The following is a 72,089-nucleotide window of genomic DNA, read 5'->3' on the forward strand; positions in this document are numbered from 1 at the left end:
CCCGCCAGCGTCTCCTATGGCAAGCCCGCCAGCGTCTCCTATGGCAAGCCCGCCATGACAAGCCCACCTCTCCTATGCCAAGCCCGCCGACCTCCTATGGCAAGCCCGCCAGCGTCTCCTATGGCAAGCCCGCCTATGGCAAGACCTCTCCTATGGCAAGCCCGCCAGCGTCTCCTATGGCAAGCCCGCCGACCTCTCCTATGGCAAGCCCGCCAGCGTCTCCTACGGCAAGCCCGCCGACCTGTCCTATGACAAGCCCGCCAGCGTCTCCTACAAGCCCAAGCCCGCCCCGACCTGTCCTATGACAAGCCCGCCAGCGTCTCCTACAAGCCCGCCAAGCCCAAGCCCCCAGACCCTCCTATGGCAAGCCCGCCAGTGTCTCCTATGGCAAGCCCGCCAGCGTCTCCTATGACAAGCCCACCAGTGTCTCCTATGACAAGCCCACCAGCGTCTCCTATGGCAAGCCCGCCGACCTGTCCTATGACAAGCCCACCAGCGTCTCCTATGGCAAGCCCGCCGACCTCTCCTATGACAAGCCCGCCAGTGTCTCCTACGCCAAGCCCGCCGACCTGTCCTATGACAAGCCCACCAGCGTCTCCTACGCCAAGCCCGCCGACCTCTCCTATGGCAAGCCCACGGACCTCTCCTATGGCAGCCCGCCAGCGTCTCCTACGCCAAGCCCGCCGACCTCTATGACAAGCCCGCGGACCTCTCCTATGGCAAGCCCACCAGCGTCTCCTACGGCAAGCCCACCAGCGTCTCCTACGGCAAGCCCGCCGACCTGTCCTATGACAAGCCCGCCAGTGTCTCCTATGGCAAGCCCGCCGACCTCTCCTATGACAAGCCCGCCAGCGTCTCCTATGGCAAGCCCGCCGACCTCTCCTATGACAAGCCCACCAGCGTCTCCTACGCCAAGCCCGCCAACCTGTCCTATGGCAAGCCCACGGACCTCTCCTATGGCAAGCCCGCCAGCATCTCCTACGCCAAGCCCGCCGACCTCTCCTATGACAAGCCCGCCAGCAAGCCCGTCTCCTATGGCAAGCCCCGACCCTCCTATGACGTCTCCCAAGTGTCTCTCCTCCTACGGCAAGCCCGGCAAGCCCTCTCCCAAGACCTCTCCTATGGCAAGCCCACCAGCGTCTCCTACGCCAAGCCCGCCGACCTGTCCTATGACAAGCCCGCCAGTGTCTCCTATGGCAAGCCCCGATGACAAGCTCCTATAACAAGCCACCAGTCTCCTATGGCAAGCCCGCCGACCTCTCCTATGGCAAGCCCGCCAGCGTCTCCTACGGCAAGCCCGCCGACCTCTCCTATGACAAGCCCACCAGCGTCTCCTACGCCAAGCCCGCCGACCTCTCCTATGACAAGCCCACCAGCGTCTCCTATGCCAAGCCCGCCACCTCTCCTATGGCAAGCCCGCCAGCGTCTCCTATGGCAAGCCCGCCCGTCTCCTATGACAAGCCCGCCGACCTCTCCTATGACAAGCCCACCAGCGTCTCCTACGCCAAGCCCGCCGACCTCTCCTATGACAAGCCCACCACGCCAAGCCCTACGCCAAGCCCGCCGACCTCTCCTATGACAAGCCCACCAGTCTCCTATGCCCAAGCCCATGGACCTCTCCTATGGCAAGCCCGCCAGCGTCTCCTACGCCCTATGACAAGCCCAACCTCTCCTATGACAAGCCCACCAGCGTCTCCTAGCCCGCCAAGCCCCCACCTCTCCTATGGCAAGCCCACCAGCGTCTCCTATGGCAAGCCCACCAGCGTCTCCTACGCCAAGCCCGTGGACCTCTCCTATGACAAGCCCACCAGCGTCTCCTATGGCAAGCCCGCCAGGGTCTCCTATGCCAAGCCCGCCGACCTCTCCTATGACAAGCCCACCAGCGTCTCCTACGCCAAGCCCGTGGACCTCTCCTATGACAAGCCCACCAGCGTCTCCTATGGCAAAGTCTCCCCCAAGCCCTCCTATGGCAAGACCGGACCTCTCCTATGACAAGCCCGCCAGCGTTCCTACGCCAAGCCCGCCAAGCCCGCCAAGTGACCTCCTATGGCAAGCCCGCCAGCGTCTCCTACGCCAAGCCCGCCGACCTCTCCTATGACAAGCCCGCGGACCTCTCCTATGGCAAGCCCACCAGCGTCTCCTACGGCAAGCCCATGGACCTCTCCTATGGCAGGCCCGCCAGCGTCTCCTACGCCAGGCCCACCGATCTCTATGACAAGCCCGCCAACCTCTCCTATGACAAGCCCACCAGCATCTCCTACGCCAAGCCCGCGGACCTCTCCTATGGCAAGCCCACCAGCGTCTCCTACGCCAAGCCCGCCGACCTCTCCTATGACAAGCCCACCAGCGTCTCCTATGGCAAGCCCATGGACCTCTCCTATGGCAAGCCCGCCAGCGTCTCCTACGCCAGGCCCACCGATCTCTATGACAAGCCCGCCAACCTCTCCTATGACAAGCCCACCAGCATCTCCTACGCCAAGCCCGCGGACCTCTCCTATGGCAAGCCCACCAGCGTCTCCTATGGCAAGCCCACCAGCGTCTCCTACGCCAAGCCCGTGGACCTCTCCTATGACAAGCCCACCAGCGTCTCCTATGGCAAGCCCGCCAGGGTCTCCTATGCCAAGCCCGCCGACCTCTCCTATGACAAGCCCACCAGCGTCTCCTATGCCAAGCCCACCACCTCTCCTATGGCAAGCCCACCAGCGTCTCCTACGGCAAGCCCGCCAGCGTCTCCTACGCCAAGCCCGCCAGTCCTACGCAAGCCCGCCAGCGTCTCCTACGGCAAGCCCGCCAGTGTCTCCTACGGCAAGCCCGCCAGCGTCTCCTACGCCAAGCCCGCCGACCTCTATGACAAGCCCGCGGACCTCTCCTATGGCAAGCCCACCAGCGTCTCCTACGGCAAGCCCGCCGACCTCTCCTATGGCAAGCCCACCAGTGTCTCCTATGGCAAGCCCGCGGACCTATGGCAATAATTTATTTCCCGGGAATAAATTATTCACTGGTTTAAGAAATTTTTGATCATAAAAACCTGCTTTTTATTTTTAGAGCATTGTTTTTGTTATAATGTACTGATTCAAATTAGTAATCAATAATAGCTAATTATTATTTTACCACTCTGGGTGGAGGAGTGAATGGAGTGGAATCATCATACATATTGCAAAGGAAGTCTGCGTCACGGTCCTGATGGCTTTACTGGTTGATGTTAGGGAATATTTGCATTTATTCACATGTGATTGAATTGGCTATTCATGTGGTGGATGAATTTGTCATGATTTTGGCTAATGTGGGACACTACTGAATGATGCACATCAGAGTAGATTTAGAAGCGGGTATACGCAAAGCCGTATATCTGCGTATAGCCTACCCTGCAGTACACCACTGATTCCATGTCACAAACTTATCTGTTGCTAACTTTTATACCCGCTACCGCCTACCGCCTTTCCACATTTAAGTTTTTGTTCCACTTCAATTTAACATTGACGTTAAATTATTCTTGTAGGCTACTATGGTTCCATGCGACATGTTGTTTGCAGTCTGATGTTGTTGTAAGTAAGGCTTATATTTAAATGTTTGTTTTGAGTGTATGGTCAATAAATAAAGGAATTAATAAAGATGGGCACAAAAATGACCCAATTTCCTCCCATTTGTCTCGTTCCACTTGTCATGTCTCTATTCACCACCACACTGCACTACAGTCATATGTGATGAAATAAATCATCTTTTGTCTGAAATAATATGAACAGCAGCTATGCTAATCTTTCTCCTTTTGCTTTTTCAGTTTCTATCCCTGGATGTTCATCCCAAGGTTACTAGAGATTACACCAGTTCCAGTTTGGATCCAGCATCACTTGTGAAGACTTCAGAAGATGGCAACCTTCTGAGATCTACCTTCCTGCAGCTCCAACCCTGATCAAACACACCTGAACCAACTAATTACTGTCATGAATCTGGTCCTGAACACCAGTCCGCTCGCCACCAGAGGTGCCTTGCCATTCACATTACACAGACTGTTACGCCACACCCCAGACTACGTTCCCCATCATTCATTGCACTGAAGACACACAGCTGTATCCAATCAGACACTCTATATAAGCCTTGGATTTCCTTCTCCTATTTGCCGAGTATTGTTTAGCATTTTAAGCACCCCATGTTAGCTACTTTACGGAGCCATCCGAGTATCTTAGGTCTTGTTTCTTCGTAGTCTAGTCATCCATGTCCTGATCTTCACCTGTCTTGGATTACCCTTTTTCTTGTCATTTTTGGACTCTGTTTTGCAGTAATACTACAGTAAAACTGTGGTAACCATGACCATAGTAACCATATTTTTTTAAATCATTGTAAATTTTGTAGTTACTATGGTTTTACTGCAACAGTCATAGTTAAACCATAGTTATTGTAGAAAAACTATGGTTGATTTTGTTTCTACTATGGTTTTACTGCAAATGCTGTTGTTTTATTATAAGCCAGTGGCTGCTGCCACGGATGGTCCTAGAATGACGATGAGCAAAACGCCAGTGAGCGCACACGCAGAGCATCCGGGATTTAGTCAAATCAAGTCAAGTCACCTTTATTTATATACCGCCTTTAACAATACAGAATTGTGACAAGGCGGCTGTACAGTATTAAATAGGAAACAGTACATCAGCAATGCCAAAGGTAACAGTAAACACTCACATTTTAGGTAAAGGTAGTTAATCAAAAACAATAAAATAAAATGCAATACTGTGTTAAGAGAAAGTGTCCCCACCTAAGCAAGCCAGAGGCGACAGCGGCAAGGAACCAAAACTCCATCGGTGACAAATGGAGAAAAAAACCTTGGGAGAAACCAGGCTCAGTCGGGGGGCCAGTTCTCCTCTGGCCAAAGTTCCCGTGGTCTTGTGCCGACAGCATCCGCCGAACAACGGCCGGAAGGCATTTGCGATCAAATGCCGACGTCGCGGCGATATCTTGCCGATTAGCAAACGCTCCCTGAGCGACGTCGTGCCGATGGAATTTTGTAAATCGGGTCGACGTCGGCCCGACGTATGTGTGCTGCTAGGATGGTTTATATTTTGTGTGTTAGAGTTGGCGAAGTGAAACGTTCTGAGCTAGTGAAGCTTTCAACACAATTGTATCGGGAAAAGGTTCATGTTGTGGCCATGTAGTAAAAATGAATAGCACCCCACCCAGCACCAGACGTCATTTGGACGTCGTTTTTTGGGCTAAATCAAGTCGGCCCGTCATGGACTTCTTTTAGCCCAAAAATCGACGTTGAAAATTGGTCGTTGTTTGGTCCGTCGGATTTAGTAGTAATTCACATCCGGGATATTTCCTCGTGTGCGCGCCTTATTTGAAATATTTTTTACAGACGCCAATTTTCTTTCCTCGCGATGCGGAGCATATGAGGACGGGAAACAACCAAATAAAGTGTTTAATCTTACGCACAAAATGTGTTTTGTAATATCATATCGTTTTATAACGATATTAATGTGCTGTATGCCGCTAAACTTTTCTCAAAGACATTTTTTTCCACTCGCCATACGGAACAGACGAGAGCGCTGTGCAATTAATGTTAACCCTAAACTTTTTCTCAGAGAGATAACGGTATTTCCTTTTATTAAGGAAAACACAGAAAGTAAATGTTTTACCTCATTTACATTATGTATAATAATTATGACCACCGTATTTATGTGCTGTGCTCTCCTGAACTTTTACTCAGAGATATTTTCTTTCAATCACGATGCGGAGTGGATGGGAAAGTTGGTTTTATCAAGGAAAATGCCAAAAGTAAGTGTTTTACTTCATTTACATTATGTGTAATATTACTGTATGATGATATTAATATGCTGTGTGCACCTAAACATTTCTCATAGATCTGAATTGCTATGCAGTGCTGAAGTGGAGGTCACTTTTAACAGGGAAACACTAGAAGTAAGTGTTTTACATCATTCAAAATTTGTATTTAAGTAAGTGTTTTACTTCATTTACATTATGTATTTTATAAGATAATATTACTTTATGATGACATTTATAGATTCTGCGTGACATCTGCTTGCTTTAATGGTCCGCACACTGAACATTCAGGTCTGGAGTGGAAGGATTTACCATGGAAATGGGGCGGAAACTCAACTGTCCAGCAGCAAAACACGCCTCCCACTGTTGTTTTCACAAATTTCAGGTAAGTTTAGTCTCTAATATTACACAAATAGTACATGCATGTGTTCCTGACACTTTCTTTCATGTAAATGATACACTTCTGTTGAATATTTACTTTATAGAAATGGTTTATTGTCTTCAGAAAAAGTGTTCTGAATCTGAACTGCATCTGAACTGTAATGCTAACTATAAGTGGTAAGTTAGGTTAACTATTGACTTGAGCTCTTGTTTATGAAAGTCTGGGCTTTTAATGTCATCTTAATTAATGTTACTTGCTGATTTGCTTTTTTTTTTTTTTTATAAAGGTTTTGCAGGCAATTTGTCATTGGATGAAAGGAAGTAAGCTAATTTATTTAACCTAGAAGTATGCAATATACGGTTAATCAGATACAAAATTAACATGGAGCGTGAAAATGAGCTAAAAGTACTTTAAGCATGTTTTGACGTTTCATGGTAAACAAATATTGATTCCACTTGTCCTGTGACTTCAGCAGTTTCAGAAAAAAACTTCTACGACACAGGAAAAGTTCCTGATTTTAAAATTTCTGAAGAGAGCTGCTGACAGAGATATAAAAAACACAGGTGATCTGAAAAAGCTTATTAAATTACTTTATATGTATCTTTCATAATATATTTAGCCTATATCACCACGCATCTGTAATTTTCTTTTGCAAAATTATATATCTATATACTTTTATGTTTGTTTGCTTGTTAGATATTTTAAAAGGACTTTAACATACAAACATAAGTAACACTGTATATGAGCATTAAATAAGTAAAAGTAAAAATGTAAATTCTGTTATTAAACTGTATTGTTTTGTATATTCTATATATTATTTATTTTTCTTTTCTGCATTTCACCTTTGCTATAGTTTACTTCTAATAAACCTGACATTGTATAATAAATATTGTTGACAGATTGTTTATATTCCAGATTGTTTGTGTTCCTTCCTAGAATCTTCCATGCTAATGGCCGTGCACCAGAGTTGGAGCGTATCTCCTGTCGAAGAACATCTCTAGACATTATGAACCATATGACTAGTAAGTAATATCTTAAACATACACTACCATTCAAAAGTTTAAGGGTCAGATTTGTCATGTATTTGAAATAAGTCTTTTATGGCAACAACTGCTGCATTTATTTGATTAAAATACAGTAAAACTGTAATATTGTGAAATTACCATTTTTAAATAACTATTTTCTATTTCATTATGTTTTAAAAAGTGATCTAACCTGATTTTGCAGCATCATTATGCTTACACCGTGTCTACACTGGATGTGAGTGGCACGACACGACAAAATACAGTAGAACCCATTATAATCATTGATGCTGTCTACACTGGATGCGGTGAGGGGCGACACGACAAATCCCATACAGTAAACTGCTACCGCATTCTATTTATGACGAATTACATTTTACAATGTATTTGCATAGAAAACAGTTATTTTAAATTGTAATAATAAACATTACTGTTTTTATTTATGATCAAATAAATGCAGTTTTCTTGGTGAACATAAGAGACTTATTTCAAAAACATAAACAAAACTGACCACAAATGTTAATAACACAAGGGATACAAATATTAGTCCATTTATTCTAATAAAGTGCAAGAAGCTCTTAAAAATATTAACGTAAACAGATTTTTTTTTTTTTTTTTTACCTTTGGTGATTTGTATTGTATACCAAGAATGCAATGCACAATGACGTAGATTGTCTGTCTATGCTGGATGCAAACCAGAGCGACCATTGAAAATCATTTGAACTTTGTGTCAGTACATGATAAATAGAACGCGGCATCAGTTTGCTGTCGGGGATTTGTAGTGTTGTGCTGTGCCTCATCCAGTGTAGACAGCATCACTGATTATAATAGGTTCTATCGTATTGTGTCGTATGTTGTATGCATTTTGCTCACGGTGTTAAAACTAATATGATGCCATTCATAACTAATAGAACTTTTCTATTTCAGAGACTGAAAATCATCAATAAAACACAAGGTAATGATAACTTATTTTAAGAATATAGTAAGACTAACAAGAATAAATAAAAATGCATCTGTGACTTCATATTGCTTCTTATTTTTCAGTGGATTGATAGCTCCAACACCAATTAAGCAGACCTGAGCAGCTGATCAAGGATCACCAGAAACTCTGCAGAACTTCAGTACCCAGTCCTCAATAAGTCCTCAATAACCAGGACTGGAAACCAGAGTTGTAAGTCATCAATCTAGCAGTCATCCTGCCTCTCTGAATTGTCATGTTTAGAACATATTTCAGGAGATCTCAACATTGTCTCTCGAGGTCCACTTACATGCGTTTTGCTCCAACCTAGTCCAGTGCGTCTGAACAAACTAATCAAGGTCTTCAGTTTAACTATAAATTTACCTAAACTATGGGTGTGTATCTCTCAGGTCCCTTGATCATTAGTCAGTGGTTAAAGGAGAACTACACTTCCAGAACAACAATTTACAAATAATGTACTCACCCCCTTGTCATCAAAGATGTTCATGTCTTTCTTTCTTCAGTTGTAAAGAAATTATGTTTTTTGAGGAAAACATTTCAGCATTTTTCTCCATATAATGGACTGATATGGTGCCCCGATTTTGAACTTCCAAAATGCAGTTTAAATGCGGCTTCAAACGATCCCAAATGCAGTTGTAAACGATCCCAGCCGAGGAAGAAGGGTCTTATCTAGCGTAACGATTGGTTATTTTAATAAAAATAATACAATTTAAATACTTTTTAATGTCAAATGCTCGTCTTATCTTGCTCATCCCGACCTCTGTTTTGTTCCGGTTCATGACAGTTAGTGTATGTCGAAAAACTCCCATCTCATGTTCTCCCTCAACTTCAAAATCGTCCTATATCACTGTTTTACCTTTTTTGTTAAGGGTGTTTGATCTTCTTTGCATGTTCACTTTGCAAAGACTGGGTGTCTGTACTTCTGCAGTGATGTAGGATGATTTTGAAATGATTTTTCAAGTTGAGGGAGAAAATACGATTGGAGTTTTTCAACATACCCTAACTGTCTTGAGTCAGAATACACAGAGTTCAGGGAGAGAAAGACAAGACGAGCGTTTGAGATTAAAAAGTATTTTAAATTGTATTCTTTTAATGAAAATAACTGATTGGTTCGCTAGATAAGACCCTTCTTCCTCGGCTGGAATCATTTACAACCGCATTTGGGATCGTTTGAAGCCGCATTTAAACTGCATTATGGAATTTAAAAATCGGGGCACCATATCAGTCCATTATATGGAGAAAAATGCAGAAATGTTTTCCTCAAAAAACATAACGACTGAAGAAAGAAAGACATGAACATCTTGGATGACAAGGGGGTGAGTACATTATCTGTGAATCTTTGTTTTGGAAGTGGACTTCTCCTTTAAGGGATGCCTTAATCACAAAATTTTTACTGTGCACTGAAATGTGTGCTCCCTAAATAGCTGTGAAAACCAGGAAGCATCGATGCTCACTACGTTCCCTTATAGGAAGTTCTGAAGCTCAAAACTTAAGAGATAATTCACTACAAAATGACATGTGACCGATTTTAAAACACAAACCAATATCATATTTCAGCATAAACATACATCACTAGACAGGTAATGTCTAATCTAGCAAACATTTACAATTTATTTATGGCTGAAATCTTGCACATTCATGTAACAAAGTATTTTATAATGTACTGTAAATAGCATTAAAAGAGATATTCATTTTAATGCTGTGTGTAAATATCAGTAGTGATGCTGTACAGTGAGGATGGAAATAGTCACCAGTGTGTAGTGAGCCACTGTCCTTATCAATGTCTGAATTTGTAAACACAATTTATCAGTTCACAACCTAGCAAACTATTAAGGTGATTGAGACGCACCCTCTGTATGGCAGTGGACTTTGAGGGCCAGAGTTGAGAAGAACCCCTGACACACTAATTAGTTAATAATCACTCATGAAGAATGATTACACTTTCATTTGAACAGAAATATGCAATATTTGACTCATATTCAGTGATGTTATTATTTTCTATTCCTTTTTGTGTCAATCACAGCTAAATAAAACCAAAGTCCATTCAGCCACAGGTCACTGCATCTTTTGCTGTGTAAGTTTTTTTTTTTTTTTTTTTTTTTTTTTTTTTTTTTTAAATGTCAAACACATTCTCAGTATTTATATATGTTTCGGCTTTTATAACCATTGTAGGGATCACTGTTTCAGTACAGTTCTTATGTACTATCCATTTAACATTTCAGCAGCTGAATTCTTTTAGTACTTGCATAGTAATTTTAATTGTACCACATTTGTGATGCATATATAGGAAGTGACATAAAACTGTTGAAAATTCTAGAAAATTGTTCTCATGCTGTAAGTCAGTTCCCACTCTTTTGTTTATTTGTTTGTTTGTTTTTAACATTTACATTTTGGTTCTTGTTTTCTCTCTCATTTTTAGATGCTGGAGAAAAAGCAGCCAGGCTAAAGCATTTAAAGTGGAAACTTTTGTCGTGGCTCAAAAATCCAGGATTGGGATGGTGGAAGGAGCAGAAGAAGCAGAAGATCAGAGATCAGGCAGAGATCTACTGATGCCCCTGAGGGAACTGTTTAACTAATGTGTTAGTTAAACCAAAAATTTTCAGCACTCACCTTCATGTCTTTCCAAACCTGTAAAACTTTTGGTCATCTTTGAAACATAAATGTAGATCTTTTTAATGAAATCTGAGAAATTTCTGTCCCTCTATTTCACAGTTTATGCAACTACCACTTTCGAGCCTCAGAAAGGTAGTAAAGACAGCATTAAAGTAATCCATGTGACTCCAGTTGTTTAACCTTAATTTTATGAAGTGATGTGAATGGTTTATATGCACAAAAAACATTGCATTTTTATTCACACACAAACAAAAATCTTATGGTGCTTTTGTGAAAATGCGTTGGAGATACCTAATGTATGAATAAAGACGTAATTTTGTTGTTGTTGCTGTTTTTTGCATACACAAGGCATCTGTTAAAAATATCTTTATTTGCATTCTGCACAAAAGTTTCTTATGGGTTTGGAGTGACATGAGAGTAAGTAATTAATGGCAAAATTAGCATTTTTTTTGGGTGAGATGTGTTCTAATGTGGTTAGAATTGGTCATTGTCCTGTGTTATAAACATTTTCAGTATTTCAAAGATTATTGTTTTGAAAAATCAGTTTCAAATAAATACTGCTCCTTTGAAAGTTCTATTTGAAGAATACTGAAAATATGTTTTCCACAGAAAATATTGGGCAGCACAACTGTTTTCCACATTGATAATAATCTGAAATGTTTCTTTAGCAGCAAATCATATTAAAAATGTTTTCTGAAGGGTCATGTGACACTGAATACTGGAGTAATTATGATGAAAATGTAGTTCACATGAATAAATTACCTTTCACAATGTATTCATATAGAAAACATAGTTATATTTTATAATTTTACTGTTTTTACGGTATGTTTAATCAAATGCAGGCTTAATTTGTGATCAGGAAAGTGTTTTTTACTTGAAAGATGTATTTAATGTGTCAATAAATGTTTTAGTACTCTTTTGTGAATTGTCTTATTTTGAATATGAGATAAATATAATCATGAATTTACGGTTGAAATTCGGCCTGAAAAAGACGTCTTTTTAACTTTCACTTTACAACCACATTTAGACGTAATTTGGACGTCTTTTTATAGACGTCTTTTCGTCTTTCACTTTTCGACCAAATTTTCACGTTGTTTAGACGTCTGGCATTGTCGTCCTTTCGACGACTTTTCGACGAGTTTTTGCTTTTATCTATTCATTTACTTTTCTCTCCTTTTCAGTTTTTGTGGGATAAGTTGGGTTGGGTAGTGATAAGGAGGATGTTCTGGTTTTGTTACATAACTTTATTCATTATTATGTGCTTCACATATGCCATGTATACTTTGTTTTTCAAGAACTTGCATAATAAAAAACACACACTGATCTGACTGTCTAAATGAGGATTTGTGATGTATTTATTCTGACTGTTATTTGAGTGACAGAAGTTGAGCTGCAATATTAATGTCATAAAGAGACTATAACATCTCACTGTTACTGATTTATCATGCAGCTCAAAGCATTATGGGTAGAATCTCTCTTCACTCTATTCTCATTCATCAACACAGTTTCACTGATGATCCACTATTAACCCAAAACCCAGGATAGAGCGGCTGAGTGAATGTGGTGTGGACTGTGTGGATGAGGCTCGTTGTGTTTCTGGAGACGCTGTAGAAGGACAGAGTTCCTGCACTCTCATCCACATACACTCCTACTCTACTGATATCACCATACACTACTATTCTCCTGATAAACTCATTCACTCCTATTCTATTGATGATGGGCTCTACAGGGAGATCAGTCTCTCTGCCATTGTGTCTGAATGAGTAATTGTCAGGAGAGCAGAACAAACTCCAGGACTGATCATTACATCCAAACACACACTCCAGACCCCGTCCCTTCCTGCTGATGCTCTTATATGACACTGATATATACACACCATAACGTCCATTCCACTCAATCTCCCAGTAACAGCGTCCACTCACACTCTCTCTGCACAACACCTGAGACACATCATCAAATCTGTCTGGATGATCAGGATACGACTGATACCCAAATGTCACTTTTCTTGTCTCCTCAGACAGAATGAGTCCAGTGTTTGCTGTGTTTGGATCCAGTGTGAGAAAACAGGCATCTGAACACAAGAACAGACACATTTATAACACAACAACAATCACTACAGCTGTGTGTGTGTGTGTGTGTGTGTGTAGACGTACATTTCTTCAGTCCTGCTGTAATCCTGGATTCCCCTCTATGATTCACACTAGAAAACATACAGAGAAACATTCAGTCAACAAAAGCTAAGGTACTTGGGGTGGTTGCTAGGCTGTTGCTAAGATACTTAGGGTGGTTGTTAGACTGTTGCTATGTAGTTGCCAGGGTACTTGGGTGGTTGCTATGCAGTTGCTATGTTGTTGCCAAGTACACAAGGTGCTGTGCTGTGCAGTTGCTAGGGTACATGGGGTGGTTGCTGGTAGGGCTGTGTATCTGGATATATCTCATATTCAGTAGAGTGGCCAGATGTCCCAGTTTTCCAGGGACAGTCCCAGTTTTTAGTGTCCTGTCATAGAATAAGTTCCCCGTTTTTACAGCACGTTCAAAACAACCTGTAAATACACTGTAAAAGCCCGACCAATATATGCAGCTGAAAATCATATGATTGTGATTATTTTGACAATCAGAGGGTATTGTGAGCTATTACTGATTACTTGATTGCCTGCCACTATGTAGTACCTTTGTCAGGGATCTGGAAGGAGGACCCAATCGCAGAATGAATGACAAGGGTTTTATTGACAAAACAGACTGATACAAGAGGGTAGTGAGGTGCAAAGGTGATACAACATCAGGAATACAGTAAACAAAGAGACAGCTAGGGAGACCACTGGAACAGCCTCAGACATCCACTGGCAGAATACTATAGCAGCAGAGGGAGCGGGAAGGCCAGGCGGGTGGTGAGAACAGAGCAAGGCACCTTGGAGCTGAGCTCAGATATTTGTGGACCGCAAGCTCTGAAGTAACCTAGATGCTAGGCAAGGGAACCAGAGGGCAGGAACAGATCAGGACAGGAACCCTAACAGCACAAGACACAACAAAGCTCCACAGGAACACAAATTACTCCAAGGAAGGTAGGAGAACAAACTAACAAATATATATATATATATATATATATATATATATATATATATGTATATATATATATATATAATAAAAGTAACAAATAAGAAAGAAACGGTTACTAAATTAACCACATAAAATGCTTAAAAATAAATAAAAAAAAAAATGCAAACAAAAAACAAGACTAAAAGGACTAGATGCATAAAATACAAAGACAAAAATAGAAAGACAATCAAAAAAAAAACAAGGAGCAAGACAAAAACACAGAATACACAGGACTAGACAGGGACTGGACAAGATTAAGGCACAAGACCAACCAGACAAGAGGGAAGGAGAATATACTCACCCACATCCACAGAGACAGAGACAGAAACAGTGAGGGTGAGAATGACAACAAACCGGCAAAAACAAGACGACAAGAGGAACTATAAATAGGGAGGAAAGCACACAAGGAACAATTGAAAGCTACCAGACAAGGACTCAACGAGGGCTAACAAGAGGGTGTGGCGAAAGAAGCTCATGTCTTACAAAAACAACAACAAAGCCATGTGCTAACACATAAGACAAGCATAGAAAAAAAAACAAAATACAAAACAAACAGGGTGTCAGGGCAGGACCCTGACAACTTCACTCTCGTCCAGGTTCTTCATGGCTAAAGCACAATTATTGTCAAAAGAGATGCCATTATTGGTTTCAAGGCAGTAAAATACTAACTTTACAGGTTAGTATTTACCGTCCTGCCCCCCTCCCTGGACCCCTTCCAGTTTGCGTATCGGCCCAACCGCTCGACCGATGACGCTGCACTGCACTCCTCTCAGCACTCACGCACCTGGACAAAAAAGACTCATATGTCCGAATGCTGTTCATAGACTTCAGTTCAGCATTTAACACTATCATCCCCCAACAGCTCACTCAAAAACTGGTCCAGCTGGGGCTCAACACCTCACTGTGTTCAATGGCTGTTGGATTTCCTCACCGGAAGACCACAAGCAGTACGTGTCGGCAGTAACACATCCAGCACCATCATTCTTAACACGGGGGCCCCTCAGGGATGTGTGCTAAGCCCCCTCCTCTTCACTCTGCTGACCCACGACTGTGGTGGGTCTCATTAGCAACAGGGATGAGACAGACTACAGAAGCGAGGTGAGCCGCCTGGCCGAGTGGTGCAAGAACAACAATCTCTCTCTGAATGTGGAGAAGACGAAGGAGATTGTTGTTGACTTCAGGAGAGCACACACTCAGCATGCTCCTCTGACCATCAACGGTGCGTCTGTGGAGAGAGTGAGCAGCACCAAGTTCCTGGGTGTGCACATCACTGAGGATCTCTCCTGGACAAACAACACCACTGCACTGGCCAAGAAATCACAGCAACGTCTTTACTTCCTCCACAAACTGAGAAGAGCAAGAAGGGTTTGCACTACTTTGTCTGGTTTGCACTCTGTGCCATGTGCCTTTACTTGTTTATTTTTTTTTTTTTTTATATATATTATATGTAGAATTGTATTTATTCATATTTTTTTATTTGTATTTTTAAAATTCTACTTTTTGTATTTAATGTTATCTGTTATTCACCAAGGGTCTGAGAGTAACGCAATTTCAATTCTCTGTGTGTCCTGTACATGTGGCAGAATTGACAATAAAGCTGACTTTGACTAAAACAAAGTAGTAGGCTACTGTTTGTGTGCACTGTACAACAGGGCACATGATAAGGTTGGGATTGTTTTGCACACAATATTAAACATTCCTGAAACTTCCGCTGTCACAATTCCAATATGAAAAATACATATGGTACCCTTTTATTCAATACTTTTCGCATCTTCCTTTTGCCAAGATAACAGCTTTGAGAGACCATTCCTTCATCCAGAATGTCTCCAGATCCTTCAGATTCACAGCTACATGTTGGTGCTTCTTCTCTTCAGTTCATGCCACTCATTCTCTATAAGGTTCAGGTCAGAGGACTGGGACAGCAATGGCAGTTATTTTTATTTATTTATTTATTTTTTTGCTCAGTGACCCATTTTTGTATTGAATTCAATGTTTGTTTTTGGATTATTGTCCTGATGGAGGATCCAACCTTGGCCCATTATAAGATTTCTAGCATGGACAGTCAGTTTTTATTTTTTATCTGTTGGTATTTAATTGAATCCATGATGCCATGTATCTGAACAAGATGTCCAGGACCTCCAGAAGAAAATATAGGCCCACAACTTTACACCACAAGACATTACCACAAGATACAGCAGTTTATTTTATTGTACACATGGGGTACTTTTTAATTCCTGTGTGCACCAAACCCTACGTTGTGTCGTTTAGGTTGTTACTGCCTTGTCACAATGTTGCCCTTCAACCACGGTTCAGGGCCATTTCTGAAGGTCGTGCTTAGGCTGTGTGGACAACCACTGTATGACATTTACTCGTCCGATGCGCATTTTAAATTCTAACAGTCCTTTGGTCCATTATTCTTCTTCAAGCCAGGATATGTGAGTATTGCTTCTCTCAGATAAAAATTTAAATTTCCAAACAATACCTACAATTTTAGTGTTCAATGTGAGATTTATTTTTTCTGTTAATGGATGGACAGAATAGCTGATAATTCACATGCCAAGTGTTAGTTTGCGATTGGGTTTGGTGTAATGTTAGCTATATTTTTCAGTATTCAGATATGCTTACTGATATTTGGTGTTGACTTGTGCCTGCCGACTGGATTCTGTGTTTGCCTCTGCCCTCTGGAACTGTTGAACTTTCTTGGACTGTTTTCTCCCTACCGCCTTGCCTTTGACTACGATCACCTGTCCGCCGTATTCTCCCATCAAGAGTCCGCCTCATCGGCCGGTGACCACTGTTTCGCTGCTTTTTTTTTTTATAAATGTTTTCAGATGCCTTTGCTTTTTTTATTTGTAATTTTATATACTTAAACTAAATGACTTAATATATTTACATACTTAATATAATCTATATTGCATTTACTGCATGTAAATGAACGATTTTAATATTAAACAGTATTTAAAAGTATTACATAATTATCCCATGTCTGATATAATACGCAGAAAAAGGCAATATTTATAATCTGGCATAAAAAATACGTGTAGTAAAAATGTTGCCTCACGGTTGATGAATGTCGCGCAACAACGTTGCTACAGCCCTTTCGTGTCTTACATTTCTACGTTGTTACAATGTTGCGAACACGTAGATGGTGACGTTGCCTCTGTAAAAAATGGAATGTTGCACAGATGTTGCCACAAAGTAAATGAGTTTGCTGGGTAATAACTTAATAACTTAAGTTAAAATATATTAATATATAGTGTGATGGAAATTTTTATTTAATGGCCTTAGAATACGTTATAAAAAAGGTACGTTTAATAAAGGCTTGTTCAGAAAAGCGCAGACTAAGGATGCTCAGATCAAAGACTATGTCTCCATGATTAAAGAATCTATACTTACCCAAAAAGTGCTTAAACAGTAGAACTAAGTCATGACAAACCAATAACCAAATCAGTATAACCAATTACAGTAAAGAAGACTTGAGTGATATTGATTTTTACTCAACTACAAGGTATAAATGTACATTTATCTTTCTGTTCAGGGAGTCTCTTGGTTGTTGTGACCAGTGGGCTCCCGGTTGTGAACAAAACTTTTATTCCTGCAAAGAGCAACTTGGGAGTGGTGTCTGGTATATGCTGCGCAGCTGAGGAATAGGAGTACTAAAGACCCTACGCTCAAAAGACCACCGCAAAGACAGTGATAGTGTTGGAGAACTATACAGCCGTCCCCGGGCTGAGGTAACAGGGAACAGCTGAGAAGGGTGGTGAGAGTGTATAGATCCTAAATACCTGTGTGCTCATGTGTGATTGAGGTAGTGATAGTAGCTTCTTGACGGGACGCCGTCACCATACTTCTGGGAAGTATTGGATTATATTGTAAGTATTCGGGGAATTCAGGGAATTAGCTCAAGATACTGTAGTTCTTTGGATTATATTTTAAGTATTCAGGGAATTAGCCTGAGATACTGTAGTTATTATATTAACAACTGTAGTTGTTTGAGTTTTCTGTGGTGAAGTCAGATTAGCATTGGGAATTTCCACGACAACAGTGATCCTGCATTTAAATGTATTACTTAAACAACACATAATAAAGTATGAAAATAACTTGAAAGCTGTTATCAGTAAGTTTGACAGTGAAACACTACTTATACAGACAGCTCATTAGCCGGTGGGCCGGCGGAGTAGTGGCGATCGCCAAGGCGAGGGAGACCTCCCCCATATTAGGCGCTGTTTTAAATTACAGCGCATTCGAAACTAAAAATAGCCCAAAAGTGTGAAGCTGCGGGATCAGCCACCCGCATAGCGCGCTGCGCTTCCGCCACAATGTAAAGTGATAAACAGCGATCAAGTTGCTTGATCCATTCAGATTTAACACAAAATTGTGTCATACAGTCGTGTGATATGAGAACATTAAAGATTCTGTAGGTTCTTCTGGGCTGGCTAAAAAAACAGCCACGACATTAGAAACTACATGATGTGGTAAAGTGGAAAACGCAAATACGTAATTACTGTCAGATTTTTCTATTAGAAATGTAATAGTTTATTATTACTATTTATTTTAGAAACCATATAACCATGGTAATGTTTTCTTGTGGCCACCGTTTTACATTTACATTTATTCATTTAGCAGACGCTTTTACCAGTATCAGTAAGTTTGACAGAAACAGCCATAGTAGTATTTTACTAATACTAATCAGTTAATATCTGGATTCTAAGCAATAATTTATTTCTTTTTAAATGTTTAGTTGTAATTCATTTTAATTGGAGTAAAATATTATTTCAATAAGAGCCTGATTAAAGAGAAATATCTGTGTCCTATATAAATTAGGTGTTTACTACACAATAAAGTTCTTAAAGGGACAGTTCACCCAAAAATAAAAATTGTCATTCTTGGTTACATTCTACAAAAAATCTTTTGTGTTCCACAGAAGAAAGTAAGTCATACAGTTTTGGAACGACATGAGGGTGAGGAAATGATTTTTATTACAGAATGATTTTTTTATTACAGAATTTATTAGCAATAAATTTCTTGCATTCTAGCTCAAAATCAGTGCTTTACTGCATGCATTTACATGTGACAAAATGCATTATTAAGTTTGTTGCATTTGAATTCAGAAGTATCTAACATTATTTGTTTCTGTCCTGTTTTATTTATTTTTTTACTCCAATTGAAGGCGCTATAACCCAACAAAACTTTCACGGGGGAACTTGTGGTCCGGGTGGGCTGGATTTGTCCAGGGCTGAATTTTAACCCCAGTCCAGCCCTGCCCGCACCTATACTTTTTGCAGTGCACTCAGGTGGTTGTGCCAGGATGAGAACATAATGATGAACATTTATTTTTGATAATTATTGTTTTATTTCAGTTAGGTTTTTCTAACTGTTGTTAATTTCGTTTAATTTTTTTATTTACATTTCATTTTTTTACATTTCTTTGTTTGTTTCTTTCTCTCTTTTCCTTTTTTTGCCTAATTGCTTTTATTTTCGTTAAATACTGTTTTTAATGCAACATTTTACCGTTTAAACGTGTACAATATTTCTTACGTTTAAACTCGTTTAACAAGAATTTTAGAAGTAAAAATTAAATAATCGTCGTAAAAAGACCGATGCGGCTTGTTTAGATGACTGACATTTCATCTCTTTAGTATGCTTTGAATTAAATAAAATGATTTACAGCAAATAAACAGTTATATAGATTACGAGTTCTATGAGGACGTGAACGCTTTCACGAATCATTTTAATTAGTTTAGAGTTCATTTCATTAGTTCATTAGTTTCAGGTCTATAGCCACAAACCAATCTTGTTCCCTGACACATGTGATCATGTGTTTAAGAGTTAGCATCTTGAACAGGAGCTTGTGCAGAGCCCGATTCAAGACTCTCAAATCTTATATTGGTCTGAGTCCACCACCCTTTTTGGATACAATGAAGTAGGGGCTGTAAAACCCTTTCTTTATTTCTGGGACTGGCTCTATCGTACCCTTCGCCAGAAGGGTTGCGACTTCCGCTGGAAGGACCGCAGCATTCTCGCCCTGAAATATGGTGAATCGAATGCCACTGAACTTGGGCGGATGCCTTGCAAATTGGATTGCGTAACCGAGGCGGATGGTTTTGAGAGGCCAACAAGAGGGTAGCTTGAGCCAATCCTTTAGAAGTCTCAAGGGAACCACTCCCGACGAACTGGGGTGGGGACCATGTGACTGGTCTGAGCTGAAAACACTATGGCTGGGGATGAGAAGCCCCGTAGGCCCCCGGGTGTTTGCTCAATGAATTTGCCAAATGGGTTTTGACCAGTAAATCGCCTGAACTCAGAGGACTGTCTGGATGATGAGTTTGGTGTTGTAGAACATGTGCAGACACAGTGTGTGTGTGTGTGTGTGGGCCGTCGCATGGAGGGCCAAGCACACTGTGAATAATGCCAAGAGAAAAAGGAAATTGCTCTTTTATTTACCATGTCGTGGCCATCTGCCAGATGGCAGACAGTGGGGATGGAGTCGAATCCACGACTCACCCCCTTAGCAGGTCCCTCTCCTCTGGGCTATCCATCTAAGGAACGCTTCAAAGCCTGACAAGGGTTCCTTGTATCCTAAGGACGAGCTAGTGGCGCCACCTTCCTGCGAGAACTGGACCGCTGGGCGGGTCTGGCTGAGCCGTTGTGGCAGGGGGCCATCCTAGGCATGGAGCAGGCGGGGGCTGCTGCTTCGGGGCAGGATCTTATCTCGGGCCAGGTTCAATCACAGATGGCGATCCTGGACCACCATAGTAGACCTCCCCAGAGCCTGCGCCGTGACCTTTGCAGATCAAAGAGAGAATCCGGTCGCTGAACACAGTTCCTGCACCATCTCTGGGTCGGGAAGATTTGCCTCATACCCGGAAGTAGAAGGACCAGAACGGGAAGCAGTTGAAGCGGCCTCTTAGTGAAGAACGCAACTTGCAAGTGGAGTGTGCCCAAAGGTATGTCCACACAAGCGGGACGCACCCTTAGCGAACACTGCTTTAGCATGATCACGCCCCATGCACTGAAGACAACGATCGTGCCAATCGTTAGGGGAAAGGTAGAAACCGCAGCCAGAAGGACATGGATGAAAAAAGCATAATGAAATCCAACCGTGTCAGCTCTTTTAGGAAATTTCACTCTTTTAGAGGAAAATCTTCTCTTTAGATCTCTGTTGAAGCACCCAGGGGGCTTTCACTGCAGCTACCTGAGTCTGAGAAGGGGGAGACCGCTGCCCATGCCTTAGATCCGATGAGGAACAGGTGAGTTTGCTGCTTCTCACAAAGAGACGCTGCATTCGGCCACGAAGAATGGAATGAATGAGCAGATTGCATGCTGGCCTATTTAAACCCGGATATCCGGGCCGTGGCCAGCTATGCAAAATCTGCACACCCAATTTCATTGGCCTTTTCTCAAGATATTAGATGTCTTTTGGCTCCCAAGAGTGACCCCTAGTGTCGTATCATTCGACACAATGCCAAAGTGAACGACAGATGGGGAACCTAATCATATAGTTAACTCGTAGGCTTATATAATAAATGGTTTTTTAAACATAATATTATTTAGAGTTTTTATTTATTTTGAAAAAATCCTCTTTATATTATAATTTATATGGTCTAATCAGAGGTGTAATAAGGGTCACTGACATAATTTCCTGTTTGGAAAGAAAAGAAACTCAGTATGTGTAAGAGAAGACATCTGTGATGTGGACCTGTTTGAAGTGATTGTTATATGAAATATAAATTATACTGCTGTTTAACCTCCTGGGGTCAAAGGGGACGCCGGCGTCGCAAGTTGCATGTTTTAAAGAGAGAAGCAAAAGGAACCTAAAATGCTCTGAAATTTCCGATCGATCGTATAAGAGTAATATATAATTTAAATCTGTAACGGGTCTACTTTTATTTGTGTGCACTCACAATATCAGCAAAACATTATGCTTTTGCAAAACAAAGAAAATAAACAGGGTTCGCATTCAGCAGTCTCAGTCTCCACACATTTTTGAAATGCGTCTTTTAAATGAACGATTACGTGACACACACACATTATTGACATACCTATCGAAAGCCTGATATTTCTACTTAAAACAAATATTATCTGATGAAGTAATCCTTATGAAACCAACACGATGTCCAGTCTCTCCTGTCTGCTTCATTGTTTTTAATTAGATCACGCCCACAAGCTATTCTCGCTTTTCATATTATAATCGTCTACGTGAGGGCGCCAAAATAGACGCCCACATCACGGTAAACAAAGAAGAAAGACATTTATTCCAAGTTCATCTGGCCTACATGTCCTTTCTGGGAGAAGATGCGCTGTCAGGAATAAAACTTACTTCAGAAGATGAACATTATGTGAGACACGGCGCGATCCAGCAGAGGAGATATTTACATGAGTAAGTCTTTCTTTTATTAGCCTACTTGTTACTGTGACAGAATGTGTACACATTTTACCAGTTAAGACTTTTGCAAAATATAATTCCTGACTACAGCAAGTGAAACATTATGAAGTACATATATATATATATATATATAGTAAGATTAGTAAGATTTACTTGTTTCACTTGTTGAACAGAATTCAGAAAATAGTTTTCAGAAATGACACCAATTCTATTCACATCTCTGTGGTTAGATCACATATTGTGTATTTTGTTTTATGTAGATTTTAATACTGTGTTGTAAATAAACTACAAATAAGCTAAAACTCCATTGTTTGACTCTTCTCACATTTTCTTACCTGACATTTTCAATAATGGGCCATTAGGGAGGGCTCTTTGTCTCTCAGGTGTGAATTGCTAAATCTTCATGGGCCATTGCCACTCCCATGCATATTCCCTTTCGATCACAAAACATGTTTTAGAAAATTTACATAAATATATTGTTTTCCCTGAACGAGTGAACAAGATGATTTTCACATCATTTGGTTGAAAAAATTCTAGCTTACCACATCCAATTCTCAAAAGTCTTGTGAACAAATGTTCTGTATGTGTTTCATTGCTTTATTTCAGTGACTTCAAAACTTTAGTTTTTCACTAACCATGCATAAACGTAGTTTTCTCAAAAACACAAACATGTACATTTCTTTTGCTTACATATTATTGTAGCCCAATATGTGTTGATTACAATGTACTCAGATTTAAGCCATTAATATGTTTTTAAAGATACTGAAAAAAGCACAAATGTCAGGGCTAGGGCTGCACGATTAATCGCACGATATTGTGAGGCGCGCTTAGTCAATGAAGCCGGTACTTTGATTAGTAGTAAAGCTCCATCATGTGCGTTCAGCTGGAGCGGCAAATAATACACAGAGCCGTAAATCACTGACAAGCTACGCCAAATCGCGCTCATAATTCGTTTATGCCCTTCTGATGCCAAAAATGGACCAAAACGTTATTACAATCACGTGGAACTATTATGCAAAGGCATAGGTCCCCTACCATCCCGTATATTCAATGTATTCTATGTAATCGTTTCTTTTCTCTATGCATTATGTGCCTTAGTAAACAAAGTTACCAAATGTGTATCCTGTATGTAACATACTCGTGTTTGGTGTTGAATGAATGATCTCAATGAGTGCAGCTCGATTGAATGAACAAGAAATTGGAATTGTGTACATTACATGCATCATAATAGTTTATTTGAAGTTAATTACCAACTTGCAGAGAAGTCCGTTACTCTAATAATTCATGCATCAGGAGGAGCTGCCAGGGGCGTGGCTCAGCCCCGCAGCAATATTCGATTGGACCCTAGTATCATGGGATATACTTAGGCGGCCCACTTAAAAACCCATGTTTCTAATGGTTCAGTGCTTTTTGCCATTGCTTTTTGCCATTGCCTTTAGTCGTCGCTTTTGGCCTTTCGTCGTCGCTTTTGGCCTTTCGCCTGCCGTGGTTTGAGTGCTTTTCACCTGCGCTCGCCCGCTTGACCAAGCACGCGATTGTGCCATCAAAACTCTACAGAACAAACTGAAACTTTGTGACTGCCAAACTCTTTAAAGTCTCGCAACTCCGACGCAGAAGAGCTCCGAGCGCATCAAGCAGAGTAACCAGGCAACCAAAGACCGGCAAAGCAGCTCAAGCTGTCCAACCCTCATCTTCGAAGAATCCCCAAAGACGTCATCTAAAGACCAACCAGCAACCAACCAGAATCTCTGCCTAGACAAGCCCACAGAGGGAAATCCTCTGCCTAGACAAGCCCACAGAGGGAAATCTTGTGTGGTTTTCTAAGGTTGCGATTTAAGAGCTAGTAGCAGATACTAGAACATTTGGGGTTCTCTTCAATTCAGTAATTTCTCATCCCTGGAACTGTATGAGTGTACGTGTGAATGAGTGTGTGTGTGTGTGTGTGTGTTTGTGTGTTTGTGTCTTAGTAGATTAGTTTTGTGTCTTAGAGTAGTTCAATAAATTATTGTTTCATTGAAAGAAGTGTCTTGACTTTTATGTTCACAAAAGTTCTATCTGTGTTCAGATCAAGCTACCTAGCTTTGAAATTTCCTAACGTAAAATTTTGGTTTATTTATGATCTTGGCCATGAGCATAATATAAACCTCTGAGTTGATAAAGTATACGGAATTAACCACTATCATTATAAATTTGAGCTTAATTCCTACAGCAATATAATTATCCTGACATGCAAGTGCTGTTACATTTCATACTGTTCTGCTTGGTTTAAAGAGATAAAGACACAAGAAGATCAAGATCTGCCCTTACTGATAATAAGACCTCTGGTAGTCAGTCGACTACTACTAGTTAAACAGTAGCTCTATTTTCTTCATTCACTTAGGTCAGAGGAAAACCTATCCCTAACTGAGACTGAAAGGTTTTTTTTTCTCCATTTCTGTCACCTGATAAAGTTTGGGTTCTTTGTCACTGTCACCTCCTGGCTTGTTTAGTTGAAATCTGAAAGTCACGTAACTTTTAGAAATGTATTGATATGACTGCACTGACTAAAGCCATCATATGAGGACAAAGCTTCAATTGAATTAAGCTGCACTATATTCTTCTGAAGAGCTGATTTACAGCTGAATAGCATCCTGCAACATCGAGACTGGTATTAAACTGAATTGAATTGAAAGAAATGAATGTGACTTGACTTATTATTTTGTGGTGGACTGTTGTCATTTGTGTTCCCTGTGTTTTTTTCTCACAAAATGGTTTTTTGGTCACAAAAGCTAAGAAACATTTTCCAGAGTGCTGTCCTGCCCAACTTTTTGTTGAAACTGTTGTGTATTCTTATGGTTGAGTGTGAGTTTTTTCTTCTTCTTTTTTTGCAGTGCAGGTAATGTCAACTAATTTACTTGTAATATTCAAGGTTAAGGCTTTTTTTGTTCCTTCATTTACAAGTTGTTAATGTTTGCAACATAAATTATAATTTTGAATGTTTCTACCTTTTTTAAAAGCTGTAGGAAGGTGGCTGCCATTTTTGTTGTATTTTGACTGTGTGCTCCTGTTTTGTCACCAGTCAGGGAGTTACAGTAATGTTTTCTTGTTAATTTGTTTTGTCTGATCAGTTTAATTAAGATTTTACTCCTCAGACCAATGCTCTTTAAAACCTTTATATTGTTGCATCCTCTAGAAACTCCTAGACTCATTAGATATACAGAGACACTAAAAAGTTTAATAAGTAAACCCAAAAACTACCCCTGCTTGACATACTTGAGTTTGTCCAGTGAGCAGTTTGGGTCCTTCAGTTTTTCAGAAAGCAGCTTGACTCCTGAATCTCCTGGGTGATTGTAGCTCAGATCCAGCTCTCTCAGGTGTAAGGGGTTTGAAGTCAGAGCTGAAGACACATAATGACAGCCTTTCTCTGTCACCATACAGCCAGACAACCTACAAAAACATACAACAGTCCACATCACATTAGTGTGTTAGTTATTCCTTTTAATATTGAAATGATTATTCAGTAAAAACAACTGGTCACAAAAAAGATAATTTTGTGCTCATTTAGCATTATCAGGAAGAAACAAATATTTCCCCAAATCATTGGAAATCATATATATTGCATTTAAGTGCAAAAATAAAGCGTTGGATATCTCACACAAACAATAATGGCACAATACTGCTCCTGAAATCTTATGTCAACAAAGTGAAAGAAAGAATATAAAGATAAGATTTAAAAACAAAACTTCTAATGTTCTAAAATGAAATAAGATTCTCACAGTCGCACTTGTAAACACAACACTGAAATCCACACTTGAAGATTTTAAGCCTGATTTTGAGCCTGATTTGCACCCCTAAGCAAGATAGCAAGATTCAAGGCTTGTTGCAAATGACTTTTTTTCCAAAAAAAAAAAAATCCTCAATTGTGTGGTGTCATTATGATTTATTTACTGCTCCTGATCACGTCAGAGCTCGCAAGATCCCAAATCATAAATATCAAACATGTTTGATACACTATATTGCCAAAAGTATTGGGAAACCCGCTTCTAATGAACAGGTTTGACTACTTTAGTAATTTCCATGAGTACTAATCTTATTTTTTAAGCATATAATGATATTCTAGGGAATTGTATCCTTCTAAATTTTATAGCAACAGTTTGGACAGGACCGTTATTTATTCTAACATATGTGGAAGAAAAATATCTTATGTGCTTATGAAACATTGTGTAAGTGTCTGCTTTATCTAAACTTGCTCTGAAGATGACATGAGAGAAAGGTATCAGGGCCCCAAAACAAAGATTTGAGCCTTGGGAGTATGATATAGTAGAATGCGTTTCTCTGTTCCTTACTATGTGTGAAAAAATACCGGCTGTTAAGAGATGTAACCTTGAAGGCTAGGGAAGAGATATAAAGGTGGAGGAAACCCTCCCCTCTTGGTCACACTCTGCAGCAACCTGTGTTTCTGTATGTGTGTCTGACATTTCTTGCAAGAAATAAACCTTTGAAAAGAGTTGTTTTATTTTTGCCACGACACATGACAATGCCTCTGTGTATATGGCGAGGTTCATAGAGAAATGTTTGATTTAGTCAGTGTGGAAGAAGAAAAATAGCTTTTTCTATTCTAAAGAAGGGGGTGTCCCAATACTTTTGTCCATATAGTGTATGTACAAGTCATTGGTGTTTGGTAATGAGTTTTTGGCTCAAGGTCTGCATTCAAAGTCACACCAGAGCTGTTCAGCTGGGATTAGAACTTGGCTTTACACAGACCAGTCAAGTTCTTCCACACTGAAACACTTGTGTGGAAGTCAAGTTTTTCCACACAAATTCTTGACATGATCTGAAACACTTATCTTCATAGAGGCCAACCTACTTATAATTTCCTTGGAAGCAGATGAGGGTCCAAAGACGACACTCTGTTTTATAACTATTTAGGTGAAGAAAATTGCTTGCCAACCAGTCTCTTATCTCACCTAAACACTGAACAATTGAGAGCTGTTTGGATCTACTGGAATGTATAACTGGGTGTCATCTGCATATAAATGATACATAATGTTATATTTACAAAGAATTGCACCCAAGGGGCCCACATATAATGAAAATAAAACAAGCCCAAGTACAGACCCCTGCAGCACAGAGTTTCCTGCAAACTGTCATTCTGAGACGTTAGTTTCTTGTGTGTCAGTGAATACAGTGTCACACTTCACTCGTATATTGTATACGTGTAAAATCAAACATTTCTATACTTGTCAGAGCCATGTTAATTTTTCGACCCTAGCTAGAATGCTAAGGGCATCCTGCACACAGCCAGAGAGGATAAACCTCACATTTCAATCTTTAAGTCATAAAACTTTTTTTGTTTAGTCAAAACTATAAGTCAAAATGATCAAATATATTTTTATCTGCTCCAAACAGTTCTACATAAACTAACATGATTTCTAAAAATCTCAACACTTAGGATAATATGAAATTGTAAAATCCACTGTTTGACAGAAGGTGGCGCATTTCCCTGGTAACTACTGTAAAAAAAAAAAAAAAGCAGCGTTTATGAGCACTGCTTTATTGTGCATTACAGGGTGGGAAGATGAAAAGAAATGCCAACGAAACTTTTCTGAAGACAGTTGGTTCCTCCTTATGCATTCATACAATTAATTAAATTATACATTCTTTCATATAATTTCTCTTAGCAGTCTGCCTTCTGCCATAATTTCACACAAAACGAAGCCTTTGTGGGACTCTTCATTGCTTAAGGCGAGACACTGCAGGTGAATAAGGTTAAAAAACAAAACAAATAGTTATTGCTTACCCAGTTGATTGATTACACTGATAATTGCAAAAAATGCATTTTTTCTATGTTAGGTATAAATATTTAAAGGTAATTAAATATGCACTAATTTGCATACATTTCTAGTACAAAAATGTAAACACTGGATAAAATCAGTTTCAAAATTCTTGTTTAATTTTTTTGACATTTTAGAGTCAAAATTTTTACAGAGGGAATTGAGTATCTTTTTTTTTTTTTTGTATTTTTTATCCATAATTTGAAAATACTTACAACAGACAGAAAACATAATTTTCACATTTTTGGGGGAATATAAAGTTATAATATAAATTGTATATAATCAAGCAAATTATATGAACAAATCCCTCTGTAAAAAAACAGGAATAAAAATGTGAAGTTTGGTGTGTGTAAGTGCTACTGGAGTGGAGATTTGTGGCTCAGTGTAGGAGAAAAAACTCATTTTGAGAAAACAGGATTTTAAATGATTAATTGTAATTGAAGTCTATTGTCACAAAATAGATAAAGTGCTATAAAAGAACAGTGTCTTTTGGATGTTTTCTTTCCACTAGTATGAAAAAAACACTTCATGAAAAACCGAAAAGCCTAAAATCTCAATTTGACAGATGCCTGAAAAAACTGTTTTTGCCTGCAGTGTCTCCCCTTAATGCTCTGTAGTAACCTATTTTCCACAAGTTTTTCAAACTGCAATCATCGAATACCGGTTTAATTATAATTAAAATACTAAACGGGATAGTTACCTCATGGCCGATATGTCAAAACAAATAATTAATTTGAATTTAAATTCTCTGTTGTGTAAATCAGTTTTTCTGGTTATCAAATGAAGGCATAAAACATTGATTTAATTTATCTTTTAATTGTTAAAAATAAAACACATTTTATTTTTTGACAAATAAAGGGGATTAACTATTAAAATGAAAACATGGAGGAAATATTGTGTAATTATTTATTTAAAAAGTAATGTTTTAAAGGTGCCATAGAATGTGTCACGAATCTGGTCGGTGACCTGTGTTCCGCTCACCACCAGATGTCGCCCTCGCTCTATCATTACACTCAGACTGTTGCTCCACACCCCGGACTACATCTCCCAGTATCCATCACGCTGATTGCGTCAACTCATGTGACCAATCAGCAGCTCTATAAAAGCCCCGGACTTTCCCCATGCAAACCACGGAGTATTGTGAGTTTATTATTGTTAGCGTTCCCTAGTTTCCTGGTTCCCAGTGTTTTGTTCTCCTGCCTGGTTATCTCGTTTTCGACTGTCTAGCCACCTGCCTTTTCGGACTCTCGCTCTTATTTATTGGATTATTCTCTTCGTCTTGCCTGTGATATACCTGTCTGCTCCTGTTTTGACCCTGCCTGTACGACCATGTCTTTGTCTCGTCCTAATAAAAGCTTGCAAGTGGATCCGCTCGCCTCTCGTCTCGTTTACCCTGTTACAGAATACTGTGTCACACAAGGATCCAGCAGCTTCACTCCCGGACATTCAACAGATATGGATACCGACAGGATACTATTCAGGATAAAACAAGGACCGCGCACACTCGAACAACACATCCGTGAGTTTTTGGCCATCGCTAATTATTCCACTCTCCCGGACTGTACCATTATTGAAATATATTGTGGTGGTGTTAACGAGCCACTGAGGGCGAGACTAAGACTCGAGGGTCCGCGTTCATCACTTGTGGAATTTCTGAACTTTGCCTTATTGTGTGTGGGCTCGCCATGTACTGTGGAGGAACGCAACAACGTGGACATGGCAGCCGCGCATCCCCCTCGCAGATTGGCGGTAACGCCGGATCACGATGCCACAAACAAGTTTCTCGCCTGGATCGCTCGTGAAATGGCGGCCGTGTCGGAGCGCGTTCATACCCTGGCGGCGACAACAGAGCCCGTGCACAAAGTGGCGGCGACTGCGGTGCCCGTTCACAAGATGGATGCGGCGCCGGCGCGCGCTCACAAGATGGCGGCAACGGCGGAGCCCGTTCACAAGATGGCGGCGAGAACAGAGCTCTGTCACGTCACAGCCGCCATACCAGAGCCATATAAAGCTGCAGCTGTATTTCCTGAGTCAAGTCAAGTTTCTAAGTCAAGTTGCAGCTGTGTTTCCCAAGTCACGTCTCGTCTGACCTTCCAGAGCCCCGTCACGTCTCGTCTATCTGTCCAGAGCCTCACCATGTCTCGTCTGACCGCCCAGAGTCAAGTCACGTCCCGCCTGACGGCCCAGAGTCAAGTCACGTCTCGTCTGACCTTCCAGAGCCCCGTCACATCTCGTCTATCTGTCCAGAGCGTCGCCTGTCCCGCCTCCGGCTCCGCCCTGGAGGGCTCTTGCGTCGCCTGCTCCGCCTCCGGCTCCGCCCTGGAGGGCTCCTGCTCTGCTTCCGGCTCCGCCCTGGAGGGCTCCGGCTCCGCTTCCGGCTCCGCCCTGGAGGGCCCCTGCTCCGCCTCCGGCTCCGCCCTGGAGAACTCCTGCTCTGCTTCCGGCTCCGCCCTGGAGGGCCCCTGCTCCGCCTCCGACTCTGCCCTGGAGGTCTCCTGCGCCTCCTGCTCCGCCTCCGGCCCCGCCCTGGAGGGTACCTGCTCTGTCGGTCCTGCCTCGATCACCGGGCCCTCCACATGGACCTGGCCCTCCAGCCCTCGCCCTGTCTCGCTCCCGCCCCACCGCTCCCCTGGACTGTTGTTTCCTTCAAGCGTCTGGAAGCCGCTCCTTGGGGGGGGCTATGTCACGAATCTGGTCGGTGACCTGCGTTCCGCTCACCACCAGATGTCGCCCTCGCTCTATCATTACACTCAGACTGTTGCTCCACACCCCGGACTACATCTCCCAGTATCCATCACGCTGATTGCGTCAACTCATGTGACCAATCAGCAGCTCTATAAAAGCCCCGGACTTTCCCCATGCAAACCACGGAGTATTGTGAGTTTATTATTGTTAGCGTTCCCTAGTTTCCTGGTTCCCAGTGTTTTGTTCTCCTGCCTGGTTATCTCGTTTTCGACTGTCTAGCCGCCTGCCTTTTCGGACTCTCGCTCTTATTTATTGGATTATTCTCTTCGTCTTGCCTGTGATATACCTGTCTGCTCCTGTTTTGACCCTGCCTGTACGACCATGTCTTTGTCTCGTCCTAATAAAAGCTTGCAAGTGGATCCGCTCACCTCTCGTCTCGTTTACCCTGTTACAGAATGCATTAATACAATATTTTAAATTCTTCTTTGATATCTACATAGAAGGTTTTACAAGTCGGTTTTACAAGTCCATTTACAACCCTAGGATTTGTCCCTAGAATTAAATGGTCTGTTATTACCTTATTTGGAAGGTTCATGAATAATAATGATGAGCTCTGCTCTGATTGGCTGTTTCACAGAGCGGCTCATTTAGCTCTCACACAGCAGGAAGGAAACACATGGAGGAAAATATATATTTAATTACGGAGCTCGAGATGCTATTAATATGCGGGGCATTGAAACTGCCATTTTAAATGCACTATAACTTTTTACTTTCACTTTTGAGATTTGCGTTGCTCTGTGTAACGTTACACTACAGCGGAGGTACTTAGCACATTTGACAAGTTTAGATGCTGTCAGCGGTGATCAGGATCTGGAAATCATTTGCCATCGTCCGCGCAGTCATCGCTCCTTACTCTGTTTATGTGGTAAGTGAAATTTTATGTACCGCAATGTAACAGGCTACCGTTAGCAAGAAGCTAACCGTGTCCCTTTAGTGGCTTGCCTTATTTTATTAGAACACCTTATTTGTTTTCCGTACCTTTCTGAGTACAGACACCAACCCATCTCTGCACTTAACATCTCCTGCACAACCTGGAACATAACATTTATTTCCGTGATCTGCCATTTTCACTATTGTCCTAGCTTTGTGTTTTCACAATAGCCTACCCACAGAACTTCTGATGATTTGGCTATGGAAATGTTGGGGGTGTGAATATTAATGATCCCTAGACTATAATATCATAGTCTGTGTTATATTGGAATTGGCCTCTTTTTCAGTGGTCTTTTGCAAACACCAGATTTATATAAGAAGGAGGAAACAATGGTTTTTCAGACTCACGGTATGTCATGTCCATGTACAGAACTGTTATTATTCAACTATGCTAAGGTAAATTACAGTTTTCCATTCTATGGCACCTTTAATAATTTTATTATTTATTGTTTTTGTATTCAAGTTAAACCAAACGTTCATTTTGACAGGTTGCTGTGAATTCCTTTAAATTTCTGTGTATGTGATCTGAGGCTAGTTTTACTAAATTTAAACATTAAAATGCTCATGAAGTGACTCTCAGAGCAGTTCTGGAGATGGTGTTTATGTATTTATGTCCTCATTTAGTGAGACGACAGATACTAAAACCACTGTGCGCATTAGTATGTGTGTAGTAAACGAAACTGCGCGTCTGTGTTGTAGGATCTCAGCATGAATCAAAAAATTCAGGCGATTCGATTAAAAGTTTTGAAACACTTCTACAGACCCAAATGCCACAAGAGGCCCCATCATAAATCTTATGTTTGATACCCTGGTGCCAGCCAGCCTGAAATGGGGGTGGTCCACTCCCAGTTGCCAGATTAGAGCCACAAGCAATCCACAGGAAGGCCACAACAAACAAACAAAAAACAGAACAGGCCCGTTATGGGCAACACTGATTTTAATTCTGGCCCAGATCCAACACCTTGTTCCAGCCCACATATATGTCCTGATTGGTAAAATCATCCCAACCCAAGTTTTGCACAATCAGCATTTCAAATGTCTAAGATAAATATTCAAAGACACATTCTAAGATTTTAAAAACAGTTCTTCACAAGTTTGAACCTAAATGCTTCTTGCTCAGACTCTACGTACACAAGAGCTATCCTTATAGTGAACTTCTATTTTTTGCTGCACAGAACACATATAAAAAACTACTATTAAAAGCATGTTTCAATAAATAAAATAAAATAAATTGCTGGTTATGTAGGCTTCTTAAGACTCATATCCAGATCAGTCTCCATCAGTTAACTGTGTTGAATCCTACTAAAAGTAGCCAAAATATTTAGGCCATATTTACAATTTCAAAGTTGCATTTCAATTAGCCAGTGTCAAGTGCTACATTCAAGCCATACGTGGCCTTCATCTGTTTTATGATATATGGGGCATATTTGCCATGTCAAATGTGGGACAAGTTAGGCTTACACACTGATTAGCCAATTTTTTACTGGGCCATATATTTGATAAAAGTGGCCCAAATTGTTATTAAATATTTAGCAATATTTGTCATTTCATATGTGGGCCACTTTAGGCTCAATGCAACACTAACCAGTGCTTACTATGCCATATTTTTACCAAAACTGGCCCAGGTACGTTGTAGGATAACTAGGCCACATTTGTGGCATCATATGCTGGCCACTTTAGGCTCACAGCCACATTAGCTAGTCTTTACTGTGCCATATCTTTGCCAAAACTGGCCCAGATAAGTTTTAATATACCTGGGCCACATTTGCTGAAACATATGTGGACCACATTTGGTTTACACCCTGATTACTGTATAAGTAGCATTTTGTTAATTATTTTATGGAAAAACAGTTACCTCAGTATCTCCATCTGACAGTTTGGACTCTTTAGTCCTTCAGAAAGAAGCATCACTCCAGAATCCTGCAGGTCATTGTTACTTAGGTCCAGCTCTCTCAGGACAGAGTTTGATAATTGTAAACCTGATGACAAACTGCCACAAGTCTGAGCAGTGAGATTACATGTGGAAACTCTGAACAAGAAGAACACAGTAATTGCAAACAGAATTAATTTTAACAGTGTAATTTATTTATTTATTTTATAAATAAATAAATAAATAATCAAGTATTTCAAACTCAAACCTCAACATTTCCAGTTTAGAGTTTGGACTCTTCAGTCCATCAGAAAGAAGTTTCACTCCAGAATCCTGCAGGTCATTGTTACTCAGATCCAGCTCTCTCAGGACAGAGTTTGAGGATTTCAAAACTGATGACAAACTAGCACAAGTCTGAGCAGTGAGATTACATTTGGAAAATCTGAACAAAAAGAACACAGTAATTGAATACAGAATTAATCTTTACATTGTGATTTTTAAATAAACAAACCAACAAACAAACAAGTATTTCAAACTCAAACATGAATATCTCCAGCTTAGAATCTGGACTCTTCAGTCCATCAGAAAGATGCTTCACTCCAGAATCCTGCAGGTCATTGTTACTCAGATCCAGCTCTTTCAGGACAGAGTTTGAGGACTGTAGAGCTAAAGACAAACTTTCACAGGACTGAGCAGTGAGATGACACCCACACAGCCTGTGAAAAGAACAAAACAAACAGCCATATTAATGTACATTTATTCGATAGGTTATATAGTTTATAATCTGGAGTGAATGTTTGTACTGAATAACACTTTATATTAAGAATACAATAAAAAACACTTAAATAATTTCAAGTAGTTAATAAACTGTAGTTAATACATGAAAAGACTATATACAAATAGTGAGTTCATCACTGATTGGCGCCGTAATTAACGTGTTTAATTACTCATATGTAAAGAGTTAGATAATGCTTTGTTGACAGCTTATTAAATACACTGTTAGAAATCAATGTAGATTTAGCAGTACAGTACTGTAAAAACCTACCATACAATACCACATTTATACATTACAGTAAAATACTGTAATTTATATTGCATTCTGGGTAATTTTGACTTGGCGGGAATATTTTTACAGGATATTTTAGTGTTGCTGTAATCTTGCTGTAGCCTGATTGTATAATATGAAGGTAAAACAGTAGCAAAACTCGAGACCTTGTTGATCTGAATGTAAAAACTTGTCATATTAATATACATATTTGTAGGTTTAAATGTACACTCACAGCTCTATTGTGAAAAGCTGAATCTTTTGATTTGCACACACGGACAATAATCAAAACACCCATGTTTTGAAGTTGAAGTTGCAGATCAATAGTTACAAATGTGTAGGATGACATTCACATATGTGTACGACATATTTACTTTTGCACTTTACTTCAGTTTTGCTGTACAAGGTCAAATCGACACTTAAAACCTCTCAAATCTGACAGTAGAAGTTCAAATCCTAGTGCTTTGACTTTTGCTACTCCTTTTGTGGTATTCCTGTTGCAAACCTCACTTGTGCACTTGTAAACACTGATGCGAGAGAGCAGAGCCAGGGGTGGGGCTGGGGTGTGAATAAAGACATTTTATTGGCCGATGCCTGAGCAATGAACACCACCAGCCATTGCGACTTGCTGTTTGGAAAGAAAAAATGTAATGCATATGTATCGTTATTTATAAAACACTATGAAACTATTTTCATTGAATATCCTTAGCTTTTACAGTTTAAGCATATAATGATATTCTAGGGAATTGTGTGATTCTAATTTTATAGCAACGGTTTGGACAGGATCCTTTTCTTTTCTAACATGACAATGCCTCTCTGCATAAGGCAAGCTTAAAAAAGAAATTATTGATTAAGTCACTGTGGAAGAACTTGACTGGTCTGTATAAAGTCCTAATCCTGGCTAAACACCACTGGTGTGACTTTAAATGCAGACCTTGAGCCAAAAACTCATCACCAAACACCACTGACTTGTATATGCACTATATATGTACAAACGTATTGGGACACCCCCTTCTTTAGAACACAAAAGGCACTTCCAAAACCGTGGCAACAAATATGGAAACATGATTATTGCATTTAAAAATTGTATTTCCATCTCTGTTGCAACAGATTTTAATTGGTCTAAAATGACTGTACTTACATGTACACGTCATTGGTGTGATGAGATTTTAGCTCAAAGTCTGCATTTAAAGTCACACCAGAGGTGTTCAGCTGGGATTAGGTCTTGGCCCTATGCAGACCAGAGTCAAGTTATTCCACACTGAATGAATCAATCATTTCTCTATGAACACAGCCTTGTGCACAGAGGCGTTGTCATGTTGGAATAGAAAAGGCTCCTATTCAAATATATGTATATGTGTGTGTGTATATATATATATATATATATATGGGATGTCAGTAAAAAATTGTCATAAGGGCATCTAGTAGTTAAAATCTAGTGGTTGAATATAATCATTCTGGCCACCAAATGCCTACCAAGCAGTGCTACCAAGCAGTTAATCATTCTGGAACTCACAGTTCCCTGGGAAGAACGCATGGAGGAGGCTAATGAGAGGAAGCGTGCCAAGTACCAGGAGCTAGTGGAGGAGTGCAGGAGCCAAGGCTGGAAGACCTACTGTGAACCCCTGGAGGTGGGATGCCGAGGATTTGCAGGGCGGTCCCTCTGCAAAGTGCTCACCATGCTAGGCCTCACCAGTGAGGCAAAGAGGAAAGCCATTAGGTCTGCAACTGAAGCCGCAGAAAGAGCCACAAGATGGCTTTGGATCAAGAGGGCTGATCCGTGGATGAATGCTGCTGGGACACAGGCCGGAGTCTGATCAACTCTGGTCGGGTCGCCTGGGTGAGGGTGTCTGATGTTGAAAGACCCGAAACACCCAGTGACCCCAGGTTACATCATTGATGATGTGTCCAAGCGCATCAGCAAGATGTATCTTTCACATGTTAAAATCTAGTGGTTGAATATAATCATTCTGGCCACCAAATGCCTCTAATTTGCCTCTTTGCACTTGCACATTTTCCCTATTTTAACACTAAATACTACAATAAATGTAATATAAATAATAAGCATATTAGAAAATATTATACTTTAAATGGTCATTCACGGATCATAATTATTGCACATATTATTTAGTACCAAAATCTCCTCAAAATATTAACTAAACAGAACTGAGCTAAAATGTAGTAAAATTATTGGTTAAAAGTTACACTTAAGATGTCTGGTCACATTTGACTGCCAAGGAGTATGAGAACATATTAATGCTGTCTCATTCCCTAGAATAAAATGCTATTGTAAAGTGTATAGCGTGTATATCAATGCACAATCAATGCACATTATGTGTTAATAATTACTTGAAATTGCTGCAAATATAGTGAAACTGCTGTCTGTTCATTGGTCAGGCATCGACCAATAAAATGACTTTATTTGCACCCCAGCCCCACCCCTGGCTCTGCTCTCTCGCATCAGCATTTACAAGTGCACAAGTGAGTTTTGCAACAGGAATACTGCAAAAGAAGTAGAAAAAGTCAAAGCGCTAGGATTTAAACTTCTACTGTAAGATCTGAGAGGTTGTAAGTGCCGACTTGACTTTATACAGTGAAACTAAAGTAAAGTGCAAAAGTCGTACACATTTGTGTGTCATTTTCTTTATGTGAATGTCATTCTAGACATTTGTAACTATTAATCTGCAACTTCGACTTCAAAAGACAGGTGATTTGATCGTTGTCCGTGTGTGCAAATTGGAGTATTCAGCTTTTCATATCAGAGCTGTGAGTGTAAATTTAAACTTACAAATATGACTATTAATATGACAAGTTCTCGCATTCAGATCAACAAGCTCTCTGGTTTAGCTACTGATTTACCTTCATAGTAATATGCCAGGCAATAATACAGGACTGCTGTAATTAGTGCGCCACCTATCGTCAGATCACACAGACAGAACACTGCTGCTGACCAGAGAGAGAAGCAGAACAGAGGATTTCTGCAGCTTCGGTAATTGCATTTGATTATTATGCTTTTATTATATTTTGCACATGGTTTTAGTGTGGAATGAAACCATAAGTTTTAGTCTTAAACTTTATTCAAAGCTGTAGTCTAAACTCAGTGAGTTACGCGCTGTTTCATCCACAGCTCTTCTGACATTTTCACATCTAGTGAATTAGCTTAGGGTATATTTCGATCAAAACTAGAGTCAATGATTGTTGGAACTGTAGAAAGACAAACCGAGACTGTTTAGGTGAGTTTTATTTGGTTTCTGTCGAGTTTGAAAAAGCTTGCTTTATTATAGTATGATAGGTAAAATTAAATTAAAATTAAATTAGTGTTTGTCAGTGGAGTCAGCTGGGTTTCGAGGACATCGATAAACGTCAGTTCAAGTTTAAACAAAAACGTTTAAACAGTCACGATAAAACAATTATATATCCATTGTCCGATTCGAGCCTGTCAGTGACAAAAACAAGCACTTTTTAATACATACATTTAGGGTGCGCAAAAAAAAAATATAATAATTCCCTTTTTTTGTCCTGGACAGTTAAACTGCCAGCTCTTCTTCAGAAAAAAAATTAGGTCCCACAAATTCTTTGTTTTTCAGCATGTTTGTGTATTTGAACCTTTTCCAACAATGACCCTATGATTCTGAGATCTATCTTTTCACACTCAGCCCAGATAGCACATGTACGTCTACAATATGTGTGTTAAAGATCTCTTGATCTGGAAAGCATCTGCTGTGTACAAATCTCTGGTAGACATCTGTAAGATGTCAGTTTTACATGCATTCTAAATCATAAACATCTTAAAGACATCTAATAGATGTCTATTTGACAACTGATAGGAAACGTCCAATAGACGTACTGCAGATGAGCAAACTACGTCTTGCAGATATAAATGCAGACGTCAAATAGACATCTCCGAGATGTACGTGTGCTATCAGGGAGGACAACTGATGAACTCACACAACAATTACATAAGGTTCAAATGTTCACTGATGCTTCAGAAGGAAAAACAATCCAATTAGAGCCAGGGGTGAAAACTTTTGAACAGAATGAAGATGTGTTAATTTTTCTTATTTTGCCTAAATATCATATTTTTCATGTAGTACTGCACTTCAGAAGCTACAGAAGATACTTACATGTTTAGCAGAAGACAAAATAAGTTACATTTACCCTGATCCTCAAATTCAAAAAGTTTTAATAACCACTTCTTAACATTCTGCATTATAATCCCTCTTATTTTGGTAAAATAATTAACAAACTTTTGAATTCAACTGAATGTATTTATTTATATTTCATCTATGCTACAGAATTTTCATTCACTATTTTTCTCATGCTGTCTGTTCATTTTTATTGGTGCTGTGGATAACAGGTTTTGTCTTTGTGTGTGTTTCATGACTGTTTCAGTGGGAATAAATATACTGCCAGGCAGGGAGTGAGCAGAAGATCAGGACTGTGGTGCAGAGGGATGGCCATCAACCCTACATGTCAACAGCTTCATTCAGTCCAAAATGATATTTAAATGAAGTAGGGCTGCACGATAAATCGCATGCGATAGTCATGCGCATCTCATCAGTTAAACCGGTTCTGTGATTAGTAGTAAATCTCCATCACGTGCATTCAGATGTTGCTGCATTTAAAATACAGAGCCGTAGATCACTGACAAGCTACGCAATATCGCGTTCATAATCGCGGATGAATCGCATTTTGAACGTGATATTGCGTAGCTTGTCAGTGATCTACGGCTCTGTATTTTAAATGCCGCGACATCTGAATGCACGTGATGGAGATTTACTACTAATATGTTTGAATTGTCTTTTGATTTGAAATGTTATTCTAAAGTATAGTAGTATTACAATTTTACTAACTATATGTATGTATTATTCCAACTACACAATAAAAAAAAACACAATAGCAGATTACAGCAGAAAAAAGTACAAATTACTGTGAAAATACAGTACAGTACTGTTTTTTAGTTTACATTTGTTCTACGTACTGTTAAGTTGCAATACAATACATTGCTGTAAAACAAAATACAGTAACTTGCTGGCAACCCTGCTGCCAGTAACTTACTGTAAAAATATAGGAATTTTTTAAGTATACAGATTGTTCTCACTTTAGATTTCGTCATAGAAAATCTGAAAATGTGATAAATTAAGTGCTTTAAACCAGCTTTTATTGGACATTATTTGCCATAATATTTAGTGTTCCTTAAAATTTTTACAAATACATTAAGCACACATACACACACTGGGTTTTCATGTTTTATAGGGTCTTTCTATAGAAAAAGTTATTTTTATACTGTGTAAACTGTATATCCTGTCCCCACTAAGCCTAACTCTAAGCCTAACCCTAATCCTAACTGATGTATTTTAACAATGTGATCTAATAAGTATTTGTATACATTTCATATTGACAGCATTACGCTATTTCATTTTTTAAGTGGTTATGTTTAATTTTGGGCATAGGCTTCATGTATTTGTACATTTAAAAATAACTCTGAATACTAATGTAATTAATGACCAATAAAGGTTGGTTTTAAGGACTTAATTAATTAAATTTTTCAATAGACCATGACCTAATCTAAAGTAAGAACTACAGTCCAACCAAGAATTTTTCAGATGCCAGATATAATTTGTAATATTTTTTTACTAGTGGGTGCAGGACACTATAGACATTTTTGTATTTATGTATGTGAGGATAGCAAAATAAAGTAAACTGTGAAATGTTATACCCAAAAAGTCTTCATACAGTGGACTACCAGTAAAATTGTTACAAATTTGGAGGTAAAAATTTTATTTGACACTTTGAGCTGACCATGTTTTGTTACATAGCTTTTTTGTTCTGACACAGTTTAACTCAAAATTACCATTTTCTAAACTATAACAAATGAACTGTGATAAAGTGAGACATTTTGGTTTGACTGTAGAATATAGTTTGCAAACAATTTGTAAATACTTTATTACTGATTACTTATTATAAAGTGTTACCCACTTTATCCATTAAAAAATGTCATGTTAACTTAAGTAAACACAAATGCCACAACAACTCTAAAGGCTGAAAAATGCCTTAGGGTCAACTCCTGAGGGTTAAGCTCATAACTCATAAATGCACATAATATCTGTGCATTTGTGCTCAACATGGCAGTATATCGTTCATGAATCAAACTGATCCAGTTTAACTCACTGACTCAATGATCTGACCACAGTTGTTGTCAAGTTATCAACACTGAATCTGTCCAACTTAAATTAGGCAAGAATCAACATTAATATGATCCTCAGAGCTGAGGATTTTACTGCTCCAGTGAAAATAAAGCTATTGTAATAATCAGATCCATATCGAAAGAGAACATGTTTTTAAATTAACATGAAACAGTTCTTTGAAACAAACTGTTCAAAGAAGTCATTAAGGAAGTTTAGGTATTATTTTATTCTCATAACTGGAAAACTGCATTATAAAATTCCAGGTTTCCAGGATGGTTGACTGTTTTTTCGTCAGGTTTTTTGAGTAGGCATTGCCTATCTGTGTTCTTGGAGAACATGCCACTGATACAATCATACCACAATATATACAGGGGAAATATCAGCTAGCTATACACTGTGTGCAGAATTATTAGGCATGTTGATAATCTGGTCATATTTTTTTTCCAAACACATTTGACCAATTCCAAACCACAACAATCTTAATAACTACTATTAATTTTGTATTTAATCATTTGTAAGTGATATATAACTGTCCGTGAAGGCTGGAAGTGAAAAACTCCTTATATTCAGGTGTGCATAATTATTAGGCATGTTTTCTTTTACAGATAAAATGAGCCAAAAAAGATATTTAACCACCAAATTATTAAATGCCCATGAAGAATGCATGCAATACTAATGCATTACAAGAATTTGCAAAGAGGCTTGACCACTGGACAGCGAAATGCTTGTTGAGTCTGCATGGTCAGAAAAAACAGGTGGAGAAGAAAAGATGCATGTTAACTGCAAAAGAATTAGGAATTAAGGTGAAGAATTAGGTGTGACACCATCAGGAACCGTTTAGTCTGCCATCGTTTTCCAGAACTGCAACCTACCTGGAGTCTTCAGAAGTACAATGTGTTACCTCACTTTATCTTGGTAAAAAATCCATGCCCCTGACTTAATAAGAATAACAAGCTCATGAAACTTTTGGAATCCTTTGTGACTCTTGAAGGATTGTACCTCTGATTCAAATTTATCTTCCAAAATCTGGCAGTAAGTTTTGGGAGTTCATTTTAGTCCATCTCTGCAAGTCAGACTTTTCAGGATTTAAACATGAACTCCCAAAATGTACTGCCAGATTTTGGAAGATAAATTCTTGAATCAGAGGTACAAGAGGATGTGATGCTTGTCCTTCAAGAGTGTCAACTTATCTGTCTATAAAGCCTATTAAAAAAAAAAAACTGTCTTCATGTATTTCTGTCAGCTTGTTATTCTTATTAAGAGGGGCATTTTTTAGGATTTTTTACCAAGCAAAGTCTCTGAGAATCACATTGTACTTTGAAGACTCCAGGTAGGTTGCAGTTCTGGAAAACAGCGCTGAGACTAAACGGTTCCTGATGGTGTCACACCTAAAAATTCCTGCTTTTGTTAACATGCATCTTTTCTTCTCCACCTGTTTTTTCTGACCATGCAGACTCAACAAGCATTTTGTCCAGTGGTCAAGCCTTAACTTTGCAAATTCTTTGTAATGCAAAGTATTGCATTCTTCTCAACAGAATGGCTTTCTGTAAAAGAAAACATGCCATAATTATGCACACCTGAATATAAGGAGTTTTTCACTTCCAGCCTTCACGGACAGTTATATATCACTTACAAATGATTAAATACAAAATTAATAGTAGTTATTCTTTTGGAATTGGTCAAATGTGTTTGGAAAAAAAATATGACCAGATTATCAACATGCCTAATAATTCTGCACACAGTGTAGTTATGAAACACCAATTTATCCACATATTTTAACATAGTGATTTAGTGAATGTGAATGTCAAACCTCAGTATGTTCAGTCGACAGTGTGGACTCTTCAGCCCATCAGTGATCAGCTTCACTCCTGAATCCTGCAAGTGATTGTTACTCAGGTCCAGCTCTGTCAGATGGGAGTTTGTTGATTGTAGAGCAGAAGACACAGTTTCACAGCATGTTTCATCAAAATCACAGTTGTCAAATCTGCCAAAACAGAATGTTTTTAGCCAAATTAATTTCTGATGTTCAGTTTTTCTGCAAAAAACATTGTACTCTTCATAATCAGGGGAAATATTTCACGTAGTATTCTGACATTTAATTGTTTAGTGATTTAAAATAAAACATTAAATTGAACAGAAGTCGGTAAAATTACTCACAGTGCTTTTCTGCAGCATCTCATAGCTGGGATGAGTCTCTTGTAGTTTGAAGATGACGTGAACCTCTTTGGGTTGAACTCATCCAGCACCTTCTCTGACATCAGGAGTACGTAAGTCAGCACTGTGCACATTGAAGATGAGAGGTCTCTTCCTGGATGTCCATCTGAACTGAGGTAACTCTGTATTTCCTCATATAATGAATGATCTTTGAGCTCAAGTAAGCAGTAGAATAGGTTGACTGAAGTTTCATCTGTGATATTCTTGTTTTGTACTTGTTTAATGTATTCAGTTGTTTGTCTGATGGTCTCTGTGGTGTCTTCAGTGTGTGTGATCAAGCCTTTGAGCAGATTTTGACTGGATTCCAGTGAAATTCCCATGAGAAACCGCAGGAACAGGTCCAGATGTCCTCTCTTACTTTGTATTGCTTTTTCAGTGGCTCTCTTTGTTAAATCATGTAATGTTACATTTCTAAAAAAGTAAAAAAAAAAACATTTAAGCTTTTGTATGGCTGTAGTTTGTAAATCTTCAAAGAAAAACTGAAGCTCTTGCATGTTCTTGTTTAGGTAGCAGACAAACACATGAACTGCAGCTAGAAACTCTTGAACACTCAGATGCACAAAGCAGAAGACCTTTGTCTTATAAAGTCCATCTTCCATCTTAAAGATCTCAGCGATCATTCCTGTGAACTCAGTGTCTTTACTCACATCAATACCACATTCTTTCAGATCTTCCTCATAGAACACGATGTTTTCCTTCTTCAGTTGTTCAAATGCTAGTTTGGCCAACTTCAAAATCAACTCTCTATTTAAATGTAAGTGCTTGATACGTTCTCTTTCTTCTTGTTCATCATACTTCTGACTCTTTATGTTCATCTGTATTAGCAGAAAGTGAATGTACATTTCAGTGAGTGTTGTGCTGATGTTCTCTGCATTGTTCCCATTGAGAATATCTTGAAGTACTGTGGCCGTTATCCAGCAGAACACAGGAATGTGGCACATGATGTAGAGACTACGAGACATCTTAATGTGTGAGATGATTCTGGAGGCCTGAGTCTCATCTGTGATTCTCTTTCTAAAGTACAGCTCCTTTTGTTGGTCTGTGAATCCTTGCACTTCTGTAAACAAACCTACATTACGAGGAGGGATCTGATTGGCTGCTGCTGGTCGTGATGTCACCCAGACATGAGCTGATGTAAGCAGATTCCCTTTGACCAGACTTGTAAACAGCACATCTACAGATGCTTTTTCCTCAACAGTGTTCAGTGTTTCGCTTTTAAAGTTCAATGGCAGTCGACTCTCATCAAGTCCATCAAATATAAATGCTAGCTTACATTCCTTATATAACTTTGATTTCTCCTGGTCCTTCAATTCAGGATAAAATTTCAGCAGAAGCTCATGGAGATTGAACTCTTTGTCTTGAATCACATTGAGCTCTCGGAATGGAAGCAGGAACACACAGTCTATATCCTGATTGGATTCTCCTTCTGCCCAGTCCAGGATGAATTTGTGTACACAGACAGTTTTTCCAATGCCAGCGACTCCCTTGGTCAGCACAATCTTCTTCTCATTGTTTTTCCTCAGTTCAGTAAATATATCATTGCATTTGATTGGTTTGTTGTGTGTTTTTTTGTTCTTGAAAACATCATCAATCTTCAGAATCTCATGTTCCTGATTGACATCTTCCATATCTCCCTCTGTGATGAACAGTTCTGTGTAAACAGCCATGAGATCTGTGTCATTTTCTTTGTTGCCCTCAAAAATATATTTTGCCTTTCTTTTCATGTTGTCTTTGTGAGTTTTCAAGACGTTTTGCAGCTCTATAATTAAAAACAAATAAATAAGAGACAAAAAACATGATTACCATTAGTAATTTATTCAGACAGATTCAATTCATGCTGCTGAAAATTGCAGTCATCACTAAAAACTTGGGTTTCAATTTTACAATTTCTAAATGTTTATGTTCTTTCCAGATCACTTACTGTATTGTTTGAGATCATCTTTAGGTCATGCTGACCAATGTTACTAAAAGTTGATGAAAAGTTTCCACATCATTTAGCACATTAAACAGGATGTGAGGCTGTATTTACAACATGTTTTAACCTGCTTAAAATAACCTTTGCATGTGTGATTGTAATCATGTCTTGATACTAAATCAAATTGTTGACAGTGCTACTTATTGGCTAACTTTAATAGACAGTTTTATCACGCCCTGAGGCTTGCTGAAGCATCCCAGAAGCGGCTGTCCATGCTACATTGCTAAAGTTAGGCTAATCCCCCACCCTGTCCCTTCACACGCCAACGATTCGAATTTCTGTAGGCGGGATTTATTTGAATGCTATTCTAATGGACCATGTTGTGACATCATAGCATTGGGAAAACAAACGCTGTAGTCTTAAGGAGCCGTTAGTTGTAGTTCTTGAAAAGGGATTTTTATGCCCAAACATACACACCACACACTGGCTAAAATTCAAAAAAGTGAAAAAGCATAATAGGATCCCTTTAATTAAGGCTTTTGTAAGCTGGGTATCACTGGGGCCACGCAATTCTGTTGTATATATTTGTATAAAATCTGCTGCTGATGTGAATGGCCCTGTAACTGCTGCTTGCAGTTATATTTTCTTGTTTCCATTTACAGACAGCAATTAATATTTACTCCAGATATGTTGTAAATCACCTCCAACAGGGACAGATGTCTTCTTATTGCCCTCAGCCTGAGCTGTGTGATAGAGAGAGTATTATTTACTAGGAAACATTTATCTCACAAACACAACAGCAGAGCAAAGAGAAAAAGAGATTTAAGTCAAACCTTCACACTGGTAAATATTTAGTGAATTGAATGTTACCTTGCTTGTGTTCATTCTCCAACTGTTCAGCCAGATTATTTTGCTTCATTTTCCTCATAATGTCCACCATGACCTTCACAGCTTCTTCTGGTCCAAAACATGCCACCATCTTATCCACTGTGTCGAATATATCTGCCTTTTCCATTTCAGACTTTGATATACACTTATGATATGCATTCTTTAAGTGCCAGTGAAACTCCTTCAGTTCAGCTTCTACTAGTTCCTTCAGTGAGTCCACAAGCAGCTCTTCAACAGCCATCGTCCTTCACCAATTCACAGCTGCAGGTCAAGAAAAAAAAAAGAGATCTGAACTTCCACTCTTTACATGTGGACCTAATTGTTCAAATGTATGTGACACTAAAATTTATATATAAAATCTAAGTATATTATGAAGTACTACAGTATTATTTCCTAACCATGAATAATGATAATATAGGTGTTTTTTGTTGATTATCCGCTGAACTGCATCTTGAAAAGAAGTTCTTAAACCAGAATGATTTAAGAAAACAAATGAAACCAGTTTTACAGACTCGAGAACAGACTCACACACAACAAATCTGACATAACATTGAGTAAAGTAATTGACAACATTGAAAAACATTGATAAATAGAGTAGGGGTGCACTGATCAAGATTTTTCATGGCTGATTCCACTATTTCACAAACAAATGGGCTGACTCTGATACCAGTTTATAATTTTAAGCAAGTATATTTGCTGTCCAGGTAACATTTTTTATACATGCTTACACTGCCCTCCAAAAGTTTGGAAACACCCCTGGCAAAGTGTGGTTTTGAACGATATCAGCATAGTGGGCAATCCTTCAGAAGGCTTGGAGTAATATATCAAGTCAATGTTTGAATAAACTGACAGCTCGCATGCCCAGATTATGCAGAGCTGTAATAGCTGCTAATGGTGGATATTTTGGTGAATTGAAAATTTACAGGTTTTTTTTATGTTTTTACATTGTATAAACTGTTTATGTAATATGTTTTCGTAGTTGATCCTTATCAGTACAAAATTATCACGAATTGAAAAGGATTCATGGCAATACTGTCCAAAACCCCACTTTTCTAGGGCATTTCCAAACTTTTGAAGGACAGCGTATATCATTGATAGAACAGCTGGTGATTTTTTTCAAGCTACGTAAACAATATAGTTGTTCTTGTTGTTGGCTGTAATAAAGAACATATATTGTCCATCAACTCCCACTCTCTGATGCACTGAGGACAAAGTGGATTAATTGTATTCATGAAGGGAATGTGTTCAAGTAATAGCTACATTTGTATATGTTTGTGCAAATAATCTTGAGACTATCTTGAGCTCTGCAAACAAGGGTCATTAAAGGGGTCATCGGGTGCCACATGCACTTTTACAAGCTGTTTGAACTGAAATGTGTGTTGGGAGTGTGTGTGCACAACCACCCTAGAATGACAAAGATCCACCCAGTAGTTTTCATTTAATTAAGTAAAAAAATTTGCCTCTTCTCATATCCAGCCGTTCTCAGATGCCTGTCGTTGTGGCGTAAAACCGACAGAGGCCGCTCCTGCGACAGTTGATAGACAGTAGTGTTTTAGCATAGACCCGCCCAGAGTCGGAAGTAAACTGACGGCACTGAGGGAATGTGGCCGCCAATCTACCTAAATGGGTTCATGTTTACGTGAATCATTTCTCACCATACTGCTTTAAAAACAAGGGTCAGTATAAAGCTTAGCTTGTTATTTTAAATTGTTTTGGATCAGTTATAACTGCATTAAGAACGGTAACGTTAACGCAATACCTGCAAAAGTGTTTACAGCCCGCAACTGCATATGAGTAAAGACCATAACTACTCGCATTTATGTATTTCAATATTAGGACTGTGTAAGTTATGTTAACCGATCACTTTTTTGCTCTTGTTCAATCAGCTATGCCTCAGTAAACACATCACGTTCGTCTCTATACCTCAGTAAACACATCGCATTCGTATCTCTCTCAGTACTCTACCCTGCCAGTACATACAAAGATAAATCAAAGTGACATTAAGTTTACTAACCATTCAGACACGTCCAGTATAAGCAGTAATTGCCGAACGTCTTTGCGGGTGTCATCTTGTTTCGGTTCCAACTCCACTTTTTAAATTAAATTTTAAATGGATGGGGTTGTACAGTGTCTTCAAAGCCCCCCCAGTGTAATTTTTCCCCAAACTATACAACTATACCCCCAACTGTTGTCTAGGCAACACCCCGTGTGCTATGTAATGACACGCCCCACAGAACTGAGGGGCGGGGTGAGCAGAGGTTCATATCATTTAAAGGGCCAGGTACTGATATCGCTTGCTGAGAACAGAGCCATTTTTTACCAGGTAAAATGAGTGTTTTTTTTACAATACCATAGAGAATTTTTAATCAAAGTATATTACAAACTTTTCATTAGGACCCTAAAGCATCATATTAACTTGTGGAAAATGGGCATCCGATGACCCCTTTAAAAGACTAGCACAAAAGTTGATTCTCAAAGTTAGATCAATACCAAATGTTTGTGATCTAACTTCATATTCAGGACATTCAAGTACCTCACTTTATATATTGTGTATGTTCGCAAATCACCTTTTTAAAAATGTGTTTGTTTGTATGTGTTGTATCTTACTGTATTCACAGAGAGCATAGTAAATGTTGCTATTTTTAGTTTTAACCTAAAAATGCTCACAATCTGTATAATTCATAAATGCACATTTATTGCTTCTTAAAAATGAATAACAACATAGCTCTGCTCTTTGTGAATACAGTCAGAGGGACTATGGTAACATTGATGTCTATGGTAGTGATCAAAATAGAGCATCGTAACTGGCGCTTCAAATAATGTTTGTGTCAATTACATTGTTTTGCCACAATGTACAAATGACTGTTAAAATATGCATTTGTCATTGAATCATACATTCAAGAAATTCATTCAAAAATGGTGATTCATCCCATAATGAAACAAGTGAAGTATTTATGAGTGAGTCATTATATCATTCATTCAAACCACTTTTTGCATAATTTAAATCTTAAAAAAATGGTGTATTAAATATATTTTAAATGCATATATTAAAATGTTTAATAATTCATTCAACTTAAACACTTTTAAATAAACACATTTTTCAGAACCGTGATCTCTATTTGAGACAAAAAAAAAGTGATTCTCCATTTTATTCTAAATCAGAATCACACACATAAACCAGACACACACACACAGGAACACATTTGTGAGACCATAAAACCTCCTCTCTTATAATTTGTCAAATAAAATAATCCAAAATGAAGAACCACCACAAAAGTTAATTGGTCACATAGAGAGAGAGAGAGAGAGAGAGAGAGAGAGAACTCTGTATAGCTATCTTTGTTGAGGACATACATTGACACAATGTAATCTCTATCTTACCCTAAACCTACTCATTCTTATGTTCATACCACGTTTTGGTACTCAATATGTAATATAACTGTTAATTTCTGTTCTCTTACAGTTAGTAACTGAAGTGTAGATTACATTTGTAGAATTATATGAAAACAGATGATTGAAATAAATTATAAACTTGATTCTAATCATAATGTAACATTATTGAAAAACTTTTTTTCAGTAAAAAAAAATTCTAATCTTTGACAAAACGTTATTTTTATTGTTAGAATTGTAATTTCATAATATGTAAATATGAATCCAACTGAAAAAAAAAAAAAAAGTGAAAAGATACATTTGTTGGTCATATAGCAAATAGTGGAGCTCTGCAGCCATCTACTGGTAAAAGTAATTTTTTTAACTGCATTTTCCAAAAGATAGGCAAAAATCTTACATGAAACCATGTCATTATCCATGTTTTCTCCATGAATGAAAGTTAGAAATGTGGGTCTTTTGTTAAGTGAATTTTACATAAAAGCTGTTTTAGTATAAAAACCTACTTTAAAAAATATTATCTATTTATTTATATAAATATAAAAAAAGCATAAATCCTCCAAAAACTCCACAAATGTGGAGTAAAAACTACATTACTAAACAGTAAAATTACATCTGTTAAAAAAAAATCATACACACTTAATGTACATACCAATAACTAAACATATGGAGATAAAATGTCCCTTAGAAAATTAACTAAGTTATAGTGTCACCAACTACAGAAAATAGTGTTACAGTCCAAACCTGTGACGATACCAAAGACGAATCGTGAGACGGCGGATCCATATGCAACAACTTTAATAAATCAGACAACTTAAACAGGCGTTGGTCAACAATGGCGGACTGGTGTGGTGAAGGCAAATCCAATCGGTAATAGTCCGTGCAAGGGGTCGGGGCAGGCGGCGATCAAACGCGATAGTCCGTGGGGCAGGCAAGGGTCGATAAAGGGCTGGCAGCAAAGGTTCACACACAGTAAAGGCAGTCCGGTTGGCAACGAGTAAGCAGTCCGATAAGTAAACGCTCAGGATTGAAAACATAGTCAACAAAACTTCGCGGTGAACGGCCCAGCGAGACACGCTGAAATAGCCGCCAAACGGGAAGTGACCCCGGGGACCCGGAACCGGAAGTGACAGCCCCAGGCAGGGGTTTGTGGGTAATGTAGTTCAAAACTCAGGGGAAGGTTCCCGTTGGTGCGGTACGGGAGGAGCCACAGAGACCGCGTTTGTGACAAAACCAATATGATGGGTTTATCTATTGTAATTATCTTATAAAATGCACTTTGTGTTGAAATGTTTCTAGCAGCACATATTCATTTTGAGTAGTTGCAAGAGGGAAATAAACGTAGTGTTATAAGATTACACATATAACATAAATTCACATTTATTCTCCTTATGTTACTTAGGAAAGGAAATGCATTAGTAATATTTATGAGTGAAATACATTTATTACATTTCATATTACTTAGTCTAAAGCACAACCTATGGGATAACAACAATAGGCTACTTTAGAGTCATAATTTTATCAGTTACATAAAAGTTTGACAACATGATTACACATTATAGTGAATCATGTTACAGACTTGTAATCCCTATTAGTCTATATTTATTCATGTTTCTTGAGTGCTTCATGATTAAGTTAGTATTTTATGCTTACTTACATTAATAAGGAAGTGCCTTTGTGCTCCACACCAGAAGACTTGCTTTGATCAAAATGTTCGGCTACTAGACAAGTTTTCAAAGTGTCCTTGGTTTCTTATTACATACATGTAAATTCCCACATCAGCAAACAATAAAAACTGTTTGAAGATCAGTTTTTTCCAAATGAAAAAATCTAACGGTCAAGTGTAAAACAATCCGCTTTCACTTTCGCTTCGTCAGCAAGGTTGCCAAATCTGGTAAAAAAAAAAACACCTCATAATCGACATAGTTTTTACAGTTTGGTTGTGACAGTGACTGCAGACTGTTTTATTACATTTCTGGTAACACTTTATAATAATGATCAGGTATAAGTAATTTAAAAGTGTTGTGTTAATGATTAACTAATCGTTTAAAGATTAATATACATTTGTAGATTATTAATAAGTTAAATTTTAACATGCCAAGTGTTTTAAGTCATCCAAAATGTTTTTTTTTTTTAATCATGAAATAATCATATCATTAGTAAATGATTAATAATTATATGATATACTATAAAATCACTTATTTTCACAAATTTGTTCTTTGCTCTAACATTTTATCATGAAGCTTTGAGATGTTGAAATTGATTAAAAATGATTTGAGAAAAATATATATTATTGTGTGAATACAAAACAACACATCCAATCTGCACTACATACCTTGCTACAGATCTTATTTTTGGTGGCCAAAAAAGAAGAAAGGACATGTTGCTCTGTAATTGTAGTAGATTAATGGCTGTATACTTTTTAAAAAGTACACTTGCAGATAATATAATATAATATATATAGCTCTGTGATGTGCATAAATGATTTCAGGCATTACATAATCATGTTTTACAGTTTTTGACTGAAGAAAGAAAGACATGAATAAATGATCAGGAAATTTTAATTCTGCAAATTTTAATTCTGTGAACTAATCCTTTACAATTTATTTTAACATCCTAGTCAATTTTGTCCAATGAATTAATGGCAATGAAAACATACTGTCAGGATTTTGTTGTTTTCATAGTATCCCCCCCCTGTTTAGAATGTTTGGTTTCTCCCAGTGTCTCCCCTATTGTTCAGTGTATTTTGGATTTACCTTGCCCATATTTGTACTTCCCCTCGTTACCTTGTTAAGTTACCACTCCCCTATGTCTGTGTATTTATAGTCTTTTGTCCCACACTCCCCTTGTCCGATGTTAAAGTTTCGTTGTGCTTATTTGTGCCCCTGGATTTCTGTTTATTTATTTTCCCTGGATATTTGTTCTTTTGTTTATTTAATAAAATAGTGTTCTTTTTGTACTCCTGCCTCCCCGTGTCTTCCCCTGGATCCTCCTTCCCTGCACGGCGTTACACATACAGTAAAAGTAGTCTATGCTCTCCATTATGTGCAAATAAGGGCTAAAATCACATCATATTGCGTAACATTGTAACATTACAATCTAAAAAATATATATAATTTTTAATAAATCCACTAAACTAAAATTGGTGGTAAATAAACACAGGCACACAGATCAATTGCATGATATTTTGATTACCCTATTACTGCTATCTAACTTGTGTAAATGTAACCAGTATTGTCTGCGTTGTGTTTTCTTTCTCTTGTATGAGTAACCAGATGCACATCAAGTGACGGTTCAACTGCTTCTTTAATCTGATAACACAGAATATGATATTTAGCAGTGTGTTTTTGTTCTTTTTGTAACATTTTTGTGTTATTCTATATACAAAATGAACATTACTTTCAATACCTGTTACACTCACCCCCCTAGAATTACACAAAATTCTGAGAACACTGGAAAAACTCTGTACACTGGTCATAAGAATTACTTGGTCCACACACCAAACAATCAGTGAAGACAGTCAGCATTAAAAGCTACCCAGTTAAAGGATAAAAACGTTTTGAAATTGGCCAAATTACAACACATTATATAGACATAATCAAGGTGCCCATTACATCTCATACACTTAGACCACATAGTCAGTTTAAAAAAGTTTCCCTAGGAAAAGGAAAAAGACGAATTAACAAGTTCCGAAAACTGCATGTACTTAAGTAAAGCTTGAAATTCAAGCGTGAATAACTGCAGATCCAGAATCCAAACCTAACAGGGTTTCAAGTTGGACCATAGATTCAATAAGTCTACGCACTGGTTTAATACCTCTTCCAAACCTGGTAGTGTAACGATCTGCTGTATTTAAATCAGCTACAGGATCTTGCATAACAGGTACACTGTTAGAGACAGGATTTGGGAAAGAAGGAGAAGGGTCAGCACCAGCACCAGCCACAGTATTGTCATCAGCCACTGGCACAGCAAGTCTTGGCAAATTTGGCTCTTGTTGGCTGGGCAACTGAGAATGCATCCATGAAGCGGTCCGGTCATCATTGCATGTAGCTACATTGGAGATGTTGAACATACAGTCTGCTTGCGAGAGTTCCTCAGCCTCATTACTTTCATCATCTGGATCCTCTGCAGGTTCAATCTCTGCAACGTAGGAGCAAACATCATTATAGGTCTGGGCAGTTAGACAACCAGAGCGTGTTGGATCAGACTGTGGAGGGACACTGCAGGTAGGTGATCCAGCATCCTCTTGACCAGAACCATCTGAGTCAGTATCAGGCAAAGGGAGGAAGTTCACTTGCAAAAGAAGATTGCGATGTACTGTGCGCTCATTACCAGCTCTGTCACGAATCCTATAGACGTGTATGGAAGTTTTTGAGGCAATGACAGTGTATACGACAGGTTCCCATCTGTCAGCAAGTTTTCGTTTCCCTCTGCAACCCTTGTTAGCCACAAGTACCTGGTCTCCAATGGCTAGTGGAACACCTTTAACTCTTTTGTTGTACTGGCTGGATTGGTGTTTTTGTTCTTGAATGGAATTCTTCTGTGCCACAGTCATTGCAGACTGGAGGTCACTGATGAGCGTTTCAACATACTGGTCGTAATTACAAACTGACTTGTCCCGTAGAACGCTCTGGAACATAAGGTCAACTGGCAACCGTGGTACTTGGCCGAACATCAAGTAAAAAGGGGCAAAGCCTGTCGTTTCGTGTTGTTGTATACAGTTGTATACAAATGTCACGGTCTGTACTAACTGCGGCCACTTCTGCTTAGGTCTAGGTGGAAGAGACCTCAGCATGCTACCTCATGTCCTGTTGAATCTTTCGGTACCACCATTCCCCATTCGGTGGTAAGGGGTGGTTCTAGACTTGTCGATGCAAGCCAGTTCAAGAATCTCAGTGATCAGTTCACTCTCAAATGAAGCACCCTGGTCAGAATGGATGCGTTGGGGAAATCCATAGACACAGAAAAAGCCATCCCATATTTTCTTGGCCACTGTTTTAGCTGTTTGGTCCCGACACGGAAATGCATGTGCCAGCTTTGTGAAGTGATCTGTGATTACTAAAACACCCACGGATTTGTTGTGCCGATCCTCAGCAGACCAGAAGTCGATGCAAACGAGCTCTAGTGGGGCTGTGGTTTTAATGCTCTCCAAGATGGCTCTCGCTGCAGGCTCTGGAGTTTTGCTGAAGACACACCTTGGACACTTCTTCACATAATCCTGCTCTTCACGCTCCATATCAAGCCAGAAAAACCTCTGACGGGCCAAAGACAAAGTGCGTGGCTGCCCTTGGTGACCAGCCAGGTCGTGAACACCAGAAAGTGCTTGACATTTTAAGGATTCAGGTAAAATAAACTGGAATTTTATGTGCTTAGTGAGCGGGTCTTTAATAGCTCTGTACAGGATTCCATTAAGCACCGAAAGTTTGTCCCATTGCTTCAGGATCCGTAACACATACAGGTTTTCATTTGCACGTTCACGTCTTCATGGTCTGCGCTCTCTGTCAACATAATAACACACTCTGGCAATGACAGGGTCTTTGTGCTGATGTTCTCGTAAGTCGGTAAGCAAAAGGGAATGAAAAACTTCTTCGTCACCGCTGATTAAAGAGGTAAGATGTTCAGTGAATGATGTTGCTCTACATTCAGTTCCTGTTTCCCATTCATCACAGGAGGACAGAATGGAAGACACGTCATCAGTGGACATTGATGTATCTAGCCCAATGTCAAGTGGACCTGATCTTAATGTTTGTGGTTGGCAGGTCAGTCGGAACACCTCTTGCACACTTCCATCTTCAACACTGTGCACTTGCCTCAACAGTTCAGAATAGAGCTCTGACAAGAGCCGCTGACTCACAGGTCTGACAAATGGATCCCTGCTGAGCGCGTCTGCCACCACATTGAGTTTTCCAGGAACATATTTGATCTCAAAAGAATATGGAGCAAGTTTCGAGACCCAGCGCTGCTCACATGCATCCAACTTCGGCTTGGTCATAATGTATGTAAGCGGATTATTATCCATCCACACTGTAAATTCGTGGCCTTTGAGCCAGTGACTGAACTTGTCGCACACTGCCCATTTAAGAGCCAAGAATTCTAATCTGTGTGCAGGATATTTAGTTTAGCTGCGGTTCAAAGCCTTGCTAGCGAATGCTATCGGTCTCGCCTTGTTTTCACCAGCAGGAATCTGAGAAAGTACAGCACCTAAGCCGTGTAACGAAGCATCAGTACAGAGCAGAAAAGGACGTTCAAATTCTGGATGAGCCAGCACCACACTGTCAACAAGGGCCCTCTTCAATTCTTCAAAGGCCACATCACAGTCTACGGTCCAGTCCTGAGGTGTCAACTCCCGAAATGTGCCTGCTCTCCTACAACCACCTGCACCTTTCACTGAACGTCTCTGGCCAGCCGTTAAGTTGAATAAGGGTCTGGCGATACGTGAACAACTTGGAATGAAGGCTTGGTAGTACAGGACCATACCAAGAAACAAACAGATTTTCTTTTGTGAAGGTAAGGTTCCGTCTTCCTTCATTAGATCCTCCTTTTCGAAAAGCAGAGATGACTTTCACTTTCTCTTCATCAACTGAAACACCAGTAGAATCTATCATATGGCCTAGAAACTTTACAGACTTTCTCAGAAAGTGACACTATTTGGGAGCTAGCTTCAGGTTGCTGGATCTCAATCGAGAAAACACGATCTCCAAGCGCCTCAGTGCCTCCTGTTCAGATGGAACAAAAACCAACAGGTCATCAAGATAACAGAGGAGACTGGAAAAGTTAAGGTCACCGAAAATACTGAGCATCATGCGCATGAAAGACGCAGGAATATTGCAAAGGCCCTGAGGGAGACGATTATACTCGTATAGCCCCATTGGCGTTGTGAAGGCAGTGTATCGTCGGTCAGACACATGGAGTGGGATGTTGTAAAATCCTGAAGTTAAGTCCATGGTGCTGAAAAAGGCATTACCTCCTAAGGCTGCAAGACAGTCAGATTGATGTGGTAAAGGGTGGGCATCTTTGACGGTTTTAGCATTGAGCCAGTGAAAATCAGTGCAAACTCTCAGATTACCATCTTTTTTCCTGACCATCTCTAAAGGCGATGCGTACTCACTGACAGATTTGCTGATTATTCTTTTTTTCCTCCATTTCTGACAACACTTCTCTCAGTTTTTGATAATGGGCAGGAGGGATGCGACGACAGGGAAGATGGAATGGGTGCTCATCATAAAGATGGATCCTGTGCACAAAATCCTTTGCCTCTCCACAATCCAGCTTATCTTTGGAGAAAATATCATGATAAGACACAATAAGAGATGCCAATTTTCTCTTCCACACCTCAGAAACTTCACATCCATCAATGTTAACATCTCCCAGACCATAGTCTTTCAGCAACTGCACAGGATCAGAGGGCGAGGTATTTTCAAGGTGATTTGAATTAGGAATGTCACAATGGGTTCTAGTCCCTGCATGACAGTGAGGTCTTCGACAGCTAGACAGGAAGAAACATCAGCTAGTTTAGAGTTGTGGCGAAGTGTTACTGCTGTTGGATTTGGGTTTAGTATTTTCATTGGCACCCATCGATCACCCCACATTGGTGTTACTACTCGTCCGACAAGAATGTTTTTAGGTGCTGAACGTGCAGTGGTAGGCTCAACAATTATTATTTTAATATATTTTATTGAGGATTCAAGACATTTTCTCTGCTTGCCAGTGTCGGCATCTTACTGACTTACCCTGGAAAAGGAAGCGAAGGAGGAAACGCGGAAAGCGAGGTGGAGTTGCAGCTCGTCTGAGATCTTCCGTCTGCCTGCTGTCTGCCGGGACTGGGATGATCCGCGGGTTACGTCTTCATTGGCGTTCGCTGGATGCATCGTATCGTTGGCTTCGACCAGTTGTCCCCAGCCTTGTCTCTCTGCGCCGTTTTCCTCCGCGTGTTCGTCGTGGTGGAGTAAATGAGTCTAATCTTCGACCGATTCGTAGATCCACACAACACCAGGGAGACTTGCCGTTTCATGTGGCTTTAATCAACGCACGCCCTCTGGTAAATAAGACTTTTATTTTAAATGACTTTTTTACTCTACATGCTCTGGATGCTTTATGTATCACCGAAACTTGGATTAAACCTGGTGATTTAAGTCCTTTCACCGAACTCCTGCCCCCGGGCTGTAGCTTTTTAAATTCACCTCGGCTATCTGGCCGTGGTGGGGGCTTGGCTACAGTGTTCAAAAACTCGTATCTCTGCAGCCGACTATCAACTGGGCCTTATAACTGTTTTGAAGTTCTGGTGTTTCAACTTTCTCTAGTGAACCCTGTCGTTTTTGCTGTCATCTATCGACCACCCAATGTTAATAAGGATTTTCTTAATGAATTTGCTCAATTTTTGAGTGAAATTGTCGTTAGTTATGACAGGATTTTAATACTGGGAGATTTTAACATCCATGTGTGTTGTGGCTCTAAACCACTTTCAAAGGATTTTCTTAGTTTACTTGATTCCTTTGATTTTGTGCAATGGGTGAATGGACCTACTCATGTCCAGGGACATACATTGGATTTGATCCTATCTCGTGGTCTGTCACTGTTGGATATAAAGATCATGGACGCTGGTATATCTGACCATCTGCCTATTCGGTTTTCTATGATGTTCGATGGAAATAATCCAAGCCAATCATCACTGTTACGCTGGACTCGTATTTTTACGGATCGCTCAAGTGAAGAATTCTCCTCGAAGTATGAACTATTAAGTGCTACCCAGGTTATGAACTCTCTCACCTGTTGCTTGGATGCAAATGAACATCTTAGTATTTTTAATAATAACTGTTCAAATATCTTAAATTCTATCGCACCACTAAGGGTGAAAAAACGTAAGCAAAATTCAGTACTTTGGCATAATGATACTACTCGTTCTCTTAGACAGGCTTGTAGAAAGGCAGAACGAAAGTGGAAAAAAGACAAATTACAAGTTTCATATGAAATCCTACGGGACTCTCTTTCTGCTTTTCAGCGAGCTGCTAAAGCAGCAAAGTGTAAATATTTCTCAGAGTTAATAACACAAAACAGCTACAAGCCAAATACTTTATTTTCTACTATCGAGACTGCACTTCATCCAAAAGTTAATCTTTTTCCTGAAGTATCTGTCACTCTATGTGAGAATTTTGCTATTTATTTTAATGATAAGATTTCTGAAATAACAGCTACATTGTCAATGTCTTCATACAAATTGGTTGATGCTCCATATTCTGGTTCTATTTGGTCTGAATTTGAGTTTGTGAACCTGAATACTTTGATTAGGACTATGTCTAGCTTGAAATCCACAATGTGTCCCCAGGATGTTATTCCGCCACGCTTTCTCAGGCAGATTATTGACACTGTTGGCCCTGATCTGCTGTCTGTTATTAATAAGTGTCTCCAAACTGGTACTGTTCCCCATGATTTCAAACTTGCTACAGTGAGACCCCATCTTAAAAAAACAAATCTCGATTCCACACTGCTGTCTAACTTCCGTCCCATTTCCAATCTGCCTTTTTTATCTAAAATCCTTGAGAAAGTTGTCTTAAACCAACTTCAGTCACATTTATCTTATAATTCTATTTACGAAAAGTTTCAGTCTGGTTTTAAATCTTGCCATAGCACGGAGTCAGCCCTCTTACGAGTTTTAAATGATGTTATGTTGACTACGGACTCTGGCCAGTTTACGGCTTTGGTTTTGTTAGACCTTAGCTCTGCCTTTGATCTGGTCAATCATAATGTTCTAATTTCACGTCTTGAAACGTGCGTTGGTTTACGGGGCATAGTATTGCAATGGTTTAGATCATATCTTTCTGATAGGAGGTTTGTGGTCAATATTGGGCACCATTCCTCTTCTGAGATACAGTTAAGATCTGGTGTACCTCAGGGATCGATTCTGGGTCCAGCGTTGTTCTCTCTTTATCTGCTTCCATTAGGGGCTATCTTTAGTAAATATGGGGTCTCTTTCCATCTGTATGCAGATGACACTCAGATTTATATTCCCTTAAAGCGTGGAAATAAGAATGCCTTTAAGCCTATTCTGGATTGTTTGGAGGAGCTAAAACTCTGGTTGGCAACAAATTTTTTGAGCCTCAACGAGAGTAAAACTGAATTTATAGTGTTCGGTCCTACTGATCAATGTGTACATGATTTTAAATGTACATCTCTATCACCCTACAGTACCTCATGTGTCAGGAATCTGGGTGTTTTGTTTGACAGTAACCTCAAATTTGATAAGCACAAGGCCGGCTCTACGCAGGGGCAAGAGGGGGCAGCGCCCCCTCAAATAAATGTCTCGCCCCCTCAAATCAAAATTTTGAAAACTTGAGAAAGCACATGTTAATATACTCACAAAATGAATATATTACAAGTTGACAAAATGATCTGCGGTAGCGGAAAACTCAGCCGAAAAAGGGACACTACACAATACGGTATTAGATTTTCCTCATGTCTCTGTCCCTCCGCTGTGTGTATTCATTCACAGGCTGCAGCGCACGCACACACACACACACTCCTCCCCTGAGCCCTTGGTAAACATCCAATCACCATCCGTATGCAAATGAGTCAGGACGCAGGCTAACGTAAGCTGTGTCCCAAAGTGGAGTGCACGCACTTCGAAGTGCATGGACTTCGATGGCCACGCCTCCGAAGTGCACAAAGGACCCTCCGAAGTGCATGAGACGCTCCACCTTCACAGGATTTCCTAATTGCGCCACCAGGTGTTCCCAATTACCGCTCCTGTCGCATAGCAACGGTGCGAGAGGGGCGCTGCCATCCTGACAGGTTTACGCCGTATTTCCACTACAGCGTAGCGAGCGGAGCGGAGCGTTTTCCATTCATTCCTATAGAAGTTGAGCGTAAACGCAATGCGCAAGCGTTCAAGCTCAGCTTCCATAGGAATGAATGGAAAACGCTCCGCTCGCTACGCTGTAGTGGAAATACACGGTTAGACGTTATGGAGCCAGCATTGGTCATATTTGTTTTTATATTTTATGTTTTACTGGAGGAGATGGTGGGGATGTACCTCAGCCTTGGCCAAGAGCATGGCCGGGTAAATTATAATGTTTTGCTGCATCGTTGCCGGATTACAATTTTAAATGCATTCATTGCGTTTGAACCGACTTGAATAATGTAAAGATACATATGAAAAAAAAAAATACAAAACATTACACACAGAAATATATAGCAGTTCAAATACTGACTGATATGTTACCAAGGTGCGATTTTATAATAGTTTGTTGTCTTGATGGTGAACATATTTAGAAATTCTGATTTTAGGCAGTTAAGTAACCATAAAAATAAAACTGTGAATAAATAAAAACAAATTATGCATTGTTCATCTCAATGTTCAGCGGCAGGAGAGTGTTTGACATGCTTCGTTCCACTGTCCACCGCATTGTCCACCGAGTCACTGAGGAGTTGGTGTCCATTCACCACCAAGAGATTCACCTCCACGAAGACCCCAAAACACATGGAGGCAGGGCTGGACTTAAAATTGATGATGTTTTTCTAACGTTAAACCTAAGCTATGTTGTAAATAGTTGTAAAAAGTATTTTCAGTAACGTATAGAACACATTTGTTTTAATGCGAAAAAATATTTACAGGACAAAAAATAAAATAAACGTATAGAAGAGTGTTGTGAAAAAATGATAAGCTGCATTACAGAAATTTACACCTTGTCATTTACAAATTGTACAGAATTAGTTCTCTTTTATTAACACATGTGAATATACAATACAAAAATACAAAATGTACAAAAAATTATTCATTTCATTCTTAACTTACATCACAAAAATAAACTATTGTTTCACTGACAAAGTGACAAAAAAAAAAAAAAAAAGATTTGTGACACTTGCAATCCTAAATCAGAGCAAATAAACCATGCCTGGAAAAATACTCTATTAACTTGCTTACTTTGTATTTTTTAAGTCTTTCCCCAGCAGGCTCACTTTCTCTGAAACAGTCCTAAAACAAGAGAAAATGGAAACACTTATAATCTAAAGAAAGGTTTGCGATCTTAACATTACAGAACATGACACAGCAGGACATGCATACAAAATACTAAAGATTGTTTACTTACATTTCAATGTGAATTCCCCAACAGAACTCTCACCCGCCATGTTCTTTGAATATAAATTCCATCGTCATCTGTGCGCAAGTGATGCTGGGATATGGTAGGGTGCGAAGTGTCCATCAGATGTACACTTCATTTTCCTGGGAATTGGAGACCGCATTTGAAGTCGCTTTCGATTTACGGCAGCATTCGTCGTATAATATTCTAGTTATATGTTAAGTCTTACTTTAGGTTAAACGTTTTTGAGAATTAGACCACCCAGCTAAGATAAATGTTATGTCGTTGATTGATTAAATCTGGATTAAGGATATTTTATTTTATTTTGTTGTATTTATTTAATTTTTATTTTTCAGTTTCCCCCCTGAGGGATTGCCACCTTATTGTGGTCAGGGGGGTTTGCGTGCCTCAGTGACCTTAAGAGCTATACCAGCAGGAGCTTAGTCTTCAAGTGGGACACCCAAGTTGGACAGGTCTGAAGGTAGAGGCCTGACAAAGTGCAATCCACTTCTCCAGGCTTTGGACACAGCTAACAACACAATTCAGCAAGGAAAATACTGTTACTATAAGCACAGGGAAAAAAACAATGCTCGAACATGATGTGTACACATGATGCCCCCTTCACATTTCTGACTGCCCCCCCCATATGTGCCTGTCTAGAACCGGCCCTGGATAAGCAGATAAGTACAGTGGTTAAGTCTTGTTTTTACCATATTCGTCTTCTTTCAAAAGTAAAGCCATTTTTATCTCTAAAGAAGCTTGAAATAGCTATGCACGCATTTGTAACATCTCGGCTTGACTACTGCAACTCTTTATATGTCGGTGTCTCTCAGTCTTGTGTCTCTCGATTGCAGTTAGTCCAAAATGCAGCAGCCAGGCTTCTCACAGGAAAGCGCAAATACGAAAATATTACGCCGGTTTTAATTTCACTTCATTGGCTCCCAGTTAAATATAGAATTGATTATAAAATTTTAATGTTTGTTTTTAAATCTTTACATAGTCTGGCCCCACAATACTTAACTGATTTGTTACAGCCTTACATTCCATCAAGATCACTCAGATCTACTAATTTTAATTTGTTGCAAGTACCTAGGACAAGACTAAAAACCAGAGGTGACCGTGCCTTTTCTGTTGTTGGTCCAAAGTTATGGAACGATCTCCCGTTTCACATCAGAGCTGCCCCAACCTTGTCTGTTTTTAAGTCCACTCTTAAAACCTATCTATTTTCCTTGGCGTTCAACATCTCTTGAACTATTGTTCTGTGTTTTTGGCCTTAGGAACCTCGTCTGTGTTTACAGCTTGTGTGATATTATGTTTTGTGGTTTGTGTCTGTTTTACTGTGTATTTATTGGTAGTGTTGTAAAGCACTTTGGTCAACCTCGGTTGTTTTTAAATTGTGCTCTATAAATAAAAATTGTATTGTATTGTATTGTAATTACAGTACTTCCTGGGGAAACAGGGACTTTTGTGGGCAATTTACCCCAAACAAGATACTCGCGTCTTGGGAGTACAGTGACTGCCTGACAGAGTTTCACAGTACCGAGTTTATCAGGCTGCTGAGGGCCAGACCATCGGGAGATGCAGCTCAGAAGCTCAAGGAATTTCTCACACTCAGGATCACTATTACAGCAGGAAACAAGTTCCCAGTACTTGTCATGAGATTTCATCTTCTGTAGAATGCATTTGATTACGTTGCTTCCGATTATGAACTCGTCTCTTTGTCCAGGCACCACAAGAGTTGGAACGACAAACTTAAATCCATAGACTTCAATCTCCAAGTCGTACGTACACTTTGGCTGAATTGTAAGGCCACCGCATCCTACCAGAACCACATTACTTGGAATAGCTTGAGGATGTGGAAGGAGACCATCAGCTTGCAGCTTGGACTCACCCTCTTCACTAAGCGTGCAGGACATACTACCAGAATCCAGTAACCCCTTTAATGTGTAACAGCCACAAACTGTCACAGGAGCATAAAACAACTCACTCGCCCCATCCACTCTCTGAGACCCAACATATAAAACAGTTTTGTCTTCTGGCAATGACTTGCAGCTGTTCACAAAAACATGTTGCACATCTGCTTCATCTGTGAGGGATTTTTCATTAAAATCGCCCATGTTACCCCTCTCATCACATGGGCTATTCAGTTTAACTGAGCAGTATCTGAGGGAGTCGCAGGGCACGCTGCTTTAGGACAGTCACTCTTGAAGTGGCCAGGACTGAGACAGTGACGACATAGCCTGTGACGTCTGCAATGTGAGTATGTGGTGTGTTCCTTGGATCTACAGACCCTACATGCAGAGCTGAAGTTTGTCTTGAAGTCTGAAGTTTTGCTGGCATGAATCCGACCGGACAACGTCAAAGAGGCAGTGCACAATGACAGGACTCTATCCATCATGCCAACCATATGTCGAAGACTGGTGTCTGGAGAGAATGGAAGAGCATTAGGATTAAGATGACTTACAGAAGGCAGAGACTGGGCTGGCGTGGAAGCAGGCTGTTGAGAAGAACTGGACACTGAATCTGGGCATGCTGTAACAGAGCATTGGTTGCAAGCTGACAGAGACATTTTGTGCTGTGTCCTCGATGAGAATCTCTTTACATCCCTCTGATGACTATCCAACCGCTCCTGGACCTCAGCAGCGCTCCACTTCTCTGCTGGTTTAAACTGAAAAGACATAGCAAGACTTGGGTCTGGACAATGTGAAATAAACATCATGACTGCTTCAGCAGTGGGATCCTCAACACTCTTATTACGTCTGCACAAGCACTCATCAGCAACATCTATGGCCTTTGTTAAGACGGATCCAGTAATCCATGGGACTTTCATTTGCTCTTGGGACAGTATTACAGAAGTCAGCCATAGGCATATTTGAGTAAGCCAACTCACTGAAGTTGTGTGTTCAATATGTCAAACACTGCACTTGGAAGCTCGCTGGCGCTCATTTCAGGACGGCTTCATAGAGAAACCTTTACAACATCTCTCGCTTTTCCAGCCAGTCTGCTCATGAGATCGGAAACATCTGTTTGCGTTTTGCATCTCATTCTGTTTAAATAACTGCACATCATATCTTCCCATTCATGGATGGTAAACGAATCACTCTTATCGCCCCTGAAGAATGGTGGAGGCGCTGAATCTTGCTGAACTATCACCTTCAGTTTAGATGCATCCATACACTCACTGGAGTGCTGAGACTGGGAAGGAGGATTATGCTGTACTGGGCTGGGCTGGTGCGCAAGATTAAGGCTGGCCGAAATACTCTCCCCTATTTTCTGAGCTAAATCAGAAATTATGCTCCCTAATGCCTCAGGGGAAATTACACGTTCAGCATCTGGGTGTGTGATTGGGGTGGAGCTAGCTGTTGGGCCTACAGAAGCACCGATTGCTGAATCAACTGTGTGGGTCAAGACCCACATTATTTAACGCTCTCCCTCTCCCATAACAACGTGATGTAATTTCTGACACTCTCTCATTGTGATATTTTTCGGGCCCACCACCCCTGCCCATCGGGAAAGTTACATTAGATTGCTTGACAGGGCTGAAATCGTCTTCACCAAAATCCTCAAACATGTCTCAAATGTAAAGTGAAAACACATAAAAAGTGAAAACTTAATATGCTCTAAAAAAAAAAAAAAAAACAATTCAATAATTTTCACATATATTTCATATAAGATACCAACTCAGTTATATATTAGAAATAATACAGTTCAAAAGAGAAAAGTTTCAGGTCTTTCTTTTTGATGAAAGTAAAATATTTTCCTTCTCAAAGTTAATCAGACACCGTTTTTCATTTAAAACGCATAGACAGTCGATAACAATGATCTGTTCAGATAAAGGATATGATGCAGGAAGATCAGTGAAGCGTTCCGCGGTCTTTATCACACAGTCTCTCTCATCAATACGCACCAACGATGAACGAAATTTTGCCGCAGAGAGAAGTCGCCGCTCAGTCAGTCAATGACACGCTGTACTGTTCCTTTAAGATGACACAGTCTGTCCCGCGATGTTAATCTCACACACGCGCCTTCCTTATCTGCGAACACGGAGCCGCTGCGTTGACGACGAAGGAAACCCGGGAGAGGAGATCGTCGAAGCCGGCGAGCCGTCACACAACCACGGCGATCTGCGAAGCGCTGATCTGATGATCCGAAATGGTCACGGGCACCACGTGTAACCAGTATTGTCTGCGTTGTGTCTTCTTTCTCTTGTATGAGTAACCAGACGGACATCAAATGACGGTTCAACTGCTTCTTTAATCTGATAACACAGAATATGATATTTAGCAGTGTGTTTTCGCCCTTTTTGTTCTTTCTCTCCCATGCGGAGACAGTGCGGAAAGGGAAGAAAAAAGGAAATACAACTTTCAAACAATAAAATAAATTCAACAAATGACAAAACAGCATACCTGATAACACAGAATATGATATTTAGCAGTGTGTTTTCGCCCTTTTTGTTCTTTCTGTTAAAGGGAAAGTGCAACGCATTTAGCACATGCATTGATGAGATATCAAAATTAAATCACAATCTTAATTAAAACGAAATCATGAAAATAATGAAACAAACATGAAAAATAGAGTTATAGATATGATTTAATCAAGTATTATTATTGTTTTCACACACATATCTACATCAGTTATGACTTTCATCAGGTACATTTCTGGCTTTAAAAGTTCACCATCTACCAATTAATAATGTTACAAATACAAAGTTTAAATAAACATTGTATGTTAAATGAACTGTAATTCATGTTTAGTGATGTTCTTATCAGGTGGTGGCTAAGTTGTATTTACAATATGTCATTAAATGATACATTGAGTAGGAATTAGGACTGTCGGAAAATATATTTTTAATCTTAATAATTACATGATTTTCCCATTAATTAATCAAACTAGTCAAAAAATTCTAAATGCTCCAAATAAACAATTAAAAGATTAATTATTCTTCTAGACAGTGATGTTAAATAGACAACACAAAAAAGTGGCCTTTCAAAACTTTAATGTTGTATGTTTTAATTCCATTAATTTCTCTGTCTGGAATATGTTTCTAGCCTCTGCATCACATCTTGCTCTTTCACCCAAAAGTGACAATTCTCTCATCATTTACTGACCATCATGTTGTCCCAGATGTTTACGACTTTCTTTCTTCAGATGAACACAAGCAAAGATTTTTAGTCCTTATAATGCAAGAGGACCACTTCAGAAACCACATAAAGTGAACACGACAGTCAAGATTAAAATTTTTATTAATTATTTTTTGGCCTTTTTTCTAAATAAAGAAAATGTTTGTCTGACGATAAGGTTTGTATTTTATGTGCCCTGTACAGAACATTCATGTAAAAACATTCAGTCTCTGTGCTATATGCAAAAAAAAAAAAAAGTTTAAGTACAGCCCTGATATAATTTTTATTGTTTTTACTGGAGGAAAACCAGGAAAATAATAGGTAATAAAATTGGTGTCTTATCTTACCTGCCACCAGAGGTCACTCGATGAACCTCTTATTCTTAAATAGCCAAATAGTGTTATGTTTTTAATGTTTCGCGGTATCAGTAGTAATAATAATAACAACCATACTTTTTTTTTAGTTATACTGGTAAATAAAAACAACTCCAATGAATTACCAACATTATGAAACATGCGAACTGCCATTGAACTATGACAAAAAAAAAACTAAATAGATGTCTTATCTGCATCCTGCCAATAGAGGTCACTCGTACAATGACCAACAAACATATTAGGCATCAGCTGTGCGCTTCCAATGTTTCCCTGGTTTATCGATCGTTCAACATATTTGCATTTTCTACATATTTGTTCAAGTACTTCTGCCATTTTCACCTTCTGTCTTTACCTTCTTCTTTCCGTCTTCTTATTTCCGTTTCCCGTGTAATCTCTTTCCCATATATGTTCCTGGTTCATTAATATTCAACATACGATTAGCATACTGGGCTGAAATGCAAATTTAAAAAGTACTAGTATCTATTAAGTTCAGGATATCTCTGGTCTAAAAAGGTACTAGTAACTAAAAAATAAGAACTAGTTCTATTTTTGCCATACAAGAAAAGTATAATTGAATACTAGTCACTATTAGAATACCTACTAGTATCTAATAAATAAGTACTAGTATCTAATGAATAAGTACTAGTAACTTTACAAAAGACACTAGTACCTAAAGAATAAGTACTAGTATCTAATGAATAAGTACTAGTAACTTTACAAAAGACACTAGTACCTAAAGAATAAGTACTAGTATCTAATGAATAAGTACTAGTACTTAAAGGAAAAGATACTAGTATCTAAAAAATAAGTACTAGTAACATGAAAATAGATACTAGTACGGGAAATAGATTAAATGTTAAAACGGCTTGCCATACAGGGGTGGAGAAAAGAATAAACAAAGATCAACAAGATCAAACCACGCCCCCATCAGTTCTTCCGCAGTTTTGTGCAGAATAATAGTTCTCCGCTGCTGCAGTTTCACGGATAATTAACACGTTTATTGAAACTACATTTAATCTTTTTCTCACGAAACAACCACACTAACGAACAGCTCGACACAATCTATACCGGGGCAGAGCCTAGACAGGGCTTTCTTCTGTGTGCTATTCTCAAAGTGCCAGGGGGTGCGCAAAATAATTTGCTATAGTCTTCCGTACCTTGTGGACTGTAAGTCACGTTTTTATCATGAAACATGCTGTGATTTATTCCAAAGTAACTTATATAATGCATTTAACGTCAAATAATCTTAATGTAGACACGCCAGTTGTGTTATGGTTCATGTTTGTGGTATACGCCAGTCAGACCGATATAAAGTTGGTTCGATGTTTGACGTTTGACATTTGTCAGAGATTCAGCCTTGGAAATCTTCAATAGTTCTTTAACGACTGAGCACAATGACAAGAAACATACTGCGTTCTAATTGTTTACAAATGTAGAAGAGATTTGTTTTAATCTGCCTTAAGGTACTGTAACTGATAGAGCTTATAATGTAAACGTCTGCAAAGTGCAAAACAAAGAGCAAAAAGTACAATTATTTCATCTAAATGCTTCACTTGTGTATAAAATGTATACAAATAAATCTCAAATTTAAAGGGTGTGTCTTATTACAGGTTCATAAAAGAAGATTTAATTATATGTTTTATTGACAGAACTATAGGACAACAAAAGTTACTGAAATGAAACCATTCAGAAAAAAAATTGCAAAGAAAAAGCTTGCAAAGCATGAACATTGTGCAGTTTACCGCCCCCTACAGGAAGACACATTTACACTGTCTGAATCGTTCCCTATCTCCTACATTGACATATGACACTATATGACATTCCCCATACAGTAAACACTAACACTGTGAACAAGTGACCGATCTCAGCCACACCTTCAACGTTTATTTATAGTGTAGGGGGCGGGACACCGCGGATTCTATAGAGAATTTTATTGGACAGAAGGTTTTTAATTAACAACAAACTTCAATTAACACAGTCAAAGTACAGTTATAACTACAATTATACACGTAAAAAAAACACATACAAAAAATTTATATATAAAATACTAAATATGTATACAAAATACACATATAGCCAGTGGGGGTGGGCTAAACATTATGTAAATATATTAAAGGATTCACAAATGGAAACAGTCTTAATTGCTTTCTTATTATGTAAATAAAGAAAATTGTCTTAACATAAATTTGAATTTCTTTTTCAATAACCAGAAATAACAGCTTGGTTTTACTATACTTGCACTTATGAATATGAAATTTAGCAAAAATTAAAATCAAATTTATAATGCAATACTCTTTCCTTTTATTTAAGGGGATTTTAGCAAAAGAGACAAAGAAAACATGAGGTTAACGTTATCAATTATAAATCTAGTCAGATCTTTCCAAAAATGTTTTAACATGAGAGCAATGCCAAAATGAATGAAACAAAGTTTCAGTCATCATATTACAAAAGGAACAATTCAAATCAATATCATTTTTTAATTTAACTAGAAAATTATTTACTGGATAGTATCTGTGTACAATTTTAAATTGAGTACAAATTGGGTACCTATGGGGTGAGCCGGGGTTTTTATACAATAGAGATCAAGTCAGCAACATTTGTTTATGAAAGCAGCATAAGCTTAAAGGAATTTTATAATTGCAAATCAAGAGAAATCTAAGACCCCCTAATTTATTAAAAAAAAAAAAAAGACTAAATTAGGTATAAAATTCCATGAAGAATTTGGGTTTAGAATGAAATGTTTAATCCAATTGATTTTAAAGGTGTTATTTAAAGTGCCCCCATTATGGATTATAAAAGGTTTGTATTTTGGTATTGGGAGTCCCCAACAAGAAGTTTACATGCATGGAAGGTCAAAAAACACTTTTATTGTCTTATAATATGCATTTATTTTTACCTTATTTGCTCAACGACTCCCAAACGATTTGTTAAAACGAATCATTTGTCCAAACCACTCCTTTGCTGACACTAATCTGTGGAGTTAGAATTGTTGCATAATTCCAAATAAATACATTATGATCCACAAATAAATGTAAAGCGATTTGTTACAGTTCTGTCTGTTTGTTTTATTGGTTTCTCCCATTGTCTCCCCCCGTCGATCTGTCTGATTTGGTTTTACCCTCGTTAGCGTCATTCCCTTCACCTGTTTGCAACAATTAGTTCACCTTTATAAGCCTGTTTGTTTCTTGAGTTCCCTGTCGGTCTTTAATGTTTGTTTGTTTCTATGTGTGTGGATTATCGCTCTGTGTTCCTGCCTGTTCCAGCTTGTGCTACCAGAAGTTTATATTAAATATTGTTGCTTGTTATCTCATCTCTCGTCTCGTTCCATCCAGCACGCAGCACCCGTAACAGAAAGACCGACCGAAACTGTTTTTTCCCGGCATCTTCCCCTGCGTTTATTTTTCCGTTTTTTCTCAGTGTTTGTTTTGATTTTTCTTCATGGATCCCGCCGTTCAGATCATCATCCTGGAGCAGGGGAATCGCTCTCTCGAGGACCACACCAGAGACTTTGTGCATCTCGCACCACTCACGCATTACCCGGACAGCTGCCTGTGCACGTTCTACCGTGCGGGACTGAACACCACCATCAAGGCGCAGCTGTCCGGGGATGGTCCTCGAGAGAGCATTGCTGATTACATCGAGTGGGTGCTGGTGTCCAGCAGATCTTCGTTGACCACGGAGTATGACACCAGCCCCACTCAAGACCCAGAACCCAGCCAACCATCACCCCGACACGCGGAGTTTGAGCCCGAGCCCACCGCGGATGACGAGCCAGAGCCACGAGCGACAGAGCAAAGGATCGCCACAGAGCCAGAGCCCAACACGTCCGACCAGGTGCGAGAGCCGGCTACAACTACTGCAACGGTGGAGTGCTGCGTGGAGCAAGAGAGGGCTATGGAGAGCCCTGCCCACTGCACCACCGCTGGGGGTGAGCTTGAACTGAACTCTGGGGACTTGATTGACTTTACTGAAATTCTGGAATCTAACTCTGGAGATTTAATAGACTTTTCTACGGAAATACCTACCTGCCATGATCTACCTGTCGGTATGGAATTCCCACCCACCCCCCCTCTTTTGTCTGTCTGGTCACCGCTGTCCCCTGACAGCCCCTCTGCTCACCCTCAGCCCACTACCTGTGCAGTGGGCTCGCCGCGGGTCTGCCAGCTTCCATCGGCGTCAGGGCTGGAGGATCCCTCAGCTCCGCCTCCAGCCTCAGAATCCAGAACTCCGCCTCGGCCCTCCGACCCTGCGGCTCCACCACGGCTCTCAGCGCCCTCGTCTCCATCGTCGCCCATCGGTCCACCAGCTCCACCGGGCTCCCTCGTTTCTCCGGCTCCGCCTTGGTCGGTCGTCGTCCCGCCATCGCCTCGGGACTCCACTCCTCCGGCTTCGCCTCGTCACTCCGTCCCACCGGCTCCTAAGGACTCCTCCCTCCCTCCGGCACAGCCTTCATCCTCTGTCGCTCCGGCTCCGCCGCGGACCTCCGGATCTCCGCCTACGCCTCGGTTGCCAGAGCCTCTGGCTCCGCCTTGGCCCTCCGGATCCTCGGTGTCGCCCTGGATCTTCGGCTCTCTGTCTCCACCTCGGGCTCCTCCGCCAGCTGCTCCGCCTCTGTCGGTCGGCCCCCTGGAGTCGTCAGCCCTTCTTCCACCATGGCTCCTCCCTCCATTGGCTCCACCGTGGGTCATCATGGCTCCGTTCTGGGTCATGCTAAGTTCCTCCTGCTCCGGGTCCCTCCTGTTTCCTCCCTGGCTCCTCCCACCTTCGTCGCCCCCTTGGACTCTGTTGACTCTGGTTTTTGTCCCACTTCCGGGGTTCCGTCCTCCGCCGAAGCCTCCTCCCCCATGGACTCTGGTTTTTCTGTTGTTTTTTCGCCTCCTAGTCTGTTTTGTTTTGTTTTGTTTTCTACGGCGCGAGGACGCGCCTATTCGGAGGAGGGCGTAATGTTACAGTTCTGTCTGTTTGTTTTATTGGTTTCTCCCATTGTCTCCCCCCGTCTATCTGTCTGCTTTGGTTTTACCCTCGTTAGCGTCATTCCCTTCACCTGTTTGCAACAATTAGTTCACCTTTATAAGCCTGTTTGTTTCTTGAGTTCCCTGTCGGTCTTTAATGTTTGTTTGTTTCTATGTGTGTGGATTATCGCTCTGTGTTCCTGCCTGTTCCAGCTTGTGCTACCAGAAGTTTATATTAAATATTGTTGCTTGTTATCTCGTCTCTCGTCTCGTTCCATCCAGCACGCAGCACCCGTAACACGATTGACAAAAACAAAGCATATT

At 39.7% G+C, this 72,089-nt stretch overlaps 2 protein-coding genes and 1 long non-coding RNA gene across 6 annotated transcripts; 2 read left to right on the forward strand and 1 right to left on the reverse strand.

Moving 5' to 3' along the window:
- Nucleotides 1-1,206: 1,206 nt before the first annotated feature.
- LOC127158318 (DNA-directed RNA polymerase II subunit RPB1-like) lies at nt 1,207-1,992 on the forward strand. Its single transcript, XM_051101480.1, has one exon. The coding sequence runs from the start codon at nt 1,207-1,209 to the stop codon at nt 1,990-1,992; it is 786 nt and encodes a 261-aa protein (XP_050957437.1).
- Nucleotides 1,993-6,336: 4,344 nt separating this feature from the next.
- On the forward strand, nt 6,337-11,211 carry LOC127158317 (uncharacterized). 2 transcript variants are annotated; one of them, XR_007826127.1, is made up of 7 exons: nt 6,337-6,474; nt 6,627-6,717; nt 7,091-7,176; nt 8,104-8,131; nt 8,221-8,347; nt 10,179-10,229; nt 10,575-11,211. It is a non-coding gene; the product is annotated as an uncharacterized LOC127158317 (long non-coding RNA). The 2 variants fall into 2 exon arrangements; XR_007826126.1 differs by lacking the exon at nt 10,179-10,229 and having other exon boundaries at nt 6,422-6,474.
- A 785-nt stretch (nt 11,212-11,996) lies between these two features.
- LOC127158315 (NACHT, LRR and PYD domains-containing protein 12) lies at nt 11,997-51,116 on the reverse strand. Of its 3 annotated transcripts, none has more exons than XM_051101477.1 (11): nt 50,903-51,116; nt 45,841-46,119; nt 45,651-45,713; nt 42,999-44,814; nt 42,652-42,825; nt 34,151-34,324; nt 33,877-34,050; nt 33,594-33,767; nt 25,503-25,676; nt 12,922-12,968; nt 11,997-12,839 (listed from the first exon to the last, which is right to left on the reverse strand). In XM_051101477.1, the coding sequence occupies exons 2-11, from the start codon at nt 46,097-46,099 to the stop codon at nt 12,265-12,267; spliced, it is 3,630 nt and encodes a 1,209-aa protein (XP_050957434.1). In that variant the 5' UTR covers nt 46,100-46,119; nt 50,903-51,116; the 3' UTR covers nt 11,997-12,264. The 3 variants fall into 3 exon arrangements, with proteins under 3 accessions (XP_050957434.1, XP_050957433.1, XP_050957435.1); XM_051101476.1 differs by lacking the exon at nt 50,903-51,116 and adding an exon at nt 49,990-50,353; XM_051101478.1 differs by lacking the exon at nt 50,903-51,116 and adding an exon at nt 49,990-50,352 and having other exon boundaries at nt 45,672-45,713.
- Between the last annotated feature and the right edge of the window lie 20,973 nt (nt 51,117-72,089).

The sequence above is a fragment of the Labeo rohita genome, unplaced genomic scaffold (assembly GCF_022985175.1).
Source record: "Labeo rohita strain BAU-BD-2019 unplaced genomic scaffold, IGBB_LRoh.1.0 scaffold_145, whole genome shotgun sequence".
NCBI classification, from domain to species: domain Eukaryota; kingdom Metazoa; phylum Chordata; class Actinopteri; order Cypriniformes; family Cyprinidae; genus Labeo; species Labeo rohita.

What these genes read in the sequence shown, in the direction of transcription:
- LOC127158318 (XM_051101480.1), top strand. Translation starts at nt 1,207, where the DNA reads ATGACAAGCTCCTATAACAAGCCACCAGTCTCCTATGGCAAGCCCGCC.
- LOC127158315 (XM_051101477.1), bottom strand. Translation starts at nt 46,099, where the DNA reads ATGGCTGTTGAAGAGCTGCTTGTGGACTCACTGAAGGAACTAGTAGAA. An exon ending in TCTAAGCTGGAGATATTCAT is followed by an intron (nt 34,051 to 34,150) that starts GTTTGAGTTTGA and finishes CTTTTTGTTCAG; the next exon opens with ATTTTCCAAATGTAATCTCA. An exon ending in TGTCAGATGGAGATACTGAG is followed by an intron (nt 25,677 to 33,593) that starts GTAACTGTTTTT and finishes ATGTTTTTGTAG; the next exon opens with GTTGTCTGGCTGTATGGTGA.